General features: G+C 32.4%; 1 protein-coding gene and 3 pseudogenes across 1 annotated transcript; 3 read left to right on the top strand and 1 right to left on the bottom strand.

Annotated features, from left to right (window-relative positions):
• Positions 1 to 37477: 37477 nt before the first annotated feature.
• On the top strand, positions 37478 to 38091 carry LOC126008712 (ZW10 interactor-like; annotated as a pseudogene).
• A 2750-nt stretch (positions 38092 to 40841) lies between these two features.
• On the top strand, positions 40842 to 40985 carry LOC126010342 (uncharacterized; annotated as a pseudogene).
• Positions 40986 to 41046: 61 nt separating this feature from the next.
• Positions 41047 to 41223, top strand: LOC126010349 (uncharacterized; annotated as a pseudogene).
• A 17121-nt stretch (positions 41224 to 58344) lies between these two features.
• Positions 58345 to 59452, bottom strand: LOC126008711 (protein Mdm4-like; the record flags this gene model as incomplete). The annotated part of the gene is made up of 2 exons (XM_049772940.1): positions 59414 to 59452; positions 58345 to 59304 (listed from the first exon to the last, which is right to left on the bottom strand). Coding segments are annotated over exons 1-2 (999 nt in total), but the record flags the coding sequence as incomplete, so codon positions are not given.
• Positions 59453 to 72089: the final 12637 nt, after the last annotated feature.

Here is a 72089-nt window from a genome sequence, read left to right as displayed (position 1 = left end):
CAAACTTAAACAGAAAATTCTAAGCAAATGACAACAGAATCGATACCCAATCTACAATAAGCTAGAAATAGAGGGGACCACTTATTCTAGCAGCCCAGGGGGCAAAGGAGGGGGATATCGGATGCATGCTGGGAACAGGGTTAGAGGGAGGACAACATTGGTTGTGGGAATACCCCTGATTCAATGTCACTACATACCTAAAATATTACTGTGAAAGATTTTTAATCCACTGTAGTAAAAATAAAAATAAAAATTTCTCAAAAAAAAGTGGGGACTGATTGAGAGTCTGAGAAATAATACAGGGGATAAAGCATATCTGATATCCTAAATTCTGTGCTCAGATATTAATTAGTCCTGGTCATAGCTGTGGTTCATACCAGGAGAATGAACTAGGACTCTCTAAAGTCACTCATTTTTGTCTATAATATTAAGACACTACAATAAATAAAAAATAATATAAGGCATAATAGCAAATATATAGTAAGAGAATTTTTTCAGGTATGACTTCCATCAAATTGGTATTTGATAAGCTCATCTGTGAATGATGTATGCAGTAGTTTGAGCTGAAGGTTTTGAAAGAGTATTATATTGATAAAGTTTTACAATGCACATCTTTATTTTTTGGGGGGAGGCACACCTGAATATGCTTAAGGGTTATTCATGGCTGGGCACTAAAAAATCATTCCTGGCAGGTTCAGGAGATCTTAGGGAGTACCAGGGATCAAAGCCGGGTTTGCCACATGTAAGGCAAATGCCTTTCCCACTGTGTTATCACTCTGGCCCATTCAATGCACATATTATATTCCACTTGTTTAGTTGTGTAGTTCAACATATTTATCATTAAATATAAGTAAATCAATAAAATTACTGCTTTAATGTATGTTAGTCTCTTCACAAGCTTTGAAATACTAATAGTTTATTTTATACCTAGTAGGTACTTATATTTACCAATTGCAATGTGTTGCTATCCTCTGTTAGAAAAATATACTTTCCACCTTAAAATTACAAATATTAAAAAATACAGCTATTTGAAAGAAAAGTGCAAGTAAGCTGCATGTTCAAATAATCAGAAATTTTAAAATATAAATACAGTATATATAGAAATTTACATTAACAATTAAAATATTCAGATTAAATATAATATAGAAAATAATACTTTTCCTAACAGCATATAACATAATACCAAACAAGTGAAATAGTATTTTATTTATAACCATTGGAAAAGACATTTGAACCAAATAAAGTAATGTAAAACAAGGTTCTAATCACAGCTCTAGGCGATAGCAGTATTAAGTAGCTCCTTTACTAAGATTTAAGGAGTGTTACGTCTAATTGATTTTACATTAGGAATGGCTTAACTCATTTTTTAGACAAGTTATTCCTAATTATTGTTCCTGTGACTTGATTTTGAATTAAAATTTAAAAGTCTACATCATGTTGAACTTAAAACAATTTGTATTCTTTCATGTAGAGTTCTAATTTTTACTTTTAAATGAACAGTGATGGCACCGTCAGTAATTCATTAATCTGACATTCATATATCTAATGAATTCTATATATTTTTAAGATAAAAGTTGTTTACTTCTAAATATCCCCAGTATTTGACCATTTATTTTATCTATTCCCAAAACTCCTTTAGAAAATATTTATGAGTTCAGCTAGTAGACACCAAGCACATGGCCATTCTTGGTTCACTAAATTACTGGCTGACTCCACTAGCTTTTTTGTGTTCCTCACTCTGCTACAAGGTCTCATCTAACAAATTACCTTTCAAGGAAAGAAATAAAGACAAGGTAAGTTAGTAAAGAAATATAGAGACTCAACTCTTTCTTTATAATGCAAAATAACTCTAAAATGTTTTATTAATGATGATACTACATCTTGTTAATAATATAAAGGAAATAGAAGCAATTCTAATGTCAAAAGTGAAGTAGTGCAAAAAGTTTGGACAGTTTAATAAAATTAAAATCCACATATAACAGAACTCAGCAATTTTTCTCTAAAACTATTTGGCTTGCTGAAATTTATGTATAAATGTTCCAATATTCTTGAGTAAAAATATTTAAAGAAGGTTTGGGAAAGATGGAAAAATCATATTTATTTCTTCTCATTATCACAAAAAAATTACACCTAAAATTGATCCACACAAACTGAAGTGTGCTACTCTAAAAATCAAAGCTACTGAAAATGGGGACAAAATTCAGCATCTAAACAGATGAAATCTGAAGAAATGCCTTCACCAATAATGAAAGCAAATGATGGAGAAAAAATGCAACTGGGAAGATGTATTTAATGTGCAACAAATACTCACAACTACAGCTCCATGATAGAATCAGTAAGAGTTCTCAGATTTCATCAAAATGTAAGAAAAATGGTAAATTAGGCTTCTTAATAACAAAGCATTAAGTTATGTGAAGTATATTCAAGAAATATAAGATTGGTGTCCTTTTTCCAAGAAGTTTAGGTATAATTGAATACAATACTGCTATTTTGTTAGGACCCTCAATGTTCTAGAAAATAACATCAAATTCAAAATTTATAAAATTTACTCTAAATATGACTTTTATACCTGTTTGAATCTTGATTTCTTTCCATAAGCAAATATATATATATGAGTCTGAACTTGTATCATTTACAATTATCTTCTTCAAATTAATAAAAAAACAAGACTCATAAAAACTTAACAAATCATATATATATTGGATTAAAATATTCATAACCTGTGGTTATTTTTAAGCCCAATATTTATCTATAATAAGTATAAACTAGTATTTCAGTCTCTGTGCTGATATTTAATTTTGTTATTATATTAATATGAGATTTTTCTCCTGTTTGGTTTATAAATATGACAGTTCAGTAGCATTTGTTTTTTGCTCATTTACAGACTTTTTATAAGCAGTATATGCATGCATTTTAATTGTAGATCGTACAAAACTACAGAAAGCTACGTACATACTTTGTACCAGAAATTTACTATTTTTTACTAAAGCTTATTAATATTTCTTTACTCCAGAGAGTTTTGGATTGATGCTGTTGAATAGCAACAACAGTTATATTAAGCAGAATCATTTTTTATGTATTTGGTTCTGAGTTTTTATGTATTGTGAATGCAGTAGATATTTAAAATTGTCTAGCTATGTCGTATATATATGTATATATGTCTTGTAAAAATGGGAAAATGTGATTGTTATCATTTCTATTTTAGTTAACCACTTTACCATATAGCTAACAATATTGAGAAAACCAGGTTATAAACCGTATAAATCTGAGAAAACACTGAGAGATTTCTTACTATTTCTGGGTGAGTTACATATGTAAAATGTAAATTTCACCAGTTATAGTTTTAGTCACATCCATGTAATAGATACATGTAATGCTTCAAAGCGATTAAACAAAATCAAATTTAATTTGGTTTGAAGGCATTTTCTGTGGGTGTGAAAACAAATGTGTGCTAAATATCACCATGCTAGCCATTGATTCTGTCTATTGTTCTATCAATAGATAGTTCAATCTAGATATATTTATCTATTAATAGAACTATCAATATATCAATAGATAGACCAACAAATGTTTTACAGATTTCTTTCCTTTTTTATCCTTTTCTTCCTCTCTCCCTCCCTCCATTCCCTCCTTTTCTTCCTTTCTTCCTTCCTTACTTTTTTCCTTCCTTAGTTTATTCATTCATTCATTCCTTATTTTGGGTTCATTTTCTTTCTTCCTTTTCTTCCTTCTCTTTCTTTCTTTCTTTCTTTCTTCCTTCCTTCTCTCTCTCTTCTTTCTTCCTTATTTCCTTCCTTCCTTCTCTCTTCTTTCTTTCTTTTGTTTCTCTTCTTTCTTTCTTTCTTTCTTTCTTTCTTTCTTTCTTTCTTTCTTTCTTTCTTTCTTTCTTTCTTTTCTTTCTTTCTTTCTTTCTTTCTTACTTTCTTTCTTCTTTCTTTCTCTCTCTTTTCTTTTTCTCTTTCTTTCCCTCTCTCTTTTCTTTCTTTTCTCTCTTTCTCTCTCTTTTCTTTCTTTCCTTTCTTTCTCTCTTTCTTTCTCTTTCTCTCTTTGTCTTTCTTTCTTCTCTTTCTTTCTTTTCTTTTTCTCTCTTTCTTTTTTCTCTCTTTCTTTCTCTCTTTCTTTCTCTTTCTTTCTTTCTTTCTTTCTTTCTTTCTTTCTTCTTTCTTTCTTTCTTTCTTTCTTTCTTCTTTCTTCTTTCTTCTTTCCTTTCTTTCTTTCTTTCTTTCTTTCTTTCTTTCTTTCTTTTCTTTTTCTTTCTTTCTTTCTTTTTCTTCTTCTTCTTTCTTCTTTCTTCTTTCTTATCTTCTTTCTTTCTTTTCTTCTCTTCCTTTCTTCTTTCTTTCTCTCTTCCTTCCTTCCTTCTCTTCCTTCCTTCCTTCCTTCCTTCCTTCCTTCCTTCCTTCCTTCCTTCCTTCCTTCCTTCCTTCCTTCCTTCCTTCCTTCCTTCTTTCTTTCTTTCTTTCTTTTTCTTTCTGCTTTTGGACCATACTCAGTGAATAACATGGGTAACTTTTGGCTTTTTTCTCAGGAATTATTTCTGGTAGTACTTGGTAGAACTATATGGGATGCCAGAGATCAAACATGGAAGGTGAGTGAACAAAGTGCTCACTTCCATAGTGCAAAATACCTCTCCAATGTCTCTTACTTTTTGTAAGTAACAAGAAAATTAAAACAAAGCAAAGCAAAACAACAATTCCAAAATACCCCCCAAGAAACTAGGTTATTAGAATATCTGGGATGTTTACGTTTTAGCTCTTTTTCTGGGTGGGACAGTGAAGCCTTTTGTGGTGTGGACAATGGTAAATTTCAGCACTTTGCTTGGGGTGGTTTGCCCATGGTGTATGAGGGACTATTCAATGCTGATTATCAAACTAAAGTCAGCAGTTACCCAGGGAAGTGATTTAAGCCTTGATTTCCCTCTCAGTATAAATTTAAACGTGAGTTATCTGAATTCATGATGTTTAAGTCTATGAAAACAATAAAGGTTTCACTCAATGACTTAAAGAAAAACTATAATTAATTCTAATTTTAAATTTAGAATAATTTATAATTTAATTATAATATAACAATTTATTTCATTTATAATGAATTATAAATATAATAATTTATCATAAATAAAATATTGTATTGAACAGACAATATATTATTGTTTGTATTTATATTTTACATACAGTGTTTATATATTTATAATTTGAATTATACATACAAGATTATATATAGAATTGTAGATAATATACCATCCTTCAGTAACTAGAAAACACAGTTATGAATTGTATAACAACTCAGTTAGTATGCATAAATATAACTAATAGATACAGTACAACAATTTATCAATATTAGAGAGGAATTACAGAATGTTTTAGCCTATGATTTCTTGGTTCCCATAGTTTAAGGATTTTTTTCCCACCCACTCAGCAAACTATGTCACCATTATAAATGACTTTTAGTTTTAGTTTTATCAAGTCTGATGTGGAAATAACATAATTATATTTTATTTATAAATACTACTTAACTTATGTGGAGATTGTATATTCATAGTTTTTTTAATGTGCAGACAAAATGAATTTTTGGGTAAATATAAGTTTGACCTCTTTGATTCCTCTATTTATTTTACTAGATTAGGCAGGGGAAAATTCACAATATATTTTACAATCTCTCTTCTATTGCCTTAACAAGTAGTGGAACAAAAATAATAGACTGAAAGCAACCCTATATCTTTTTTAGACTTCCTTTCTTATTTCATAAATAAGATTATCTTTGTGACTAAGAATTGTGTAGTGGGTGCCAGGGAGATAGCACATAGATAGAACATTTGCCTTGCATGCAGTTTACCTAGGACCTATGGTGGTGGTGGTTCAATCCTGGCATCCCATATGTTCTCTCAAGCTTACCAGGGGCAATTTCTGAGTGCAGAAGTAGAAGTAACCCCCAAGAGTCACCAGGTATGACCCCAAAAAACAAAACAAATAAATAAACAAACAGATAAATAAATAAATGTATTTCAAGGATGGGATTAAAAAACAAAAAAAATTATTCACTGGTAGAGCTGATGCCTCAAAGACTATCTGCTGAATAGGCTTCTAATTAAACAGCTTATATACATTTGTAAGAAGTTTTAAGTTCATTCCATTAACAAAGCATTATTCAAGGGTGAAGTTTAAATTTTACTACTGATGTTTCCTGTCACCTTGTCACTGGGCTTTTAATCATTAGTAACTGTATTACTCTGTGGCAACCACTCTGAATAAAATTACTTAAGGATAGCAACTGACTCTTCACAACAATATCTTTTACCTCTCAAGAATGACTATTAAAGGTGAAATGTTTTTTTGATTCAGCTTTTCTCTTTTAAGGAAGGAGGAATTTTCAATAATTGAGGTTTAAATATTTGTCTGTCTGCGAATGGTTAAATACAAGGTAACAACTTGACAATATTGGATATCAATACTCTGAATATATAAATTGTTATGAATTGGTGCTTTTAAATAATTAATGCCCCTTTTAAATAAATTCTGTTTTATTCTGCTCAGACTTAAAGTGCATAGATGCCATTATTTTGTTCTCTGAGTCTATTTTATTATAAAATGTATTGGCATTAGGTAGCTTTTATTTATTTTAAACAATGTGGTCTAAAACAATAAATTTGAGTGTATACCCTGAACCCCTATCTTTGGAGTTGTTTATTAATGAGTTGTGTACATTTAATATTTCCTAATAAATAATTTATATGATGTTCAGCTTTAACTTAACTTTTCTTTTTGAATTTCCAGTCAACATATCAATACACTCATTTCTTAATTTGTAAATTTATTTTTGATTTGAAGAATTCATTGTGGATTATTTCTAATTCCTATATGTTATACTTTCATATCTTAATAGTAAATATCTTAAAATGTTTCTGTTATTGTTGCAGTTGTTATAATCTAAGTATATAAACATTTTCTTTCTACAGATTAGCAAACCAAAAAAATATTTTATTTAGAAAATCCTATATGAAAAATGAATATAAAAATGAACACTATTTTGTAATATCTTTATTTGATGAAGATAACTAGTATACAGTGCTATAACTACTATAACTATACTATACTTTACTATACAGCAAATTGACACAGTTTAATGAGGTAAAAAAAAGACTTGAATGTTCATAGATTTCTATTATTAAGAAAGTATTGTTATGTACTATATTATAATTTTCTCTAAATTAATATCTGCTACTCTTTCCTGATTAATGTCCCAGCAGGCTTGTAGAAATTAGCAAGCTAACGCTAAGATTTATATGCAAATTGAAATTATAAATGATTTAAAATAAATAGATCATATCAATAATGAATAAACTGGATTATTTGTTTGTGTTTTGTTTGTTTATTTGTTGGTTTTGGGGCCACACCCAGTGATTCTCAGGGGTTACTTTGCCTATGTGCTCAGAAATCGCTCCTGGCTCGAGGGACCATATGGGACACCAGGGTTAGAACCCAGGTAACCCAGGTTCGTCCTGGGTCAGCCGCGTGCAGGCAAGAACCCTACCACTGGGCTATTGTTCTTGCCCCAAACTAGATCATTTAAAGGAACTCTTAAGAAACTGTAAACTTGTACAGTAGTGATAAAGAAGCATCCCAATATGGGCCTCCAAGAAGTACAAGAATGTTCCCTGAGCACAGATCCAGAAATAAGCCCTGAGCACTGCTGAGTGTATTAAAAAAAAAAGTCCCAATATTAGACAGGATTCAACAATCTGCAGTGTTTAATGTGTTTTTTCATAGCACAAGGAACAATTTCTATCACCTCAGGGTCCCCAGAGTACCACTATGGTCAACCTCTCAACACCAAAATTAGGAGTATCTTTGGTACACCACAATTTAAGGACTTCAAATTGAAACTATAAATGTATTTTAAAGTCCTAAAATTCAAATCAATAATTATTTATTAAATATGGGTTTATCAAAACCTAAAAACAAATAAATTAATGAGTTTTCATAAGTTGGAAGATTCTGCCCATGAAATATATGATTAATAACATGAAAAAATCAATTCCAAATAATGATAACTATAATATTTGAAGATTTCCTCACATATTTATTAGTAGTTTTTATAAGTATACTTTTAATATAAGAAGATAAAAATTGGGGTCTGTTTTGAGAAAAATGTGACTTTACTGGGTTAATTAATACTAACGTCAATATACATATTTTATATGATTGATTCAAATGCAAATTAAATTAATATTACATATATAAAATTTTCTCCAAATAAATATGGAGGTGAAAACCATTAGAGGCTGAGAACTTTTTTTCTTTTATTTTTTAAAGTAAACTAATGGTAACAATAAGATACAGATTTTTATAAAATCAAAATTCATTTCTTTAACCATTAATTTTTTAAAGCAATATCATGGGTAATTATATATTGTAAAGCAATACAACAGTTTACTTTATAGTCACTTTTCTTTGCTAATCAAATCAATTGAAAAATAGTGACAATATCGATTCATAGAATAGTTTTATAATGCAATAATAGCATTAAATGTATTTTTCTTATATTCAAATTTTCCATGGTATAGAAAAGTAGGGGGGTCGTACAGGATGGACTTTCCAGTTTTACAACATACCCTTATATCACATAGACTTATATCGCACAGACATTCTTTCACAATGGTAGCTTAACAGGATGTGATCTTATCTTAGCAACTCAGGCGATTTACTGGGACATCTGACTTGTTTGGTTAACATTTCTTTTAGGTCCAGGGGTTAAATACCACAGTGGCCGCCTGTCAGCTACACAGGCCTTTGGTTTCTCAGGCATCAGAGACTCCATTTTGCTCTCTAGCTCTAACAGCCTCCAACAGTTCCCCGGTTTCTCTAAAATAAAGAGAGGAGAGAGGAGCAGGTGGAGTGCCTGTCTTAGGTTACTTGGTGTGCTTCCAGGAGTCCTCACTGGATATTTGACACTTCTTTTAGTACTGGTGGATTGTTTCACCTTTTTCTCCTTCGTCTCTCTGAGGAGGAGACCCTCTAGAAGAATTCCGCTTATTTTCTGCATATTAGACCTTTACCCCAGTTTACTACTATTCCCTTCTTCAAACAAAACCACGTAAATTGAACTAGCTACTCCTGCCCCCCAGTTAGAGGGGGAAATAAGGGAGGCACCAGGACCAAACAGGTGCAAGACTACTAAGTATTAGGCTAGATACAGAGGGAACAACATATTCTGGCAGCCCTAAGGGTGAGGGAAGAGCATATGGGAGACAGGACAAAAATGGAGGTGTAGGGAGGACAAATTGGTGATGGAAATCCCCCCTGATTTTATGTAAATATGTACCTAAAATATTATTGTCAACAATATGTAAACCACTATGATCAATATAAAAAATGAGTTAAAAAGTTTTTAGCATCATCTGTGTGAATTTACCTAATAACTTCTAAAATTAATGAAATATACCATATTGGAAATTACTTATTATCAAGGGCTCTTAATAAAGTCTAATAAAGTTTATTTCCAAAGACAAATTGTATCATTATTACAAGTTCAATTTATACCCCAAGCTAAAATAAAGCATAACTGAATTGTTAAAAACTCCTGGTAAAACATGACTGTTATCATTTGCAAACTGATAAATTTTTATATTAATAAAAGTATACTATTTCAATAATAACATGCATCTAAGAATTGTATCATTACCCACAATATTATCTACAAATATCAGGACAAATAAATATTTAATTGCAATGATATTTTTCTATTAAAATGTAAAGCAAATAACATTTATCTAGATCACAATCTAAAAAAGCAAAAACACTTAAAGAAAATAATTTTTGCAATTCAATTTAAAAGAAAAAACTTAAATTTAAAAGTTTAAAATTTTTAAAGTTTTTCTTTTAAATTGAATACTGAAGTATATTCATAATCTATTCATAGATTCTTTGTTACTGAAAAATATTATATAATTAAAAATCATCTATTCATTTTTGTTATTTGTTTTATTAAGACCACATTCAGCAAGTTTCAGGGCTTACTCCTTGTTATGCACTCAGAGATTCCTGTACCCTGGAAGTGCTCATGGCCAGGGCATACCTAAGCCTTTAGGGGGGTTCAGCCCACCAGATGTATCCTCAAAAGTTGGGTTTCCTCAAAAGGCCTGCTGTGCATGCCTTTTTCCCCTGCGTGGATGGTTGAGGAATTTCCAAAGAGATGCCTGGCAGTACATTTTCAACCAGTAATTTACTCTTTCCTTTGTATATATCAGGCAACATAGTGGCCTCTATCAAATAATTTGGCTCAAAAATTCCAGCAACAAAGTTTGTTTGAGAACCCCTTTTTCTGGATATAGTCAGTCCTAAAAGCAAAGACGATTTTTCTCTTTTCAGCTGCAGTTTCTGATAATCAAGGGAGTAAGCAGAATGCATCTTGACTACTGACCCTCCTTTAGAAATAGGGAAGCTCGTTCTTGGGGATTTGGTTCCTCCCTTCACTTAACCTCTAAAACAATAGAGTCCAGTTCAGAAAGATCAAGTTTCTAGATATTCTCTACTTCCTCCTAATCCTTCTCTCTTGTAACTTAGAATTTTTAAACTTGTCGCATTCCTGCCAGAAACGTGTTGACCCCACATTGTGTGTTTTAATTTATTTCATATTTCATATTCGGCCAGTCGTGCTCCCGCTTTCTTCTCATGAAGTGCTATGACCTATGAGAATTGCTGAGACGCAGCACGTCTACAGCAGTTGGCGCCCAACATGGGGCTTTTGAGGAAACCCATGGGGGTTAAATTAGTTCTACCCACCAGGAAAATCTGAGGATACATCTGTTGGGCTGAGCCCTCCTAAAGGCTTAGGTATGCCTTGGCATTCATGGTACCATAGAATGTTTTAGGGATAAAACCACATACAAGATAAGCAAGTTGCTTTCTGTCTTATCTTTCCTGCACCTGATGAAAAAGTCTATAAAATTGAATTTCTGAAGCTAAATTTTCTGAAGCAAATATTTTTTATGTAAAAGTTTTTCAGTTGCTTAAATTTCAAGATAGAAATTGGCTTTAAATCAGAAGTTATAAAACAGGTTTTATGAATGAATGACTATAAGATTTCTCAATTTTGTAACGTCAAAGTGAACTTTTTACTTTTAGAAGTCTCACACTATTTTCAATAATGAATATTTCAAAATTAAGACTGGAGAGCAAGTACAGTGGATAAGGTGCTTCCCTTACCTCAGTTAACCTCAGTCTAGTCCAGGGGTCTTCAAACTACAGCCCACGGGCCACATATTGTATTTATTCCCATTTTGTTTCTTCACTTCTAAATAAGATATATGCAGCGTGCATAGAAATTTGTTCATAATTTTTTTTTGTTTTTTTTTTTTTGTTTTGTTTTTGGTTTTTGGGCCACACCCTGTGACGCTCAGGGGTTACTCCTGGCTATGCGCTCAGAAGTTGCTCCTGGCTTCTTGGGGGACCATATGGGACACCGGGGGATCGAACCACGGTCCATCCTAGGCTAGCACAGGCAAGGCAGGCACCTTACCTCCAGTGCCACCGCCCGGCCATAATTTTTGTTTTTACTATAATCTGGCCCTCCAACAGTCTGAAGGACCGTGAACTGGCCTCCTGTTTAAAAAGTTTGAGGACCCCTGGTTCCTTGAACTGTCTGTGAATCCCCAAGCCCAGCCAGATGTGATCACTAGGCACAGGCAGAAGGAAGCTCTGTGCACAGTTAGATGTATCCTAACATCCTAAAAAAATTACCATAAGATAATATATATTGTAATAAATGATTTGCAAATGTAAGTATGAATTTGAAAAATATATTTGATGAGTTAACTCTTATTAGCATGTCATAGCATATAGTGTCGATCCAAGCTTATAATACAATATAACATTCTCATCTCTAGATCTTTACATGAATTTTATATCAAATATTCTATTTCTTCATTGATATTATTTATATATCTCAGATTTATAACTTGATGTTATTAGGTATTTGTTACTTAATTTACCATAGGCATTAATTTAAGGTGAGATCTGTTGTAGAAAGTATTATGCATTAAGAAATGTGAAAAATCATTAAATAAGGAAATGCATTAGTAATTTAATATATACCAATGGAAGATAGAGTGAAAGGCATTGTAGATTCTATATCAAATCCTAAATTTATTTTATCTAACAATGTTGATCAGACTTTTAGGTGACACATTTGAATCTTGATCTCTATAGATAATTGCCAAAATGAAAAGCAAAACACTATGTTTTATTAAAAAAACACCAACTCACTAATAGTTCTTTATTAATTATAAAGTCAGTTTTTTCTTTAATAACTTTAACCAATTATTAGGAAAGTCATATAAAGACTAAATGCTAGTGTTTACATTGCAAATGTTCTGTTTGAATATCCTTGCCAAGCAGCCAGAATTTTATACACAAGATTTCATTTTACTTAAACATTTTTCTACTATATGCTGTGAAACTCTATATGACCTATTTCTTTGAAATAAAATTTGAACACAAGTATTGATTCCTAAATATTGTAGCTACATATTTTGAAGTTGAAGGTGTGTGTGTATATATATATATATATATATATATACATATATATATCTGCATTCCAAAAATGCTAAATCATGGTTGGTTAAATGTAAGTTTCGATTAAGAAAAAAATCTAATCAAAACATTTTACCATGTTTGGGGAGCATCTCACTGAATTATGTTTATATTATTTTTTAGCACTTTAGATATTTTTGTCTCAGCACCACAAAATTGAGAAAAATATAACTTCTGGGGCAAGAGATCATTTTACAGTAAGCAAAAATTTGAAAAGATCCTTTAAACTGGAGAGTTTGGGAGGAAAAGACAAGTAACTCTAACTTCAGCATTCCTTGGTGTTTTTTTTTTCAAAAGTTTAACTATGAACAAATATACGTACACTATTTTTACAAAAAGATAAGCATGTATACTATGATTTTAGGTTAATCATTAATAAGGATTTGAGCATCATCATTACACAAGTGAGACAGACTTGCAGAGGTGATGACTGAGAGTGAGAATTTAAAATAAATAATGGAGAAGGAAGATAATGACAACCAGTTGTAGCCTTGAAAATAACTTTAGAGCTGGCATCTGCTAGTAACCTCACTCTAAATTTCAGTAAAGGGAACACCCATGAGTAACATAGAGAAAATGTTTCCTAAATATAAGAAGTGAATTTATGCAAAGCATGAAGCAATTAAATTATTAAGAAGAATTTTTAAATGATCCTTAATGCTCAGAACTTAGAGCCCTAAAAGAAAAAATAATAAAGGCCACATTGATTCAAGTCACCCTAAGAGAAAAATAATTCTGCTAGTTCTATACTTTTACTACGCTGAGCAATGTGTTTATATTTCAAGGAAGAATGGCACACTATGTCATTAGTTTATGTCCCAAAGGTCTGTAAACACTTATGCATCCCTATCAGAGAAGATTATTTTGCTTTAGGAAATATGTCTCTTTTTTTCTAAGGAGGGGAAAGTGAGATCTGTATAACAATTTCTCTGTCAGTTTGCAAGTTTATCCTATCAGAATTCTGATTCAATAACACAGACCCTTGTATATGCAGCTGGTAGCTATCCTCATTGCATAGGAAAGACTGGAGAAAGTAATGGTGCTACTCTTGCAATATTTCATATAACTGATCCAGAAATAAAGAGGAAGAAAGGAGAGATAGGTAATAAAGGAGTAATAAAAGGAGGGAGAGTGAAAGGGAGGAATGGAGGAATTAAGGTAGGATGAATGGGAGGAATGAGGGAAAGAAGGAAAGAGGGGAGACAAGAAAAAAGGGAAGGAGAGAGGAGAAATGAGAAAAAGAATAGTAGGTAGGGAGGGAAGAAAAGAGCCAGAGAAGAAGGAAATAAAGAACAGAGAGATAAAAAGGGGAGAGAGGAAGAAAGAAAGGAAGGAAGGAAGGAAGTGTGAAAATGAAGAAATGGGGAAGGAAGGAAAAAAGGATGGAGAGAAGGAAGGTGGTAGGAAGAAATGATGGTAGAAAGTAAGAGAAAAAAAGTAAGGCAGGCAGATAAGAAGAAGGTAGAAAGGAAGAGAGCAAGGGAATATGGACGGGAAAATTACGAGGTGAAGGAAAGGGAGAAAGGGAAGGAGGAAGAAAGGCAGATGGTAGGATGGTGTAGAAAGAATGGTAGGATGGTGTAGAAAGAATGGTAGGAAGGGAGGATGGAAAGAAGGAAGGTTTGGCAGGTTGAAGGAAGAAAGGGAGGAAGGAAGGGAGAAGAGAGGGAGTAAGAAAAAGAAATGGTAGGAAAAGGTAGGAGGGAAAGAAAGAAAAGAAGAAAGGGAGAAAGAAATTACAGGAGGGAGGGTGGAATGACACACCCATTCATTGTATCTAAAATAGGTTATATCATTGGCACAAACCTTTGTGTTCCTTAGTAATTTTAATGAATTATGTAGAGAAAGATCAAGACTCATTGCCTTTGCCCCTTATAGGTCCATGCCATCGGCCTTGGTATACATAAGTTAACTATTTTAATTTAAAAGAGAAAAATAAATAAGGTGGTCTTTTAGAGGCAAAAAAAACCTTCATTCTTAAGATTTACAGATTTTTATCTCCATCCTATCTCTCTTGGCTGCTTTCCCAGACATTTTATTGTCCAAGTTGATAGCCTGTACAGGCTTTTGACCTGGATATACTAGATGTTTCAAGTTTAACTCATTCTGCCATTGAATATGTCTCTTTAAATTTTATATATTCTCAGCTAGGATTTTCATGGATTTGAATAAATGGTTTCAAAAGAAATATAATATGATCAGGCAATTTGTCCCCTTCCATACTATTAACTGCATCACAAATAGAGCAAAAAATTGGATACTTAGAATCTTTCTCATTAGTCACTTATCTAAGACTTTCTTCCACATTAACTCTGTCTCTGTTAAAAATTCTTTTAATAGAGATATGCTTTTCATGAAAAGATTGAAGAAGCCAACTTCTCTGGAATTTAAGAAGAAAATTATTCAAGTTCAGAATGCTTGGATGATCTGAGTCGTTGATTAATTTATTGTATTCCCATTTCCCCATTTTTAATCTCAACACCAGAGCTTGCTTTTCTAAGCAAAGGCTTCTTAATTTCTTCCACTCACACCCCCATTTCTCTAAGGAAATATTTACATGCTCTAGGAATATAAGTACACAAAACAGGCATAGTCACACAATATTTATTGATAATAAAATTGAAAAAATAAAATATTTTAAATGGCCCATGTTAAGAAATGAGTGTCTATGTATTCCAGAATCTTCCCACCATAATGTTATCATTTCTCAGCAAAAATAAAAAATAAATTAGAAAAGATTTCCAGCGACATGTGACCTTAGTTTAACTTATTAAAATACATTGTTGTCACTATAATCCCTAATATTTTGTGTCCTTCTTTAAGAATTAAAAAAAATGAAGAGCCAATTAATTTGAACTGAACTGAGACAGAACTGAGATGACCTAAGGTGGGAGGTAGGTTGTGCAAGATGGGACCTTGGGACACTGGTAAAGGGACCTGTGCATTTTGGTGGTACATGTTAAAACACTGCATTATCACTGACATTATGATAAATTATACTGTCTCAACAAAAATAAAAAATGAAAAATAAAAAACAGTAGGTTTTCAAAAGAAAAATCATAATAACTCATCATTATAGTCAGAATATGAACTGATACAGACATTTTCAAGACAATTTTATTCTTGGTCTGTTTGAGTTTTCTTTTTGTTTTCCCACTCCTTGTTTCATTTTTATTTAAACATTTTGATATATCATTTTGTGCTTTTATTTATTTTTAAATTAAATATTGAAGTGACATTTATTAACAAGTGACTAAATGCTTATATACTGTAATAGTATATTTCAGTTTTACCATGATCATCACGATAGTATTAATAACCTTTGCCATTTTGCATAAGATCTTTGCTTTCTGCTTCCTAATCCAAAGCTAAAACACTTTTCTTGCAAACACAATTTGGGTTCAAAACGCACCAACATATATGGTCCTGAGTAACGCATGGAGTGATCACTGGGTCCAGATCTAGGAGTAAGCCATGAACATTACACAGGTGTGGCCAAAACAACAAAATAACAACAATAAAAATATAAGACTTTATAGTTATTAGTGATTTCTAACATATTTTTGCTTTTAAATATCTTCACTAAGTAACAAAGCATGTTTCTTAAAAGGAATACAATCCTATATCATAATATATTATAATAAAAAGCAAATTTATGAATTTATTTTTACTCACATGGAATAATGCTAAGAACATCAGTATTTCTTTAGGAAACCTCAAACACAGTATATATATGTATATATATATACAATATATAATTTTTGACATGTAAAACAAATTTCTAACATTTTCTTTTTTCTATAAATGTTTAAAATAATCTCTGGATTTTTATCTTTGTTGGCGTCCATGCCCACCTATACTCAGGGCTTCCTGATTCTGTGATTAGAAATCACTGGTATTTAACTGATAAGAACACATACTATACTTGATCTTAGCCAAAAGGCTGCTTTTTTCCCCCTTTTTTCCCTTTCTTCTTTTAAATTGATATTTATAACCTCTAGATGGAATCCTCCCAGTTATTTTTCCCCAAACAGAACCACATAACTTGAATCATCTTGTTCTGCTTGTAAACTGAGGGGTGGGGTGAAATGGACATAGACTGAACCAGGACCAGTTGTATGAACATGGAGTGGAAATAAAAAGTGATCAGACAGAAACACCAAACCCAAAGTCAATGATAACAGAATTGATACCAATCTACAACAACAAGCTAGACACAGAGGGGAGCAGTTATACTAGCAGTCCGTGGGGCAAGTAAGGGAGATATGGAATGCATGCTGGGAATAGAGGTGGAGGGAGGAAAGCACTGGTGGTGGGAATGGCCCTGATTTATTGTCACTATGTACCTTGAATATTACTCTAAAAGATCCATAACTCTTTGGTCACAATTAAAAATTATTTTAAAAAATCACTTCTGGTATTATGTAGGGAACTCTATAAAATATAATGCAAGTGAACTAGGGCTACATTAGTATTATTCAAGGCAAGTGCCTTAAGTACTATATTACCTTTCTAGTCCAACATTATTCTTCCCTACATGATGTTCATGAATAAGAAAACTTGAAAATAATTATTTAATTAATAAAGATAATGATTCAATAAACATTACTAATATAAACTGTTACTGAACAGTATACACACCATCAAATTCTTCCTTGAAAATCAAAGTGCTATCATTCACAAATTTGCTCTATTGATGTTCTAAAGAGCATAGATGATACGTTCTTTGAATGTTTCTTTAAAAGTCACTTTGTGAAGCCCGTGTTTAGCACTTAGAGATGCATATAGTTCATTATCTTGGTTACAATAACATGATAAAGGGAAAATAATCCAAAGTACCGGTTTACCTTAAATATTTATAAGATTGTTTTTGTGGTGGATCTCACCCTAATGTAAAAATTGAGACCTCTCAAAAGCTGAATGAAACAAATTTAATGCAGAGTTGCATATATTTCCTTTAGGTCAACGTTGGCCACCAAGTTGTTAAATGGCATTTAGTATCCTGAAAAAGTTAATTAGCTTCCAAAGTATTTAACATTCTTACTGAGTGACTTACTGGAAGAGTTTTGCTGATTATGGAATATAACATGAATATATTACAATTATTAAAAAACTAATTACAGAAAAATTATTTCATGACTTGACATTAGTTTGTGTGTGCTAAAGACATAGCATACTAAATTAATTCTTCCTGAGCAGCAGATGGCCATTGAGTGTCTAGGAAAACAGTGATTTACTGACTCATACCTGCCACTGTAAGACTCCTATTACTTGTGATGATAAACACTATCTCCCTCAAATAATTTTTTTCAGAATCGTTTTATGTAATTATGTCTGGTGTTACAAGTTTGACATATAATTCTAGTTCTATCTTGTGAATCAGTTTAGGCTTTTATTTTACAGAATTTGACATAATATATGTGAAAAAAACTGAAATGTATTACATTTTTCTGAATTTTGTACATCTCGGTGAAATATTTTCTGCAAAATGCTATTGTTTACAAACTCTTTGTTATTAATCTATCCCTTTAATATTTAGTACTTGATTTAAAATATATTTATAAGGTGCTTTACTAAGCTTATATTTAAGGTTATATAAAATGTTAAATTTGCATTTGTTTTGTCATAAACTTTGCAATAATGAGAAAGTGTAGTGAATAAATGGATTAAAAAGTATCTATCCTTTTAACTTTAGGGTTATTAAACAATTCTTTAAATAGTCAAATGCACTATGTTTTTACCATGTATTTATAAAAAAATCTTTATATTTTGCTATAATTATATTAGTTGAAATCTTGTCACAGGAAAAGGTATCACAGACAAAGACAAAAAAAAAAACAGATCATGATTTTGAAATTTCTCAAGTGCAATTCTTTAAAAGAATGTAAGAGAAGAAACATGAAAATATATACATTAAGAGTTTAGCAACAGGTATAACTAACCCTACTGATATAGTTCCTCATGTGTCTTCCTAATGCCTGAATTATTACACTGAGAAACGACATTTGTCAATTCTCAGTTGGTGAAGGTGGGGATAGGAGCAACCACTTAGCTTGTTCTGAGAAACTGTCTCCTTAGATAAATTAAGGTAAAACTCATTATTAAAGAATGCATTCTGGGAGAAAAGAAAAGCAAAGAAAGAAAATGGAGAAAACCATTGAACCATGGCTCACTGCTTTGCATGAATGGATCATAAAAGGATTAAAAGAAGGGGGGAAAGATATCAGAAAGTAGTACAGATCTAATAAATTCAACTCAGCTAAATTCAACTAAGTCCATAGTTTCCCATGTAAACATTGCATCAGATATTATGCATGTCTCTGCACAAGGACATTTTGCTTCTTCATTTATTAACTTCAAAGAGCCTCGGTAAAAGTGGGCATCTGCTGAAATGATGGTTAATTCACAGAACAAAATTTGGCTTTACTGACATATAATTTCGCTGTTGTCACAATATGCTTTCTATATATGCAGATGAGTGATGGTGATTTTTTAAAATAATTCAGCTTTCTGCTCAAACATTGCATTTCAATCCTAGTTCTTTGATTCTTATTTTGAAATGATAAACAATATTAAAGTAACAACCCAATATCCAGAGAAGAGATAGTGCACTCGCTCTCCATGTGAAAATGAATTGGATTCATAATAATCTCACCCAGCAAACTTTTCCTGAAGACAAAATAACATAATGAAACTGAGTTGCCTTATTCAGTAGCGCTACTTAAGGACAGAGTTTCCCTGTACCTAACCAACCACATTGAGCACTGTAAAGTCTCATGTAGTATGTTTAAGAAAAGATGTATCCAGAAAGATATTGCACTTTCGCCATTTTTTCTGTCTATAGAGCCCAAGGTGAAATTTATTCCACCAAATTCCAATTTAATATAAAACACCTAGCACAAGGATTTGGGGAAAGTAGAGAAGGATTTTATGGGATCAAATGTAAGACCTGACAGGTGTTCGGTTTATATTACGTTATTGATTCGAAGACTAGCAATAATTTACTACAAACTTAGGCATTGCATTGGAATGAACTGAATATACTTCTTGTGATCCTTGTATGTAAAATCATACTGATATACTCTCCCATATTTCATTTGACTTGGCATTAGATATAATGCAGTAATATATATGTACTAATTTTAGGCATAATGTATACTTTGTTATATATATTTTATGAATGCAGCAAAATATATATTTTGTTAGTAAGATTAAACATTTATTTGCCAACACATTTTATAGCCTGATTCTATACATTGAAATATAAAGCAAAATGTATATGTTGTGTAAAACTCATTATACTTATCAAAACCTCAAAACCTCATAGGTAAGGTTGAGTTCTGGAGAGGTATTTAATTATTGAATAAAGCTCAGTTATATATTCTAATCTGATACCATCTTCCTACCATATTATAGAACCAAAGTAAATTATATTTAAAAACACTTGTTATATGGACATGAAAGTTCAATCTTTAATCTCCCAGTTCAAGCCTTCAAAAATAAATAAAGTCTTCTATATAAAAATTTAGATATTTATTTTTATTTTTCATCTAATGTCTTATATAAATTACCTACTATTTCAGTTTTAATGTGATAAATGTTTCTTATTTTTAAATCAAAATTAATATGTATATAATTGACTCAAAGTGACTCTTTAATCATATAAAAGAGTTTGCTTCTATTTATTCATTTGTCAGTTGTCAGGCCACAGATCCCCAGAAATTGTTGGTTATAGAAATCATTTCTTTGCCAAATGGGTCTCATTATAATTTAGTTTAAAATGGTTAATTGGATTTTAAAGTGTAAGTAAGAAAAGTGAAGGAAGTACATAGTTAGAAGCTATATATTTTCTGTGAACCAATCTCAGAATTGATATTTAATAACATCATTTTATAATAAAAAATAATATTAACCTAATAAATTAGTGCCAAACATTACTTTCAAGATGAATTTGAAAAGATATAAGTATTCAAAGAAAGAAAATACACCAGAGAAAGACTCTATACTTCCTTATCACACTGATATTAATTGCCTAATAATATCTGTATGTCATAAAAATCTGTGACATGACTTATCAATGAATATTTTCACAAAGTTGTCAAATGATTTTATTCATAAAACTACCAAACTACATGCTTGAGTCTTGATCATTCATCCTATTGGTTAATATTTCTTTTACATTACCTATTATCTTCCTTCTTTGATATGGACTATCTATATATAAAAAACATTCTTTCCTAATTCTCATAAAACCTGTTTGGGAATTTGTCTCACCTTTGCCCTTCCCTACTTGTTACACTCATTTGATAATCAAGTTCTATGTCTTCACAATTATAAAAAACATAACTGCACATAACTAAAATACTGTTTGCTTAATTATTACAAACTGTTAAGTTCTTTTGAATTGCCCCTTATGTTTGCAACCATAATATCCTTCTAATTCTCAAATATTAGTTAAATGTTATATCCCCTTCCCAACTTCAATTGAAGCAAATCAGTTATATTAAATAAGTATCATAATTAATGATAAATTATTTAATGGGTAATTACTTAATCTAATTATTACATTAATAAAGTCTACACTAGTTAAACAGACTTGAGATAGTTTGACTCATTTAAATAAAGTCAGCCACACTTCAATTTTGCTGACTAATTAACTCAAGTTTAGGTATACATTCCTGAAATATATGTATTTACCAGATAAATTACAAGTTCCCTGTAATCATATATGTAGCAAACCAATAGAGGGTAAAAACATGGAGAAATTTTATCTGAAATATTAAAATAATGATTTACCTGGGCCAGAGTGATAATACAGCAGATAAAAATCTTGCCATTCATAAGGCCAACCTAGGTTCAGTCTCTGGTATCATATAATCTCCAAGCATCATCAGGAGTAATTCCTTAATGCAGAGATATAGTCTCTGAGTACTGCTGATGTGGCTCTAATTCCACCAAAAGTTGAAAAGTTATTTATATAACTAACTTTTTTATATCATTTGTTAGTACTCTTGGATAGAATATAAAAATATTTGTAAATAGGCATTATTTTGCTACAAAATACTATTGCAAATGTTTCTAGTAAAGAAATTTAGTGCATAAGCATTTTAGACAAATCAATATGACATGTGCTGAAGTTGTATATTGAAATTATCATGCATAAAACTAAGATTTAAGGTTATCCAGATGGAACATAGGAAAGATTTATATTTGAATCCATATGTTGCTGGAATTGAGTTGTAAATTCATCTTCATAGGTATATAAGAGTAAGAATGATATTTTATTTCCATTGGCAATTACCTTAGTGATGATTAATTTAGTCTAAATCACTGTAGGTGAGAAATAATAGAAAAATGTAAATCTCATAATTGTTTCATATACAATAAAAGTTAAATCATAAACTAAAAGTTGACTTTATTTTAAAATGAATTTAATTTAAAAATGTTATTGTTTATTATTTAAACATCATTATTTGAAAACCCATTATTCTCCATATAAGTTGAGTACTCTAATTACATTCACTGGAATTGAAAATTGTAGACATCATATTTATTCCCATATACAGAATATTCTGAGAAAGATAATGTTACTTTTATGCAGTTTCTTCCAAACATATCTTAGATGACTGTATCCATTAAGAAGCTGTTTCATTTACAATTTGAAGCTGTAATATGCAAAGTAATGTCAGTAACAGTATAAGAGACAAAGTATATGAAAAATTATGCTTTAAATTTTCTAAAATTAATGCACCATTCAAGAAAGTACAGTGGTTAGAACAGAGTTGTCATAGAGTTAGTTCAGAGTTAGATGCAAAGGGAAATCATAAAGAAATAAATGTATGAACTTTCCCAGGGAAAGAATTTTAAGATAAATCAGTATAAATAATTCTAGTAGTTTTTGGTAATAAATGGTTTTTATTGGTCTGATAACACAGTAGATGAGTTAGGACAGTTAAAATGCTGATTTCTGAGTGAGTTGGAAAAGATTCGGTCTAGCTAGTAGTATCATGTCAGGATTGGTTCTTTTGTAAGAAAACGACTTATTTCCAGGAAAGGTCTTACATAATCAAATAATGGGTTTGATTACCTGAGAGAAGCAGTTTATACCATCACCAAGACAATAAATGCCAAAGAAATAAACAAATATATATATTTAAATATACAAATGTAATTTTGCCTGTAACAAATGGATAGATATCAAGTACAATAATGATGAATCTAAGAAAGTACAGTTGGAACAGACATTATGCAAATTTAAAGATTAGGGCTTTCTCAAAATGAATAATAGACTAGGACCTCAAATAACTCAACCAAAGACAGAGAAGGAAATATCCAATTTGAAATACATTGTATATTTTTTGACAAAAATTCACCTTGTGATTGATTACTCAAGTCAAGTTTACTATGCATTATTTTTAATCTATTATTATTCAGTTTAAAAATGTTATTTTAGAGAAGTAAAGATGTGGCAGAGAGTGGAACAAAACTATAAATTGATTTATCAGTCTTATGCAAATTATTTTCTCCTAAATATGAATTAAATTTTTACTATTTGTTTTTGAAATGTGTTCCAAAGCAAAGACTGGCTGACCCAAATAAGGCTGATAAATTGTTGAATCAAAGACAGTAATTTTTTTTTCTGTCCACTTATTTACGAGACTAGTCTGAAAGAGGAAGGAGGCCTTTCATAGGAGACAGTTTATTGAAGATTAGTTGGTCTGTCAATTCCCTCTTTAGGAGGCATTGTTTGTAAAGCCAAAAGCTTCTCAAAGAGCTAGAATTGATTACACCACTGCAAAAACTTGATATGTCTTATCTCCTAAGGCATGAGAAGAGAGGATGTAATCATTTCTAGCTATATAATTCAAGAGAGGACAATGGAAAATGTGAAGAGTTGAAATGTAAAAGTCAGACACTGTTATTTGTCAGATTAACCTTAGTCCTACCCTAGAGCCACAGACTCGGTTAATGATAAGGCTCTCATTAAACAGATTAGATTTTGATGATTCTTCTTTCTCTCTCTCTTTGTTTTTAAATTTATTTTGGGGGCCTCACAGGGCTTGTTTTCATGTATTGCTCATGGCAGTACTAAGGGGGATCATATACCATGTTATGGGTTTAATGAGGTGAGTCATATACAAGACTTCAAGCTCTGCACCCACTACACCACACCCACTTGACTACCTCTCCCAGCTCTTAATTAATTTATTCTTATACTAGGATTATAGTAACTAAAAAAATAATCTACGTCTTTACTTTTTAAATTAATTAAGACAACTTTTCTAAAGAGATTTATGTTGGAGGTCATTTCATATCATTTTAACATTTGGTTAGAATATTTTAGAATATATAATATAACTGCTAAGCTAAAAAACATCAATACTGTACAAAAATATAATGAAATAGTACAATTAAGAAGGCAACCCCAGGGCCCGGAGAGATAGCACAGCGGTGTTTGCCTTGCAAGCAGCTGATCCAGGACCTAAGGTGGTTGGTTCGAATCTCGGTGTCCATATGCCCCTCCCCCATGCCTGCCAGGAGCTATTTCTGAGCAGACAGCCAGGAGTAACCCCTGAGCACTGCCGGGTGTGGCCCAAAAAACCAAAAGAAAAAAAAAAAAGAAAAAAAAGAAGGCAACCCCAATGCTTACTGTGCCTATGCAAAAAAAAAAAAAAAAAAAAGTGGGGGGAACGCCAAACCCTGCCACTCCAGCACCCATAATTTTTCTTGTTTTGTTTTGATTTGTTAGTTTATGACTTTAGTTTCCTTCTCTTTTTTCTTTAATTTTTCTCTTTTATTTCACTCTTGTATTTATTATTTAGAGATTTATTTTTATTTTTATTTGCCAGATCCATTTTTTCTTTTTTCTTCCATTTTTCTTTTCTTTCTTTTTTTCTCTTTTCTATCTTTTTTTTTTTTTTGGTAGTTGTTACCAATTTTTTTTCTCCCTTTTTTTCTTATCCTTTTTATCTCCAATGACGGTGGAATGAATGCTTAATCTACAACAAGCTGTAAAGTGGAGACCAGTTGCACTAGCATTCTGGGGGGTAGAGGAGGGAGATATGGGATGCATACTGGGAACAGGGGCGGTGGGAGGACAGCACTGGTGGTGGGAATGCCCCTCATTCATTGTCACTATGTACCATAAATGATGCAGTGAAAGATTTGTAATGCACTTTGGTTACAATAAAAATTAAAAAAAAAAAAGGCAAGACAGTCATATAAAACGAAATAAGTTTAAAGTAATAGAAACGACAAGAAGTATTTGTATTTATTCTAAGTAAAATCTTAGTATTATATTGTTTTATAAACTACTAAAATATCAGACAAACAAAATATACTATTTAAATATAAAAGTGCAATACACGTGTAATGCATAGAAATATAAATAGAAATATTAGAAGTAGAAATAATAAAAATATTTTATTATATAAATACAAAGATATTCATGAATTTAAATATATTATTTTATTTTTTAACAACCCATCCATATACAAACACTGTGTGTGTCATAATGACATAATGTCAAAAAGACAGTGTCCTCCCTATTTAATGTAAATATGTAAGTATTTGGTTCAAAGAAACTCATATTAATTTCTTTGGCTTTGCTGTTATTTTTACATACTTATGAAAATATTTTCTCATGTAAATAGAAGATTATTTCATTATTTTTAGTAAATAAAGAAAATTGAAGTACATATGTCAAATAAAATCAAACTTTTAGAATTTGACTACAGAAATGAGGATATAGATAGAGGGTGTTTATTTTTATTTTTTGGTGACCTATATCTGGTCTCAGGCCTTACTCCTGGGTCTACACTTAGTGATCCACATATAGTGTGCTCAGGGGACCATGTGCAGTGAGGGGGAATAGAACCCAGGTCTGCTGTAGTATTGCTCTAGTCAATTGGAAACTGATAGCCATAAAGGCATTGTTAAAAGTTGAAAATGGTGCAAGAGAATTGAAGGGGTAAACAGTATATGACTTTTGATGTAAATATATTTACACTATTTTTGTGGCTATGGCATGCTACCTTTATACCTTTAAGATACATAAACTTATATAGTTATCTAAAAATTAAATTATATATAATATAAATATTATATATAGGTGTATGTTTAGACATTTTTAAAACTCTCTCTGGCCAGGAATATACCATAGCTTAGTTGTCAAAGAATATACTATACTGAGTTCTAACCCTGACACCATATCCATATAATATCTGAGCATATTTTTAGTGCAACACTACTGAACCTTCAAGGACAGAACTAGTGGTCCCAGGCAATATAAGACCCAAAGAGCATGACATCCTTTGACCATAGCATTGAGCCCTCTGGTTTGTTTCAAAGGAATTACAGGACATGGCACTGGGGAAACGAGCACTGTTTTGAAGTTGCAAAATAAATAAATGAGCAAACAAGCACATAAGAAAAAAAATATTCTTTTGATTAATATTTTTTTGTAAAATTCACATCTGAGTGGAAAGTTTCCTGGAACCATAAAAAGACCTTGGGTTGTGTAAATGAGTGAGCATGGAGCCTGTAGCTGTTCCCATGACAGTATGCTTCAAGGGTGGAGAAACCCTGTATCTCTTAGGCCAAGGGAATTCCCGCATTAATTTCCCCAATATTTACTATGCGTATGCAGAAGGAGGAGGAGGAAGAGGGGGAGGAAGAAGAAGAAAAAGAAGAGGAGGAGGAAGAGGAGGAGGATAAGAAGAAGAAAAGGAGAAGAAAGAAGAAGAAGAAGAAGATGAAGAAGAAGAAGAAGAAGAAGAAGAAGAGAAGAAGAAGAAGAAGAAGAAGAAGAAGAAGAAGAAGAAGAAGAAGAAGAAAAGAAGAAGAAGGAGGAGGAGTAGGATGAAGAAGAAGAAAAGAAGAAGAAGAAGAAGAAGAAGAAGAAGAAGAAGAAGAAGAAGAAGAAGAAGAAGAAGAAGAAGAAAAGAAGAAGAAGGAGGAGGAGGAGGAGGAGAAGAAGAAGAAAAGAAGAAGAAGAAGAAGAAGAAGAAGAAGAAGAAGAAGAAGAAGAAGAAGAAGAAGAAGAAGAAGAAGAAGAAGAAGAAGAAGAAGAAGAAGAAGAAGAAGAAGAAGAAGAAGAAGAAGAAGAAGAAGAAAGAAGAAACAACCCTTTTTTTAGAAGTTGCTGGTCTGTTTTGTTTTTGTTTTTGTTTTTTTCTCTTTTTTTCTGTAGCTGATGGTTTTTGGTTTATTCTTTTTGTAATTTTGTTGTTACCCCCTCATTGTTTTTTGTTTGTTTTGTTTTGTTTTGCTACCTTTTTCTTTTTCTTTTCCCTTCCTTCTTCTAAATAGATATTTATAACACCTAGATGGACTTACAGATTTTCCTCTTTTCTGTTTGCCTTTTCCCCCCTCCCTCCCATGGTACCAAGACCAGACAGTTGAATGTTCATTTAGTGGAAATAAAAATCAGACATGTGGGATGCATGCTCGGAACAGGGCAGGATGAAGGGCAACACTGGTGCTGGGAATGCCCCTCACTTGTGCCTTAAATATAACTGTGAAAGAATTGTAATTCACTTCGACCACAATAAAAAAAATCCTCATCTGTAAGCTTAACACAGGAACATAATTCCATAAAAAATAAATGTCAACATCAAAACTTATACTTATTATTATAATGAACACACAATGTAATTTTTTGCACAAACCATCATGGTCTGTGAATTAATACTATATCTCCAAAGTCAACGTTTATTTAACGTGAGTATATCAATGATATTTTTATAGTGAAGAATCATATAGTTGGTATGACTTTATGGTGTAATTTTGAAAACATCTTGGTTTTATTAAAATACTTTGGAATTTAGCTACATTAACAGCATATTATCAGTTGTGTTATTTGAATAATTTAAAATAGTTTTGAATGTTTCCTTATTTTTTCCTGTACACATTTGGAGACACATTTTTCAAATACTGAGGACTTAATATAGACTTACCAATATCTCATGGTATTAAATTAAAGTCAATATTGCTATTATTATCATAAGGCTTTTAGATAGAAAATACTGCATGCAAGAAAAACTGTATGAACTCACCTATAAAATTCAAGAGTTTATGATACAACCATAAAACCATGGTACAAAATTTACCCAGAATATAAAAATATATTAGTGAGATTTTTCTCCTACTGACAGTTAACTAGCCATTGAATCAGAAGATAAACTTCTCTACTCTTTGTTTCATTGTTATTTGCTATCTTCTCACCTTTCTAATGTTTCTTGCAAACTCAGGATTGTCAGAGGCTGATAAATTGGTGCTTTCACTTAGACCATCTCCCTTGCCCTCTAAATCCCCAATCCATCTACTACTACTGTCTGTGTTTCCTGACTATAAAGCTTTGTAGGATATTCTGTCAGCACTATTCTGCTAAATGAGAAGGAAGCAGGTTTTCTACTGCAAAATTTGTGAGCATTGAAAAAAACCCATATTCTTAGCATTTTCTTTTACTTGTTCACTTTATCTTTCTATTCCTCTGTCTAAGCTATAATTAATTATCTGATTTTTAATTAGTTCTCCCCTTATTGTAGTTTGTGATAGATTATTTTTCTGTTATAAAGCACAACACTAATGATATTCTGCAATGGGGAATTTGGTAAACATAAAAAGGAAAAGAATATTACTCTTCTGAGGTTATTATTAACTTAAATAATTCATATAGCAATAATTGATTTATAGGTAAAAATATGAGTATTCACAGAATAAACTCTATGATATAGGTATAATTATAATTATAATATCTTATTTTATCATTTAACTAAAATACTTAATGAAATTAAAAGTGACATACTAAATAATTTGCCATAAACCAAACTATCTTCAAGTTTAATATAGATAGTTTTAATAAATTTAAATTTTGTTCTATTTAAGTACAGTATTATCTATGCTATAATGTTAATTATAGCATGAAGATATATAGATATGGCTGGGAAAAGCCTGGAAAATGAATTAGAGATAATACCTATTTATAGCAGATGCTTAAGTTAAAATGTCCTAACTTGAATTCTTGCTGTTTCTAAAAGATAAAAGCTAAGATGTTTTTTTAATGGGAAAAATAAAAATGTTCCGGTTATAAAATTGTAATTTTGTTAGCCAGTTGCTGTTTTATTAAATTGTTTATATTACAAATTATTATTTTCTATTATTTATATAGAGACATTTTAATTTTAATAGTCATTTTAAATACTTAATGTTTATTTCTTTATTCCATTTACCATTATAAGTTATATAAAATATAGTCAGTTTGCAGTCATATTTCAAATAAATTTTAAATTTTCAACCTATAACAACTAAATAAATGTTGTGTATTTTCTGTAGGAATTTTCCTTCAACTAATTTTTTTAGGTGAACTGTGAGCTCTGAATTATAAAACAAAGTTTGACAATATAGATGATTATCTCTATAATATTTGTTAGTTTCCTTTTTAATTCAGAAAGAATTTCACACTGTTTCAAATACTTGATTTAGACATTCTGTTTATCCATATAAATATTAATCAAGTACTTCATAGGATGGTTATATAATTTGTTTATCCTATTATTCTAAATATATGTGATATTTATACTACACTAAACAAGTTTGAAGGAGTATATAATTAATACATCCATGAGAATTCTATTTAAAACACATTTCCTAATCATGATTTCAATCCTATATATTTGGCTCTAATACCTAGCAAATATATGCTCTTAAATAATGTCAAAAATGCAAATGAAATGATTTTTGCATGAATTAAAAATTTGGTTACTGTAATATAATGTGAAAGTTCAAAACTACGATTTTATATCCAAAATCTGCATTACTCTCATGTTGTATGTATATATGTTTATTCATGTGCATATATGTGTGTGGTATGTATAAATATATTTGCCTTTAGTTAGCAAAGGTCAATATAACCACGTTGGTGACATATGCATGTATTTATGTAATGGAAGATCGCTTATTTAAAATCATCTGAATCTTCTCAGCCCTAACAAAAGATTTTTTTTTGTTTGTTGTTTTGTAGGGAAACACTGAAGAAATTTCATCTTTTTAAAAATGGACTCATTATTTAAAAAATCAAACACTGGCTTTCTAATTGAATCTACATTCTAAAAAAACCACCAAAATTATCTATTTCTTTTTCCAAATTTAAAACTACTTTTAAAAACAGCTAAAGAATTTTTTTGCTTTGTGATCTTTAAAGGTTTCTTACAAATAAATATGTGATTAGCATTTCAGATAAGTGATTTATTTTTTTCCTGACTGCTAGAAGAAACATATTTCAAAGCAAATGACTACCATGGGTTCACTATCTAGAGAGTTTTCTAAATCATTGTTGTTCCTCAGAGAAGCATTTCTGCTGTTTCATTTCTCCACTGAGTATTTTGTCATTATCAATTATAGCCTACACAACAAGATTTCTCTAACATTTCAAATATTGTTGGTAAGACTGTGAGATTAGTTATTTGTTGCCCCCAAACATCCAGTAGTTTCTATTATTTTATTATGCTATAAACTTTGACTGGTTTGGTTGTCCTTACATCTATGGACAATATATCTTATGATTTCATTCTATTGGTTCCAAAATTTGAAATATATTCTTATATGTTTTCTATATATAAATAAACTATGAAAGCATAATTGGTAATTGAAGGATTTATTTCATTTATTTCAATTCATTAACCCATTTTGAAGAGTCACATTTTTTTAGCATAGTGATTTTGAACATTACTAAGTTAAATAAAATATCTTGCAAATAGTAAATATACAGGAACATATGCATTGGATGTGCCTGAAGAATTTGCACAGCAATTCCTAAACAAAAATATTGGTGTTTAATTTTTTCTCCTTTATTTAAAGAACATAAAACTCAGGGAATTCCTTTTGCGTTTAAACAGGAATAAAAAATGAGACAACATTTTTAAAAGAGAGCCTATAAATTAGAAAAAATGTCAACCACACATCAAACTCTAAATTAGTTTTAAAATACCTTGTATTAGTACATTTCACACTGTAAATGAATATGGGTATCTAATTAATCAATATTTAAAGTTTACTGCATCAAAAACTTTTTTGATAAACCATGTAGTTTTATTTTATGAATATTTAAGTTCAATAAGCTAGTGCTTATTAGTATTCAAATAGTCTTATATTAAGCCTTGATTTAAATACTAGTTTGTAACCATTCTAATAAATTCAGAAACAGTCTTAGAGAAAAAAAAGTATCAGTTTGACCCTGAATCATAGATGAACCAAATGACTACTCATATGGGCATTGCTAGCATCTGCTGGTAAACTCTGAGCTCTTCCACTTCTGTTGGCTCTGTAACACATTAAAGTCTGAAGTAGCTGACCCTGAGCAGTTTCCTTCAGCAGAAATTTGGCAAAAAGGTTAGGAGCTGTCAGTGATTATTGCTGTCATTTCATTTAAGTGAGTTAAGATTCATATAAAGAATCATGAACAAACTAATGTCACAAAAATGCAGGGTCAAATAAATAGTAAGAAGGTAGTAGAGAGATAATAGAGATTAGGGTGCATATACTGTATACCAAGGTTCAATAATCATCAGAGGTCCCCTAAGTACCTCCAGGAATGGTCCTTGAGGACAGAGCCAAGAGTAGCCTCTGAGTATCACCACATTTGATGCAAAAGAGAAATAGATAGATAGATGATAGATGATAGATAGATAGATAGATAGGTAGATTAGATAGATGATAGAAAGATATATAGATAGATAAATAGATGATAGGTAGATAGAGCTATAGATGATGATGAAGATAGATGATAGATAGATGATAGATGATGGATAGATAAAGATAGATGATAGATAGATAGATAGATAGATAGATAGATAGATAGATAGATAGATAGATAGATAGATGATAGATAGATAGATAGATAGATAGATAGATAGATAGATAGATAGATAAAGCTAGGTAGATAAAGTAAATTCTCACTGAACTGTAGATTAGAACTAGTAAGACTAAAAGAAATTCAAGTGAAACAGTCACTAAATCTTAACATTCTCATTCCAGAACAAAATTTCTTTTCTCATAGTCTCTTGATCAAAGTTAATCTTACATCCAGAGATGAAGATTAATCATTCAAGAGGTGAGTCACAGATAAGGGGGAATATTTAAGTAGTTTGAAGCTACATGTTTGCTCCACTTTTCTTGTTTGAAACTATTAGCCTAAAGCTTACCAAAACTATGCAAAAGACAAAAGGTATATCCATAGTTTAATTAATAATACAAACAATACTAAAATAGCTGCTTTTCATGTTTAAGATAAAAAACAAATACAAAGCAAGGGCAGAGAGAGAGCACAGTGCTCAGTTTACCCTACTCACTTTGTGTGTGGCTAACAGGTTAAATATCAGTACTACATATGACTCTAAAAGTGCCAAAAATGACCTTTGAGCACAGAGATAGGAGTAAACCTTAAAGCATTGCAGAGTATGGTGCCAAAATAAACAAAATAATACACAAATATGTATGTAATTTAGTTTTATTTTGTTTCTTTGTGCTTCTTTGTAATGTTTATCTCATTTATATTTATATTCTTTGCCTAATTTTTGCAAATATTAATCAACAAATGTGTTTATCCTACAAACAAAAGTATACTTTTTTCAGAGAACACCTATCTATAATCAGGAAAAGGCTGATAATATATGTAATATATGTAGGAGTTTCTACTTGTATCCCCAGCATTATAATGTTCCCCAATTATCACCAGGAGATACCCCCAAATATCATGTCTCTCTTTTAAAAATCATGCCCCTTAAATAGAAAATATATACTTTTTAATTTTTAGAAATTGTGATTTACTATACTGGTCATGATACAACTTTATATATATAACATACTAACAAGACACATCCCACAACAATCTCAGCTTTCCTACAACATGACCCTGTGGTCCTCTCTCCTTTACCCTCCTTTCTTTTGCTCTGATAAATTCAGTTCTACAGTCAAGTTCTCAGATGCTGTTTTATTTGGTCACTTTTATTTCTTCTCTTTATGTCCGTATGCCCTACATTTGCCATTCTGCATCTTTCCCTTACCACAATGCCCATCTTGCTCTTCCTAAATGTACTCATTTTTGTACAGTACGAATAAGCCAGGTAATTTTATTAGTTTAGTTAAAATGTAAGTTCCTAGGTATCTTCTTCAAATCAAAATAGCAATGGAATTTGGGTGACAAGATAATTGGACTGAACATATTTCATCTTCAGACATATAATTTGTCATGTAGCAATGCCACCTTGGAGGGACTTTAGAAAATTATTTTTATTGAATAGAATGTTTGCTTTTTCCTAATTACACACATCTACTTGTGGTCCAATTTAAATCATCAAAACACATTTTAATAAGCAAAGAATAAAAAAAATGAACATTTTGAGAAATAAAAATGAGATAATCAGAAGAATCAAACCACAGCAAGACTAATTGTGTCTATATTCTATTTCAGTTCAGAATTTTTCTGAATTTATAAAATTTTAGCTTCATATCACTCTGAGTCTTGATTGCCTAATGCAGGGGTCTCAAACTCAATTTACCTGGGGGCTGCAGGAGGCAAAGTCGGGGTGAGGCAGGGCTGCATAAGGGATTTCACAAAAAAAATTCCTCAAATGTCATTATTAACAGTTTTAATTATTTCTTCTGAACATGAATAGAACATTGAGTGAAGATCATGAACAGATCTTCTGAACATGGCATCTTTTACTTATTCCTTGCTGCAAGAGACCTGACAGCGCTTCTTCTCACAAATCTGAACCACATTTGGCTTTAGAGAGGAAGCAGTTGAGACCCTCAGTATGGCTTGAAGATGATCATCATTAAGTCTAGACCTGTACTTTGACTTATTGAAGTTCAATGTGGATAATAACATTTCACACAAATATGTGCTCCCAAAAAGGCACATAGTGCACTTGAATATTCGGAAAAGCTCAGGGAAGTTGGGGGGGGGGGCAATTCTCTCACAAATTGCCCATGCATGTCTGCTTCTCCACTAATCTCCCTGAACTTGGCTTTGAGATCAGAGTTGCATTGCAGGTCAATGAGCTCCATTTGAAGCACAGGAGGGGCATCTTGCACATCAAAGGAAAAGGGGTCCACAAAAATGTGGAAAGTGGCTCTGTGCTTTTTGAAGTCTGCAATCTGTGATCAAATTCCTTCTCTAGCTTAAAAATAGCATCAACATATTTCTCACCACTGAATGGTATGCCTGCATCCACAAGTTCCTTCCATGCTGGGATATGGCAAAGGTTTGTCTGAGAGAGCTGGGATTTCCATAACACAAGTTTTGTGGAGAATGCTCTCACGTTGTCGTAGGCAGCACTGATAAGCTTCCCTAGGCCTTGTAACATTTTATTTAGTACATTCAGCTTATGTGTGATGTCAAGAAGAAAAGATAAGTCCATAAGCCATTTGTGATCACTCAACTCAGAAACAGCATTCCCATCCTTCTCCATGAAGGCTTTCACTTCTTCTCTCAACTCAAAAAAATCTTTTCAGGACATTTCCCCAGCTGAGCCAATGTACCTGGGTGAAATAGAGCATACCTCCATATTCTGACTCCATTTGTTCTAAAAAAGCACAGAACCTCCTGTGCTTTAAGCCCCTGGATCTGATTTGGTTAATGCATTTCACAACAACAGACATCACATTGTCACACGGCAGGCATTTACTGCAAAGGGCCTGCTGATGGATAATGCAGTGAAGAGCAATGGCCTTCTCTACACCCTCCTCTTCAAGTTTTTTTTGAACAAGTGCCACCAGTCCATTTTTCCTCCCTGTCATTGATGGCACTCCATTAGTTATTATTCTAACAAACCTCTTCCATGGCAAACCTGCATTCTCAATGGCATCACACAGATGCCAAAATATCTCATTAGCTGTGGTCTGGCCATCCATTGGAATTATTGTGAGCAGCTCCTCTGTCAATTCAAAATTGCAATCAACACCACAGACATAAATTGTGAGCTGTGCAGTGTCTGTTATATCTGTGCCCTCCTCAAGAGCTACTGAGTATGCATCAAAACATTTGGCTTTCTCACACAGTTGATGATAAATGTCACTTGACATGTCAGAAATGTGCTTTATCATAGTGTTAGCAGAAAGGCTGATTTAGCTAAACTGACCTTTCTTTTCAGGACAGATAAACTGGCAGCCTGTAACATGCATTTTTTTTAACAAACTCTCCTTCTGTGAATGGTTTCCCTGCCAGAGCAATCATCTCACGAACCATGTAACTAGCTTCGACTGATGCAACATTCTCTTTGGTTGCTTTCTTGAAGAAATTATGTTGCCTCATTAGACATGCTTTAAGACTGGCAACCTGCTTGGCCCTCTCATTTCCTTGATATTTTGCACATTCCTCAACATGTTTAGTTGAATAATGGCGTTTCAAGTTGTATTCCTTGTGCACTGCAACTTTCTCTGAGCAAATAAGGCATGTGGGGATGCCCCTGTGCTCAACAAAGAAATACTGCATCTCCCACTTTTCCTGAAATTGTTTGTGCTTGTCATCAATCTTTCTCTTCACTGCAGGCTTTGATGAAGTCATGATGAAGGTATGACAAAATCTAATTCTGTAATAAATTTCTCTCCCTTCTCTCCCTTAGGCCTCCCATAATGCAAGGGACAGCAGGCAGGAGCAGCGGAAATGACGTCTGCACTAGGCGCAAAGTATTCGCGATTATCCGCTTACTGAATATTTGCAATTAAAAATCGCATTAGTAAGAAAAAATCACATTAAACATTTGCATACCCTGAACGGAACTACTTGGGGTATGCGAATGTTTGATGCGATCTTTTCTTACTAATGTGATTTTTATTGCGATTATTCAGTAGTCGAATAATCGCGATTACGGAGGGCCGCCAGTTTGAGACCCCTGGTCTAATGTGATTATGATGGCATTATTGACATAATAGAATTTAATCATCTTATATACAATCATGTAGAGAGTAAATCAGTGAGTTACTTTCTTTTCTTTATTTCTTTCTTTCTTTCTTTCTTTCTTTCTTTCTTTCTTTCTTTCTTTCTTTCTTTCTTTCTTTCTTTCTTTCTTCTTTCTTTCTTTCTTCTTTCTTTCTTCTTTCTTTCTTTCTTTCTTTCTTTCTTTCTTTCTTTCTTTCTTTCTTTCTTTCTTTCTTTCTTTCTTTCTTTCTTTCTTTCTTTCTTTCTTTCTTTCTTTCTTTCTTTCTTTCTTTTCTTTCTTTTGAATTTTGGGGCAACACCCGGTGATGTTTAGGTGTTTCTCCTGGCTATGCGCTCAGAAATTGCTCCTGGTTTGGGGAACCATGTGAGACCCGGGGGGATAGAACTGCAGTCCTTCCTAGGCTAGCACCAGCAAGGCAGATGCTTACCACTATGCACCTCCACTCTGGCCCCAGTGAGTTACTCTCTCATGAAAACTAATCAAGCTTTTAATAGTGAAACCCTAATTTTGATATTTAATCCTATCCCTTAATTGTGTGGGTTAGTAACTTAAATTTCTTTATTATGTGAATATCATTACATGCAAATAAGAATATTTCTTCATAGAATTTATGTTGTATTATGTAAAAGCATAGTACCTTATACGGAAACTAAAATTTTTCTAAAGGTGAGATATGTTTTTAAATTATACATTGTAAGTCTCAGTAGTGCAAATATTTGCTTTTGAATAAAATGGGTTACATATTTTAATGAAACAATCAAACCATTAAAAAAAGTAAAAGAAAAAAATGAATGAATAATGCCACAAACAACTTATTTCTGGTTCTGCACTCAGAAATCTCTGCTGGAGGGCATTAGAAAAACTTTATGGTACCCTGGATCCAAATCAGGTCAGGAAGGTAATCATCATTCAAATTGTACTAACTTTGTGGACTCAAAAATATTTTTATATTAAAATTAAAATATTATTTAATGATTCTTATGTAATAATAAATGAACAATGTAAACACTTTGTGAGCTAACTACAAATATAACAATAATAATATAGTATAAAATATAATATAATATATAAAATATATAAAAATAAAATATAATATATAAAATGTATTTTATATATTATATTATCTTATGTTATAATATTATCATGTGTTGTATATTATATAATAATCAATATAATAATTTATATAATATCTATAATTTTAATATAGAAAACAAATAAAAATGAATGATTAGACTTGATTGATTTTTGTGCAATATTTCTTTTGTAAAATAAAATTGTTGCTTTACATCTATAGTTGAGATCTATATTTAAATGTAGATTACCAGATATTCTAAAACGGGAGCCATTATCACATAGGATGTCCCTGATATCATCTATCCTTTTTTCCCTGAACTTTTAATATGTTTTTTTAAGGGCATGACAGACACATTTTTTGTTTGTGAAGAATGCCTGCATAGATGAGTATGCACTTAACCTAAGAACATTTCCATTTACATCTCTTGGAATTATGAAAAAATGTATTGGGATGTTAACACTGCCTACATTGCGTAAACTACATGTTCCTTAAAATAAAATTCACACTTCGGTTTCTCTCTTAAATATTAGATTACAATTTGCTTCATTGAATTACTAATATTCAAACTATGTATAAAAATGAGGAGACAATGAAATAATGTAACTTTTCATAAAATACTTGTATTATGCTTATATTTTGTGTTTTTGATTGAGTTTTTGTGCTATTTGAATTGAAATTTTAAATATAAAGTGCATTTTGAAACAAAGCATATTTAAGTGTTTAACTCTTGTGATGGTTCTTGGTTTAATAAATACTCCATTAACACTATTTTAATTAGAGTTTAGTATAGTTCTGTTCTAGTAAAGTAAAATGTTTAAATACGAAAGCAGCAATACTTTTATTAACAATAAATTTTCTGGACTTGGTCTTGGATGCCACACAAAGCGGCAGCTTTGGTGGAGATAACAGACATTCTGCAGCCTAAAGGCCTGCAGGAAGTGGCAGAACTTCCCACCCAGATCTTGGCCCAGTTTGTGGTGGATTCTCAAAAGACTAGCTGCTCCGTAGCCAGCTGTAGGTAGTAGACTTCCTGCAAAACTTCTTGGTTCAGGAGAATGCTTCTCCAGATCAGGATTCCATGGTTTCTGAAGGTACAAGCCATCAGAAGGCAACTGAAGCCAAAGAGCAATGAAAAGAACTGAAGGCCACCTACCAAGAGCATGTGGACGACATCACAAGTGCTTTGGTCCTTTCCAAGCTGGGGGAGACTCAAGAGAAGAGGTTCAGCTCCAGGAAGCTCTTGGCCAAGAAGCAAGTTGCAACGGAGAAATACAGAGCAGCCCCAAAGCAGTGGTGTTTGAAACAGGAGAAACATCTGATTTCTCTGGCAGAAGTTCCTGAACAATTAAGGGAGCATCATACACGGACCGAACAGGCCCCAAAGAGGCTAGAATAGGAACTTGAAACCCTGAAACAGAAGGCAGGACAGGATCAAGACAGGCTCTAGAGGCAGGAGACCTTTCTTCAGCTGTTGCCCATCCTGTAGGGTAAACCGCTCTTCCCAGACACAGAAAGAAATAGCTATCGCCATAGGTAAACTTTCCTGAGGATTAAAGCCCTAGAAGCTGACCTAGTAACAGGAGAACATTAAACTCATTAAAGTAAAAACTGGAGAATGTTCAGTACTAGGAATGAGAAGAGGGACAGATAAGAAAGCAGAAAGAAGGTGGGTGAGATTTACCTGTGGCTTTATCTACTGCTCATACCTTGTGCTCAAGGTAATCATTTAAAATCTGCCAGAGATAAAATCGTGGCATGGATTCCCTAGAGAACATGAGGCCATGAGGAAGAATCCTACAGTAGGTCAATCTCTCTCAGGCCTGATAGTCAATAAGAGGTATGAAGGGAAGTGGTGTCTCTGGTTTACATCTATCTCAGCTGCTTGGAGTGGGTGGAAGGTTTTACAGATTAATCTTATTTGAAGCTTAGTACTTCATCCCCATGCTTAGCTCTGTGTCTTTCTTCTTATCTTCTTCCCTGACTTTGTGTGGCCTTTTCACTTTAGAGTGGACTATGATACCACAGTACAGCCTTTGACAATTCTTTGGAGTTAGGTTTTGGATTCTGTTGATTAAAAGTCTTGGTACTTTCTTAAAAATATACAAGTTTTCTTTACTGAATTGTCATGTTATTATAATATTTTAGTAATAAATGTGAAATTTTCTGTTCAGAAAATAATAAAAAGTAATATATAAATATAACTTAAAACTATAATAAAGATCTACTTACATAAAATATAGGAATTTATAAAATGTGGTATGCACTATTTTAAAATTAAATTATGTTTTTATAATTAGAAAAGTTTTTTTAAAGAGAGAAAGAAGGAGAGAACAATATAGTAGAGGCTGACTTAGGAGGGATCAGGAGTGTAGCTGGACATTTATGGCAAAAATGTGCTTTGGTGAGGAGTGTTAGAGTATTGCATGACTGAAACTCAACATGACCAACTTTGTAACTGTGTATTTCACAATGACACAATTTAAAAAATTAAAAGACCTTATGAAAGTATTTAATAACATCACAAAATTACTCAATGGTTGTGAGAGTTTACTATAATCATAATTAATTCATTAAATTTTTCAAAGAGAATTAGTAACAATGCAACTTATATACACACAAATTTAATGGTGATAGATCCTATGACTTAATTTCTTAAAATAATCACATTGCAAAGTTCTGCGTACCCCTGATTTCACTGATCAATTTTTATTGATCAATGCACAGAATAATCATAAGAAAACATACATATGCATAATACATGATATATCTTCAGTAACTTATTCCAAACCACGATGCCTAAATGGAAAAAGCAAAGTAAAGATTGAGAAGAATATCTTCCTTAGGGGTAGGCAGTTGGTTGGGTTGGTGGGAAACAGGAGGTAACTGGGGAAATTGGTGGTGGACGGGTGTTGGAGCACTGAGGACTAAAACTTTTAAACTTTGTTTCTCAGGGTGATTTTATTACCAAAAAAAAAAAGAAAGAAAACATACATATTATTATTTATTTTTGTTTTGGTGAACAAAGGGGCAATTAGACGAGTGTCATTTAGAAACCAATTAGAATGCAAGTCTCTGAGATTAAGAGCTTTAAAACATCGTGATGATCTGCTTTTGCAGTAAATTGTGGTTGTCTATATCTAATGTTGGAGAGTAGAGCTAATTAATAAAAACTGTTAATATAGACTTCATTGAAGACTAAACTGAACAGTACATATCACTTGATTCTTAGTGAGATTTCTTCATTAATGTGAAAGTGCAACAGTCTACACAAGATTACTGAGTTCAGATTCAGTTCTCTCCTAAATTGAATTATTAAAATAAATATAATCTTGTTCAAAGCCATTTTATGCATGAAAATACTGACTTTGAAACATATAGTAAAGAAAATTACATATGAAAAAATATTAAAATTTGTACGGAAAACAAACTAGTAAAATCAAAAATAGACCTTTCTATTTTTAAAATGACAAAGTAAATGTACTATTGCAAGAACAAATATACTCTTCAAACAGCAATGCTTATCTAATAGAATGGAAAACATTCTTTTAAATCATTAAATTAGTAAATGCAAGAGGAGCAAGAAAAATACTTAGGTTTTCAGTAAAAAGTTTAGTTTTCAAAAATTCTAAGGAAGAAGAAACTTATAAAAGAACTGCTATTCTTTATAGATTGTCATATAACATATTGTTATATTAGCGAATCTTGCCAGATCTTTGTTTTTTCTTTATAAAGTTTAAGTATCTCCTACACATCTGTTTAATTTATATCCTTATTGTTCAGCTAAATAATAATAATAATATAAAAGTAGAAGAGTGTGATCCTGAAAGATGGGTTATCAAAAGAATAAGAAAATAGAACAAAGAGTCTAACAAGAAAATTTGCTATATTTGAGGAAGTAAAATATATCATGGAAAGGGCATAAGGACAAAAAAATTAGTAACACCTGAGCCAAAGTCAGCCAATCAAACCCTAGTTCAATCCCTAGCACCATATATGGACCCAGAGTTTATGGAGGGAGAGTCTCTGAGCACAAAGCAGAGAGTCAATTTTGATTAAAACTGTAGGTGTCTCCAAAAAACAAAAATAAAACAAGTTTTACTTATGGAGTTACTTGTGTTATATTGTTCTTTTGACAATATTTTTTCCCAAATACCACAGTCATTAATTGTTTATCTTTGTCATCTTCTAGACCTGAATTATTTTAAATTTCATTCAAAACCAAAATAAAATTAATCAATCATTTCTCGGTCTTTTGGCTAAGATCATGTGTAGTTTCTATTCTTATCTGTTTTATATCTGATATGTCCTCTATCCGAGGACAATATATTAAATGGATTTTTGGCACTAGGAACTAGAATATATTTCTAGTTTCTATTCTTATTCTTAACTATATAGAATATAGTTATATTTATATATTTATATATATATAGAATATATAGAATTCTATTCTTAACTATATAGAATAGTTTCTATTCTTATCTGTTTTATATCTGCTATGTCCTCTATCCGAGGACAATATATTAAATGGATTTTTGGCACTAGGAACTAGAATAGCTTGCTTCGTCCATTCCACGCATCAACCTGGTATTGTAGTACCTCCGGGAACAGTGCACCAAATAAATAAATAAATAAATAAATAAATAAATAAATAAATAAATAAAATTAGTCATTAAACTTTTCTCAAGTTTTCTTTTTTTTTCTTTTTTATTTAAACACCTTGATCACATACATGATTGTGTTTGGGTTTCAGTCATGTAAAGAACACCACCCATCACCAGTGCAACATTCCCATCACCAATGTCCCAAGTCTCCCTCTTCCCCACCTGACCCCTGCCTGTACTCTAAACAGGCTCTCCATTTCCCTCATACATTCTCATTATTAGGAAAGTTCAAAATGTAGTTATTTCTCTAATTAAACTCATCACTCTTTGTGGTGAGCTTCCTGAGGTGAGCTGGAACTTCCAGCTCTTTTCTCTTTTGTGTCTAAAAATTATTATTGCAAGAATGTCTTTCATTTTTCTTAAAACCCATAGATGAGTGAGACCATTCTGCGTTTTTCTCTCTCTCTCTGACTTATTTCACTCAGCATAATAGATTCCGTGTACATCCATGTATAGGAAAATTTCATGACTTCATCTCTCCTGAGAGCTGCATAATATTCCATTGTGTATATGTACCATAGTTTCTTTAGCCATTCATCTGTTGAAGGGCATCTTGGGTGTTTCCAGAGTCTTGCTATGGTAAATAGTGCTGCAATGAATATAGGTGTAAGGAAGGGGTTTTTGTACTGTATTTTTGTGTTCTTAGGGTATATTCCTAGGAGTGGTATAGCTGGATCATATGGGAGCTCGATTTCAAGTTTTTGGAGGAATCTCCATATCGCTTTCCATAAAGGTTGAACTAGACGGCATTCCCACCAGCAGTGGATAAGAGTTCCTTTCTCTCCACATCCCCGCCAACACTGTTTATTCTCATTCTTTGTGATGTGTGCCATTCTCTGTGGTATGAGGTGGTATCTCATCGTTGTTTTGATTTGCATGTCCCTGATGATTAGTGATGTGGAGCACTTTTTCATGTGTCTTTTGGCCATTTGTATTTCTTCTTTGTCAAAGTGTCTGTTCATTTCTTCTCCCCATTTTTTGATGGGATTAGATGTTTTTTTCTTGTAAAGTTCTGTCAGTGCCTTGTATATTTTGGAGATTAGCCCCTTATCTGATGGGTATTGGGTGAATAGTTTCTCCCACTCAGTGGGTGGCTCTTGTGTCCTGGGCACTATTTCCTTTGAGGTGCAGAAGCTTCTCAGCTTAATATATTCCCATCTGTTAATCTCTGCTTTCACTTGCTTGGAAAGTGCAGTTTCCTTCTTGAAGATGCCTGTAATGTCCTGGAGTGTCTTGCCTATGTGCTGTTCTATATATCTTATGGTTTATGGGGCTGATATCGAGGTCTTTAATCCATTTGGATTTTACCTTCGTACATGATGATAGCTGGGGGTCTAAGTTCAATTTTTTGCAAGCAGCTATCCAATTGTGCCAACACCACTTGTTGAAGAGGCTTTCCCTGCTCCATTTAGTGTTTCCTGCTCCTTTATCAAAAATTAGTTGATTGTATGTCTGGGGAAAATTTTCTGAGTATTCATTCTGAGTATTGCATTCACTTCACACAAATACATATAGTGAAGTACTATCTAACCCTGTAGCATTTTTTTTCATTCTAGAATTGTTCATAACTGAGATATACAATATGCTACATATTTAATTCTGGCTGTTTATCTTTTGTTTAACAGTGATTCACAGTATTATTAGTTTCTTTTGAATTGTTTTACACTATTCTTATGTTCCAGTCATAGTTTTTTAGTACGCCAGTTAGGAAATAAATATGGTGATGATGATGGGAAGGAGTTTATGGAGGTAGTGTAACACTAGTCAAGTTACTATTGTTTGAACGTTGTACATGGTAATTTATCCTTAAAAGAATTGTAAATCAAGGCGCTCTATTTTGAGGTAATGGTATAAAATTGTTAGTAGAATTTGTAGAATTTTATGTAATTTTGTAAGCTTTTTTTAAATTATTTTATTTTGAATTATGAGAACAAAAGATGCAAAGAAAGAGGACAAGGTAAAGTTACAGTGGAAGGACAATCACCCATAACATAATTCTCAGAAGAAGTCCCCTTGCTGATATCTTAACTTTGAACTTTCAGCCAAAGAACGTTAAGATAAAAATAGAACAGAATTCATGTGCAATTATTTTTTCCCTCGAGTCCCCAGATTGTAGCACATTATAATATTTCTTAACAGCACACAAGGCAATCTAAAGCCATCAAACTTACATAACTCCTTTAACATTAGAGGCATAGTATTTTTTACATTTCCATGTACATGCATATTAGCTTAAGTTAACCTCAAATTTTAAGTGGGTGTGTTTTAAGGATTAGAGTCAAAGGAGCACAGTAAAAATGGTGTTAGAGTGGTAATTGTTGTTTGCATAAGCCCACCAAAATATGAGAGGCATGAAAAGGAATTACCTTGGCCTAAATACAAAGAGATCCTACCCCTGAAGTTTCCTAGCATAAGACCAGCTCTAGGCTTCAGGCAAGTTATCGTCCAATCCAAGACATTGTCTGTAGTGCCAACACACTTTTCACACAGTCTCTGTTGTTGGTATCATGTTTCTGTATTAAAGATTCTGGAATCTGCATGTCTTACATTGAAGTCATGATGTGGAGTGTCTTCTCGTTTCACCTCACCATGAAAGGGCAATGCAGGAAGCCCTTTCCTGTAAGCAGGCTGTTGTTTTATGGGTGTTTTCTTTGATGTCTATAAACTTTTGCTGAATATTTTCTTACACAGTGACGATTCCCGCCCCCATGTTTTTTATCTTCTCTTTGTGAACTGCTCAATATGGAATTTGGTGTGAAAGAATCCCTCAGTTTAATACTTATGTTTGAACCAAGTCATTGGTCTTGTTGGAAATATTCGTACGCCCCCATATATCTGATAGCACCACGTGGCTTTATTTCTTGTTTGCTTAGGCACACTAAAATGGGAAAATACTATACATACCAATAGGTTCTTATCTAATAGAGATGGGAACACACAAATCTTGTAGTGCAATGAGACCTTACACCCTGAACATTGACATAAAGACCAGGCACAGGCCTCATAAGAATGGGCATTCTCCATTCACCCCTTGATCTAGAGAAGACATTTACAAAACATCCAAAGTTGTATATAACATCACCTGGTGGCATTCCTGTACCAGGGAAGACCCTACAGCTGCTCTGACATCTATCTACTCAAAAGAGACACCCCTTAACACTGAGAAGACAACAAGAACAATGTCCTGCTTACTCGACAGGGCTTGCTGTATTGCCCCTTAATTGTGAGGTTTGTCTATAACATCACCTGGAAGCAATCCTCTACCAGGGAAGACCCTACCACTGCTCAGACATCATCCTGCTCAAAAGAGACTTCCCTTAACACTGAGAAGACATAACAATTTTGTAAGCTTTTATTTCTATTTTATACTTATAAATGCACTCTTTTTGTCCTCTGTCAATGTTTAGAAGTGGTATTGCTTGGACATTCTTTGTACAATTTTAAACTCATAAAAACCATAACAGTGATAGTGTTTAGCATCCTTCTACCAATACATATGAAAGATCTACTATCAAAAAGTAATTACTCTATTTCGGGGGGGGTTTTGGGGCCACTCCCGGTGATGCGCAGGGTTGCTCCTGGCTATGCTCTCAGAAATCGCTCCTGGCTTGGAGGACAAATGGGACATTGGAGAGAGAACCGAGGTCCATCCTGGGTCAGCTGCATGCAAGGCAAATGCCCTACCTCTGCACTATTGCTCTGGCCCCCAGGTACTCTATTTTTTTAATAGCACTTAGTCATTGTTAGATACTTACTTCAGTCCTTGCATTTTTGTTATTATTGAAATGACATTAATTTACAAGACTCTTCTCACCAAAGTGATGCCCCTAATATCAAAAAGTACCACATCAAAGTGCCAATATCTCATTCAACACAGACCTTTTAATAGTCTTTTTCCTATGCATATCTCTGGTAACCAGAGTATACACGTTTGTTAGCATTTTTCTTTGTTTATTCACTTGCTTACAACTAAGCTTATCTACCTTAGTCTTTATCTTTTTGATTTACTTTCCCATCTACATGTCTCTACTATTGAAAAGACAAGATTTTATTCTTTTCTTGTAACTGAATAACATTCTATTGAGTTTATATATTACATCTTTATCTGTTCATCTCTGATTGGTCAATCATATTATTTCTAGATCTTGGTCACTGTAAATATGACTGCAATTAACATAAGTGTATATGTATCTTGTAAATTTATCCATAAAATAGATACCTATGAGTAGAATTGGTGAAACACATTTTATGTTTTTAACATCTTGAGAAATATCCACATCATTTTCAATACAGACTAGAATAATTTAAATTTCCCCAATTAGTTGAGAGTTCCTTTTTCTTCCTTTCTGCACTATTTCTAGAGTTTTTAATGTAACTATTATTACAATAATATTTCACAACAGGCAAATATCAGGTGGTATTTTTTTATTTTCGAATCTCTAACAATGTCAATTATAATTGTCATATAGGTATTCTTCATATGAATGTTTTCTGACAGGCCCATTAAGTTCTTCTCCCCATTTCTTGAAAGGTTTGTTTACAAAATTACATGTTATTGAGTTTTGTGAATCATTCATTTTATTGGCTACTAGAATTAGACTTTGCCAATGTGAAATATGCAAATATTTTATCCCATTCAATACCAATTTCTTTACATTTAAACCAGATTAGCTGTGCAACGCTTTTTATTTGGGTGTAATGCCATTTAGTTATTTTTACATTTTTATAGCATTTTTTGGTTTTGTTTTGTGAGGGGGATGCTTGTTTTATCATCTATTTTCATTTTTTCCTTTTTTGTCCTAGAGAATTTAGTTTTACTCTTTTTTAATATCAGATATAACAGTAGTCATAAATAAATTCAAATATTATTCTACCAGTAAAACATATATGAATTGAAAGTATGTATATGATAATGATGGTTGAGTTTTATTGTATTTTAAATAACTTAAATGAGCCTGAATATAAAATGTCACATTCTGACAAGTTTCATGCTGATAAATACATTTTGAAGATGCATAGCAAAAATGCTGTATTTATGAAAGAAACATACATAAAATTGCATTCATCATGTCAGTTTATATCACATATACACTAAAAGTATATTTTCTAAAGCAGTATTATGTTGTATTTAAATAATTTTATGTAAAGGATTATGCTTTCTTGTAGGAGTTTGCAGTTCCTTTCATACTCATAAAATTTATATTTTAAAAATTGCACAAAGCACTATAAACAACAAGTAAAACTGGGGATATGGGGCCTGAGAAATAGCACAGCAAGTAGGGGGATTTCCTTTCACATGGGCAATGATCCCTGAGCTTGATCCCTGACATCTGTATGCTCTTTTGTGGCTGCCAGGAGTGATTTTTGAGAGCAGATCCAGAAGTAACTTCTGAGTGCTACCACATGTTGGTGTGCTCCCATCAAAAAAAAAAAAAAAAGAAAACTGGAAGACGTTATTTTCTTCTGAAGGGAAACACATTACATCCATGTGATAAGATTTAAATAAAGTATCAAAAATTTTCTTTTTTGGGCCCGGAGAGATAGCCCAGCAGTGCTTGCCTTGCAATTCAGGACCTAAGGTGGTTGGTTCAAATCCCAGTGTCCCATATGGTCCCCCGTGCCTGCCAGGAGCTATTTCTGAGCAGACAGCCAGGAGTAACCCCTGAGCACTGCTGGGTGTGGCCCAAAAACCAAAAAATTTTCTTTTAAAATAAACCTAGATTTTCTACGTATTACTACCATGCCAATAGAAATGATCACTCATTCTTAGCCTCAAATATGGAGAGATTATAAAGAGGAAATAAACATTGGAAGAGAAATAAAACTTTGTCCAAGATGGAACATATGATTCACAGTTCTATGTGATTATTAATTATTTTATGTATAAAGCATACAGATTTTCTTATTGATGATTAAAACTATTATAGTTTTCAAAGTCCAAGAGGAGTAAGTATCTTCATTAATTATCACTTAGAATGGTCAAAGAAAATTAGTTTGGTGGAAAATTACACCCAAAAATTACACCTAAAAGGACTCCCAATGCAAGAACTCTACCCAGGACCTCTCTGCCACAAATCTTTTGCCAATCTCAAGAGGGTCAGGGTATGTGATGAAAAGGCACCCGGGATCCCAGGCCCCACAAGAAAATCTCAAAAGACAATGGGGAAACCTATAGTTCCATCATAAGTTTAAGCCCTGTATAACACTACTTCTTTACCTGCTTTTCCCCAAATATAAGGTAGTCTCCTGCATTACTTTGTTCCTTTAATTACTTTTTATATTTAAATTTTTTTATTTTTATTTAAAAAAACACTTTTTTCTTTATATATACGGGAGCACATATATTTTTACCTCTATTTTTATCTTTTTTGGGTGTGTGACTTGCTTCTGTTTTCTTCTCTTCATTATATGCAACGGCAATATAATGTAGCACCATCTCTTCCTGCAAAGGCATACTAAAAAAAGGGGTAAGGTTATGTTTAAAAATGGGCTCTTACCTACTAGGGATAAGAACTCAGACTTTTTTTTACAACACAGGGGCATCTCCCATCTTGAATATATGTCATGTGGACCCACTTAGACCCCAGGTGATTAGATGCCGACAATCCAGCCTGGAACCCTGGATCCCAGGTATAGATAGAAACGATATAGTACTTCACAACAGCTACAGGAACCATCCCACCTGGGACATCTTTAATACTGCTCAAACACCAACATGGCCCAGCACTAATAGGATATCCTGACAACGAGGAAATTGGGAACAACTTGACCTAAGAGCAGGTTATCCTACCTCACCAACTAACAATGAGACAAAATCAGGATACTTGTCACCTGTTGGTCTGTGAAAAAGCCAAGATTTCGATCTACAGGTAATTATTTTGGGGGGCACACCTGTTGACGCTCAGGGGTTATTCCTGGCTATGTGCTCAGAAATCACTCTTGGTTTAGAGACCATATGGGATGCCGGGGGAGTGAACTGTGGTCCGTCCTAGGCTAGCACTTGCAAGGCAGATATCTTACCTCTAGCACCACCATGCCAGCCCTGTTAATTCTAATTTTAATAAAGAGATTCGGTCAGGGAACCTTTTAATTATTTTGCTTTAATTAACTTTCTTGGAAATTCTAAATATATTATCACGAAGGCTCTTATTTTTGACTGAAGTTTAAGGTTAAATGCTAAATCTAAAGGTACTTGAGTAAGATATTTAAATTGTAAAACATTTGTGTAGACAATGTTTTCAGCAAAATACAACCTGCTGGTCTAGGGTATAAGGAATAATGTCAATTTTTAAATTCTTCTTTAATTTGAGTTTGAGCTATAAGCTTGCAATGTACATTCGTTGTCAGAAGGTCCTATACTTCTAGACAAAAAAAAATCAGACATTTAATGAATATATTGTTCAGCTCCCTTAATTTCTAGGACAGATGATTATGTGAAATTGTGAGAATCACTCTGGTGCTTAGAAATAAAACACAGAAGCACAGAAATAATAATTTGAGCAGCATTCTGCTATTATTCAGAAATTTGGCATTGCTTTTAGGTTAAATGTTTTTTCATAAGCTATTAAATTAGAAAATCAAGTCAAGAAAGCTTAGATTCTTAAACAGGAAACATATTTTATTTGTTATTTTGATATCTCCTTATATGATTGCACACAATATTAAAGACTATCGATTTTGCTCCTTGTCCTATGTTCAACCATGGCTTCACAACTTCATAGTTTGGAATTATTAACTATTCTCCTAAATTATAATAGTTTTGTTTAATGATGCATTCATTGAAAGACTAGTATAAAGTATATTTAGACATGTCATAAAATTCTTGGTCTAGTACTCAGCATGGAACTCACAAATTAGCATTGTTAATATTTATACTTTAGGGCTGTTTTAAATAATTACAGGTAAGTTTATCTTTTTGCCATGTATCTGGAGAAAAAGATTTACTCTTAGGAAGGATAAAAAAAGGTTATCAATATACAATCCTCTCTTCTTCTTTTTCTAATTAAAATATTTATAGAAACATCATGGTTACATACATGTTTGTAGATACGTTTCACTCATAAAAAGTACACCCCCTTCACAAATTGCAAACTTGCCAGCACCAATGCCCCCATCTCCTGCCTTCTCCCCCATCTCCTGCCTTCTCCCCCACCTTCTGCCTTCTTTCAGACATGCATCTATTTCTCTCATTCACTTCCATTCTCATGAAGTTGGTGAACTATTTCTCTAACTGCACTCACCAATCTTTGTCGTAAGCTTCATATCATGCGATGGTCTATTGTCTCTGGTATTATTACCATATTCTCATTTTTCTTAAATGCCACAGATAAATGAGACTATTCTGTGTCTTTATCTCCTTTTGACTCATTTTACTCAGCATAATCCATGTCCATCCATATTTAGGAAAATGTCATGTCTTAATTTTTCTTGACAGCTACATAGTATTCAATATACAAATTAGAATACCATACCTTCTCTTCCTAAATACTTATACATTTACAGAAATTGATAATGGCAACACAAATGTAAAGAGGCTATTTTAATTTGGGGGGAGGGGTTGGAGTCACATAAGACAAAAGTCCGGTGTTACTCATGGCTCTGAGCTCAGAAATCGCTCCTGGCAGGCTCTGGGGAACATATGGCAAGAAAGGAATCAAACTGAGGTCTGTTCAAGGTTGGCTGCCTGCAAGGAAATGCCCTACTGCTGTGCTATCGCTCTGGCCCCATAATGTAAGTTTAAAATTTTAACTCTTTTTGATATAGTTCATATATTTAATGCTTATTCAATAAACTAAGTATGTCTTATTAGTTTTTCACTATATTATTTATATTTAAATATTAAGCCTTGATCATTTTGAAAAGCATTTTAATGCACAAATCAGCATTAAATTTTCCTCTAACTTTTCTCCAGAAAAGATTATTTTTCTTACTGAAAGAAAATTGGTAGTGAAAAATGCCTATTTATATGCTTAAATGTATTTTCAAAAAGCCAGGACACTGAACTATATAATTTGAAAATTTTGAACATATTCCAAAGCCAAATATATCACTCGTTAAATTACAATGAATTATATTGTAAATCACTTCTGTCTCTTAATGCCATATTATATTTCAAAATATTGTATTCCCATGGGGTTGGAGCGGTGGTGCAGGGCATAAGGCATCTGCCTTGCGTGCACTGACCTAGGACAGATTAGCTTTTGGTCCCCTAGCATCCCATATGTTTCCCCAAGCCAGGAGTGATTTTTGAGTGCATAGCTAGGAGTAAACCCTAACCTTCACCAGGTGTGGCCCCAAAACCAAAAAATACATATATTTTACTTCCTTATACTTTATATAAATAGAGGAGAGTGTTTTGAAAAAATTGTAAATAAAATGTGCAATAAGACCACAGAATCAAAGAAAAGAAAATAGCATTTGCAGTTTTATAACAATATTTTAGAAAATGAAGTGGAATGAAAAATTTAGGTAACATATTAAGTTAAAGATGTGTAATGTATATTTGTATTTTAATGTACATGTGAAATTTTATCATTAAAAGTATCACAATCAAGATAAATATCATATTATAAACATCAATGCCTTGTTGAAGTATTTCCTTCCTATTGCCTTAATAAGAAAAATGAAAGACATTCTTGCAATAATAACTTTCAGACACAAAAGAGAAAAGAGCTGGAAGTTACAGCTCACCTCATGAAGCTCACCACAAACAGGGATGGGTTTAGTTAGAGAAATAAGTACATTTTGAACTATCCTAATAAGGAGAATGTAAGAGGGAAATAGAAAGCCTGTCTAGAGTGCAAGCAGGGATTGGGTGGGAGGAGGGAGATTTGGGACATTGCTGATGGGAATGTTGCCCTGGTGATGGGTGGTGTTCTTTACATGACTGAAAACCAAACACAATCATGTATGTAATAAAGTTGTTTAAATAAAAAAATATCTCTAATAAATTATAGATATTCTTAGACTATGCATTAAATCCAATTTCTAGGAATTTATGTGTTAAAATATACACTATATAATCTATTGTGGTGATACCCTTGATAGCATTAATCTGAATAATTATAGAAAATATAAATATAGAGATTGACAAATCTGTTGTGATAATTTGACTTTAACAGTTTATTATCATCTGATTGCAAATAGTAACAATTTATTCATTCATGATATTATGCTGTCTTCCAGTCTTTTAATTATCTAAGGTAGTATTGATAGACTTTTATGTATTATTTTACTGGATATGTATTTGATATATGCATATTGATAACTTATTCTGAAAATCTGCCTGAATTCACTTAATCATTTTATTATTTTTGTGGTTGATATCCTTATATTTTCTACTTGACAGATCTCTGCAATATCAATACTATTAACATGCTGAACTATATACTTATTATGAGGCTTTCTTGTCTCTGATAGCATGTTTACCAGCAATTTTGGCTTCCCACGTTATATGCCAGTCATACACCACTAGTTATAACAATTAAAATGTTTCCATATATTGCCAAATATCTTCTGGGTAGCAATATCATTCCTGGTGAAAAAGTACTGATGAAATTATTCATGTCATCTGTGAATGAAGTCATCTTGTTTGATTTCTTTCCATTCCAGATGTCTTTTTGTTTCTCATTTGTTTGTCATATTTCATTAATAAGAGCTTCTAGTAAAATTTTGAGTAAAAGCAGTGAGAATGGATATGCAAAGGATGTTCTTAATTTGGGGGAGTCAAAGTCATAATTATGCTCTTTGAACTGATGTTAGCTATGGGCTGTCATAAATACCTTCTTCAAATTAAGAAAATTGTGTTCTGTTCCTTTAAATATTTAATAGAAGTTGGAATTGATAAACTATTTTCCTTGGTTTTTATTTTATATTATCATTTTTCTATTATTTTAGATTGCATAGTTTGTTTTAATATTAAGTGTACTATATTGTCTGGCAATGCTAACACAGAAAAAACTTCTTATTTACAGTTAGTATTTATGCAGCCATCAGGAGAGATGAAGTCATGAAATTTTCCTATATATGGATGTACATGGAATCTATTATGCTGAGTGAAATAAGTCAGAGGGAGAGAGATAGACACAGAATAGTCTCACTCATCTATGGGTTTTAAGAAAAATAAAAGACATTTTTTGCAATAATCCGCAAAGACAAAGTGAGGCAGGCTGGAAGGTCCAGCTCACGACATGAAGCTCACCACAAAGAGTGGTGAGTTCAATTAGAGAAATAACTACACTGAGAACTATCATAACAATGTGAATGAATGAGGGAAGTGGAAAGCCTGTCTATAATACAGGTGGGGATGGGTGGGGAGGAGGGAAGTTTAGGACATTGGTCCCTTTGCTGGTGTGTTCTTTGCATGATTTAAAACCAACTACAATCATATTTGTAATCAAGGTGTTTAAATAATGATATTAATTAAAAATTAAATAAAAACAGTTAGTACAAAGACTAATCATATTACACGTAGAAGCTGCAGAAAAGAAATAAAATTATATCATTAAAAATCAACATTTGGGGGCTGGAGAGATAGAATGGAGGTAAAGTGTTTGCCTTGCATGCAAAAGGTCTGTGGTTCAAATCCCGGCATCCCATATGGTCCCCTGAGCCTGCCAGGAGCAATTTCTGTGCATAGAACCAGGAGTAACCCCTGAGCACTTCTGGGTGTGACCCATAAAAACAAAAAACAAACAAAAAAAGTCAACATCTGTAGGGTTGGAGTGAAGGTACACTAAGCTGAGGACTTCAATCATTAGCATCGCATATAGTCCTCCAAACTCTGCTCAGGAATTATCTCTAAGCACAGGCCCAGGAGTCAGTCCTAAGTATTTCTGGGTCTGGAGCAAAAATAAATACAAGATTAATATTTTTCTGTATGAAGTATTAATAGGTATGAGAAATAAAACAATACCACATACCAGTTACAATGTATTTTAATTAGATTTAAAATGAATGTGATGGTGGTGGTAAAACTAAAGTGCTTTGAAAAAAAAGGAATTTTTAACATGAAGAATTTAAATCCGGATAACTTTTAGTAATTTATATAAATCTCATATGGATTGCATTGAACATTTGGATAAATATATTCTCTACTGGAACAAAGAATGAAAGATAGATATTTGGCTAGCAAATGTACAGATTAAAATAGATAATCAAAAGCAGCTTCAAAAAAATTCAATACATAGATGGAAAAATAAAAATACCATTGTACTCAGAGAATATGCTTTATGTAAATCCATTTGCACTTATACAAGAATCTGAATGAATATAGTACAAATAAATGGAAAAAGGTGTGATTCCCTGCGATGCATTTTTCAGCTCCTATTTGCTGTTACTGGTTTGTGATTTTGAAGCCCAGAGAAGATTATAGCGTTACACTAAACAAAATCTTGACCCTGCCTGTGCTCCAGCTGTGTTGTAAACCTATTCTGTTTTCTTATCACAGTCATGGCCTTGTGAGTTTTTTTCTGCCTCTAAGGAATAGGCTTGCAAATCTAGGAACAAAGCTGTGTTAGTATTTAGTTGTGTGATACTCTTGAAGAGCCCAGGTCTTTGCGGTAGGGGAATAAATTTGTTTATTGGCAGAATAAGTTGGTATGTGTAAAACCACTCAAAGAATTAGCAACAGCCAGTGGTATTATGTGCCTGTTCTGAGAAGCCATGGCACTAGGAAACATGGTAAGTTTCATAACTTGAAACTGTACTGTTTGAGTATGGATTGGGATTGAAGCGACTCAGGTTTGGAGGTGAAGAGAGGCGTCCTAACTATTGAGAAACTGACTGTGGATGGTACAAGTGGAGAATGGGTCCTAGGTGAAGAAAGTCTATTCTAGACAACAGGCATAAGCCAAATAAGTCTCTTTCTCACTTGTAAAAGTCTAGGTCAGAGGTATAATATAATTAATATAATTAATAATATAATGTAACATAATTAATATATAATTAAAATATATAATTAAGTATACTATATTAACTGGCAATGATAGATAACACAGAAAAGAACATGGTGTGCCATTCATTTTACATTTAGTTATGGAACAATCTTTCATCTATTCAAATGCTATCATTGTTCTTAATAGAATAGCCTGATTTTGAAGATATAGATAACAACAAAAATACACCGAGCCAAAAAAAATCTCCCTTTGTTAAAATTTATACTATCTTAAAAATTAAAATTGATTCACTTAGATTTCTTTTTTTTAATTGTCCCAAATGTTTAAATTGTAGAATATTTAAGCAGAAATGTTTATATAGGCTAAAATTCAGAGGGGACTGCTATGATTAAATTCACAGTAAGCTCATGAATGGATTTGCCAAGAATAAAAGAATCAAGTAACTCGATTCAGACAAATATAAAAGAGGGTGGAAACTAACATATTTTATATTAATTCCTTTCCCTGGAAAGGTAACAGTGGTTTTTAAAGTCTCACATCATAGTCCCAGTTGGTGGCTGATGATTCTGACAAGCAGTGATGCTATCTACTTAACAAGGCCCAGAGCTTTCAAGCTGTTTTACACCGTGATTTTCTGTTATGCTTGATATGAGTATAAGGTTTTATTCTAATAATGCTATCTTGAAATTCTGACACCCTGCAGTCTTAGAGAATATGACAACCAATGCACCCATGAAGAATCTTATTGTTTAAAGTGTTAAATATCAATAAATGCTAGTAAATAAGAGATTGTCCAAATGACTTAAGATGTCTTGGAATTACTTCAATACATTTTTACCTAAAATAACCTAAATAATTGATTTCCAAGAAAAAAAATAGTTTGTCATAAATCTTAAAGAACTATCCCATTCCAGTAACATAGTAAAGAATTAACATTTGTTATGACCTTGGTTAACAAATTACAACCTGAAACTTTGAAAATTAATTTTTACTGGTAGGCCCTCTTCAGAATGTAGTATTTTGGTTAAATAGTATTTAACCAAATATTGGTAAGTATTGATCAAATATGGTTCCAATTTACACTCTCTTCTAATAAACTCTAGTCAATAGATATGTTGGATCCTTATTTGGAACAATAAAATCTGAAGAATATCCAAGGAATGGACCATTGTGTTGCATGTACATGTAAGCTTCCAACCAGTGTGCTTTTTTGTTTGTTTGTTTGTTTGTTTGTTTGTTTTGGGGGGGTCACACCCAGCAACGCTCAGGGGTTACACCTGGCTCTATGCTCAGAAATCGCTCCTGGCAGGCTCGGGGGACCATATAGGATGCTGAGATTCGAACCACCAGCCCTCTGCATGCAAAGCAAATTCCTTTCCTCCATGCTATCTCGCCAGCTCCACCAGTGTGTTTTTGAATACCTGAATTTGGTTAGTAAATAGCGCTTTTTTAGGTGACCATATGAACTGGATTGCCTGAGGTATTGGTGAATATGAGGTGTTCCAGAGATAGCAGTAGAGTCATAGAAACATACATAGCAGGAGAGCTTTCAGAGAAGAGAGTGTTTGAAAATGGAATTTAAATGTCCAAATAATGTCTTTTAACAGCAAGATAAGGAATCACAAAATTCCAGAGAAAAGCAACATTTTAGGATCATTTATAGTTACTGGGTTTGCTTTTTTCCAGAGTTAGCAGATGTCAGATTAAACTTCACATGGCATGGAAAAGAAAACTGCTTATACAGCTAATATATTATTGACTTGGACAATATATCAAGTCGTTACATATTTCAAATTGGGAATTTTGTGTAAGCAGTATTTATACTAAGGATGTAAGCCTTCAACAAGTTTAGTAAACAACATCAAATCCAGGATAAGTTGCTGTTTTGGGCCATTTATGTAACATTCCAGCACTGGACTCTATGTTGGTAATATTGATCTTTCCATATGCATTAATTTTCTCTAAATATCTGCATTTCCTTTAAGTAGTGTATGGTTTTCTGAAAGATATTGGTTTACATATCTTTCTGCTTTTGTTTTTGAGAACTTTATTGAATTTTTATAAATCATGCTTTTAGTGGATTGGTATAACATAGTTTCTTGTTTTAATGTGCTGATAACAGTAGTTGATTAATTATATTGAATCATCTTTATATTCCTGGGCTATCTTCGGCTTAATATTGTATATGAATTTTTATGCTGATTAATTTTATTTTCTACTATTTTTAGATGATTTTTAAGTGGTTTTGAGTAACAATGAATTAGTTTTTTTTTTTATTAATACCATCTATCTAGACTAGCTATTAGAGAAGTGAGTGACACTTTCATAAAGTGTCTTTCTTATTTAAGGAAAATACTGGATAAGTATGGCTTTATATATTTCTTTAATAAATGTCATATTTCTAGTTAAAAATTGAGGCATAAAAGTTAATGTAAACAATGAATGGAAAGTGCCATCAAGTCAGAAAAGACTACACTATGAAAATAATAGTTGAAAATGACCACTCTAGACAGAACTGGGAATTGAAATGAAGTAAAGTAATATACATGATAATTCCCTAGTAACAATATTGTGAACCATCATGCCTAAAAAGGAAAAAAGAATAAAGGGATGAAAGAAAAAAAAGTGTCTTCATAGGGGCAGTCTAAGTGTTGGGATGGAATGATGGGAAGATGGGAAGATAAGGAGAAACTGATGGTGGGAAATGAACGTTGGTAAAAGAATAGGTGTTGAAATACTTTATGACTAAAATGCAAGTAAACTTCAAAAATTATTTTAAAATATTGGGAACTGGAAGTGATATGAAAAGATTATTTAAATAATGAATTTTTTTTCAGCTTCCACTTGTGTTTTTGGTATGTTACATAATGTTGGGATATCAGTTATATCTATATTAATGTTTGTTGGCCAAAGCTATTTTAAATTGATGTCTTCTTTGAATTAATATGTTTTCTTTCAAATGACATTTCTTCACAACCAACAAGGGTAGAGTTGTGTCCCAAGCTCCAAATACAAAGAGTGAAACTGAAAGCTAGCACTAAGTAACCTGGACTCCCATTTAAAAATTAACCTATGTAAGTTTGGAGGAAACAGAGAAATATGGTGTGTACTTTGATTCAGGAAAGGGGCAATCAGCCTCTGGAATACCCCAAAACTTAGAAATTAATTAGGGAAGTGTATATGCAAGGCAACTATGTTGAAATAGATATATTCTTAATCATCACAGTAGAGGAATCTGAATTAATTTTGATGATTATTCTATGGCAACAATAAAATTTCATGAAAATTAATAATAAATATAATCTATAATTTTATTTAAGCATGTTTTTAATTGCACGTTTCATAATATATTTATTTACAAATTAAATATGTTCAATAATTTTTAATCTTTTCATTGATTTTATCATTCTATATATTAGTAATTTTAAATATTAACTAAACGTATACATATCTATATAGATATTATATTTGTTAGAGTCATCCATGGTTTGGGAAGAATGATTTTACATCAGATAATGAAAGGAAATTTAAAAGTTATTTTCTGTCTGCACAACTTTTACTTTAAACTAGTAACATGTGCAAAGTATATATAGTTAATTTCATGATTTTAAATTCAAATGCATATTTAAGAAATTAAAAGTTCTGTACATAAATGAATATTCATAAATAATTATGACACCTGACATTTGTCAGTGCACATTTAAGGTTTTATTTTTATATGACAATCCTTTGGAGAGGCCAAAAGAAAAGTATTAAAGAAGACACAGTTGGTGAGTTTAAAGTTAAAACTTGTTAAGAAATTTATCACCATATGAGTTTAACTTCATTATCTGAATATGTTGTTAAAAGGAATAATTTGTGAGTTTATGCAAGAGGGCATTATGAAAAACATGTAAATGTGTGAGTACATTCATGTCCATTTATATTTATGCATATGCACAACCACTCATATCACTGACTCAAATAATATTCAATAAATTTTAGTGCAGACATTAACTATTATCATAGAATATATAAAAGTTTTAGAATAGGCAAGAAGAAAATTGTTTGCATACTTGAGGTTAGCTTTATGAATTATAACTGATGGGTATATTTAAGATGAAAGCTTTAAAGACTAAATTATTTTTCTTTTTTTTTTTTTTTTTTTTTTTTTTTTTTTTTTTTTTTTTTTTTTTTTGTCCTTCCATGAATAATATTCCCGTCTCGTGGCCTTTTCTCACACAGACTACAAGGCTTCAGGAGATTCTGGCAATCCTCCATGTTATCTGTGTATGTTTTCTGTTCAAAAATGTTATCGGATTGTTCTCCCATGCTGGAGACGGTCTCCTGGCTTTCTGAACTATGAGCCAGATTCAAGAATTCCACTGAGTTGCAGGGATCAAAAAGTTTCGAGTTTTCTTCCTTTATATATACATCTTTAGGTCTAACAACTGGAGCTGAGACAGTTCTTCGGCAGTCAGGGACATCAATTCCTTCATTTTCTTTCTTTTCTGGTATGGCAGTGATATCAGACGTGGAGAGAGAATGGGTTAATTTAGAACAGTCTGAGTACCAATCCTTCCTCAGGGCCCAACAACGAAAGCAGTATCTCTTGCTTGGAGAGTTAAATTTCTTGCACTCAGTACACTGCCACTCATCCTCAGAGGTAACTTCAACATCAGTTTCATCATCTATGGACTTTGAATCTTCAAAGTCATCATTTTTTCCCACTTCAATCACCTTTTTATCTCTCACTTTTCCTACTTCTGATTGTTCGGTATCAGCAGCTTCAACTTTTATTCCAACACCAAACTGCTCTGACAATGATTCATTCAAAAACAAGTCATCTGTGATGTCTGAAACAACAGCAGTACCTACATCCTGATTTGTCTGTAAATCAGTTGAGCCATTACTTCTAGGTGTATAGTTGTTTCTCAAATTTCCTATAAACCACCAAGGCAGGCCAGCTACATCCCACTCCTCAAATCCAGGGTCCAGGTTGGATGTCTCATCATGGGACAAATTTCCTATCAAGTCATCACCTTCTCCGGAACTTCTGCATTTGTGCTTTGAGGGACGTAGTACGGGAATATTGTTTTCTTCAGTTCTTTCTCTGAAATTGGAACTGGAATCTCCCTCTACAATTTGCTGTAGTAGCAGTGGCTAAAGTGACAAGATTCTTTCTTAGCATATCATAGAGAGGGCTTGGATCTTTCACGGAGAAGCTCTGCCGTCCCAGTAGTTCTCCCAAAAGATCACCGCCACAATACACCATATGCTGCTCCTGTTTGTCATAAAGTTGCTTCACCATTATATACTGGCCTAGAAAGTGCATGACCTCCTTCACCGTGAACATTTCACCCTGTGCACCTGCTGCCTGCAAAATCTTCAAAAGTGGGAGCTTGGGCCGTACCTAATATAAACAAAAATAAACCTTATTGATTTGTTCTGGAGAGATTCTACAAGCACTACTAGATGTTGAACAATGGGCAGAGTTGGGAAGTGACGACATTTTGGCAGTAAAGAGTTTTCAATCTGCTAATAAATCTTCACGATCGCTCCATCTTGGGTCGCTCCCCCCAACCTAGCCCGTGGGGGAATCGGGCGTCCGTCACCTAAAGACTAAATTATTTTTCATACTTTCTAAGTAAGCAATATAATTTTTATGTAGAACTATTTTATTTTACAGGATAATTTCACATATTTTTATTCTATTGAATCTGTCCATTACTTAAAGCCTAATACCTTCCTTTTATAGATTAAACATTTTGTCAAATTTTTATCTTCAGCATAAATTTTAAAATATGCTCATAGATTTCTCTTAGGCCAAGGGAATTCTCTTTCTAATTTCTCCAATATTTACTGTGCCTGTAACGAAACGAAACAAAAATCCACAAAACTTTGTCACATTAATCCTTCTTTCTTTTTATTCTTTCTTTTGTTGTTGTTTATTGTTGCTGTTGTGTTTTTGTCACTGCTTGTTTTGCTTTGTTATTCTTTTTATTTCTTCTTTTAAGTTGATATTGATAGCTCCTAGACATTCTCCTTCCAGTGTTGGTTTTTTTTTTTGTTTTTTGTTTTTTTTGTTTTTTGTTTTTTTTTCCCTACAGAGCCACAGAACTTGAAACATCTTGTTCTGCTTCATAAATTGAGGGGAAAAAATTGGATTGTACCAGAATCATTGAGTGGAAATAAAAATGTTCAGACCTAAATACCAAACCCAAAGTCAATGACAACAGAATCAAGATTTCCAATCTATAACAAGTTATACCAAAAGGGACCTGTTATACTAGCAGTCCAAGAACAAAGGGGGAGGTGTGGGATGCATGCCTGGAACAGGGGCTGAGTGAGGACAACACTTGTAGTGCTATTGGCTCTAATTCACTGTTAATATAATTCACTCCAGTCACAATAAAAATTAAAAAAAAATAAACCTACTGAAAGTATTTTATAACAAATGTGCTATAAGTAATATTTTATTTTATCTTTACAGGTTAGAAAATCATAGATCATTATTATACTACATTAATTTACATTAAATGCTATTATTTATCCAAGCATTTTAAAGCAAATTCTTTTTAAATATTATAATATCTTTCCATAAAATTTTGGTGGATTTTTTAAAAATTTTATATTTATATTAACATATAGTATCCAATAATGTAAAATGTTATTCTTATTTTTAAGTATTATCTAAAACAGAACAGAGTTAAGGAAAGGCACACAAAAATTATAGAAATTCTCATTATCTAAAGAGACATTCATTGAAATGTATAACTTCTGAAAGAAAGAAATAAAGCTTAGAGGAAATTCTTAATATTCCTTTGTAAAATAGATAGGAAAAAAAAGCACTAAGCAGAGTGAAAAGCTACTTTCTGCAAAGCGATAGTATAACAAAGAAAATTTTAGTCTTTAAATGTTTTTCTTTATATGAGTATTTTAATAGTCTTCTATTATATTATACAACATTTAATATTGATGAAAAACATTATTACTTTTTTCTCTCTTAGGCTTCATCATATGTACAATAATTTTAAAACTGAATTTTCAGAAATGTATTTGCTCTACTGGAGATAACAATTGCTGCATATATGACAGACAAGTGCTCTACTACTTATCTATATCTCCATCGTGAAATATCTTACAATTTTGGGTTAGGTTTACATTTTGTGTTTTCTTATTGTGTTTGGGCCACTCACCCAAACACTCTTAGTTGAGCATTCTTAGAGCTCTGGCCTGGCAAAGTCACCCTGAGTACTTAATGAATATGAAGGTAGTGATTACAATAAAACAATTCAAGCAAAGTGAGATGTAATGAATCAAATTTGGAAACTACATTCTCAACCCATTTGATCTATCTCCCTATCTTCCAGAAAATTTATTTTATAATTTATAATTTTTAACATAAAAATAAAAAAATTTGGTTTGGAGAGATTGTACAGAGAGTAAGGCACTAACCTTGGACACAGTTAACTTGGGTAGGAACTTCCATACACATCACAAGGTCCTTTAAGCACACTAGGAGTGATATCTGAGCACAGAACCAGGAGTAAATTCTGAGCTAAGTCAGGTTTTGCCCACAAACAAAAAATTGCAATGAAAAATTAAGGAAATATGGCTCTTCAAAAATGTATTTAGATATTGTACATATTTATGTATTTCCCCACATATAGCACTTGTCAGGAAAGTTGTTCAGTGTACATTTCTACAATTATAAGAACATGCAAATTATATACATAATTTTATACAAAAATATTTTATATTATTATAGATTCTCTAGCAATTTTGCCATTAAAACACCATGATGCTGTGATGCAATTCAAAAAATTCTTCATCTGAGACCTCAAAACCATTGACTAGAATGAATTTTCATTGTTGTGCCTTATTAGTGCAAAGGGGGAAGATCTGTACTTGTTTGCATTAACCAGTCATTAGACACAATAATCATCAAATATATTTATATATATATATATTGGTGTTTGGGCCACACCCAGTGATGCTCAGGGGTTACTCCTGGCTGTCTGCTCAGAAATAGCTCCTGGGAGGCACGGGGGACCATATGGGACACCGGGATTCAAACCAACCACCTTTGGTCCTGGATAGGCTGCTTGCAAGGCAAATGCCGCTGTGCTATCTCTCCAGGCCCACCAAAAATATTTTTTATAACTCAGTGTTTGTAATTTAGAATGACTTAACCATTGAAAACTTTCTTCGACAGACATTTACTATGAAGAAATTGTCAATCTGGTTAGCATAGGGAATCATGATTCAGAAGATCTGTCTTAAAAACAAATGTGAAAGAATGTTAATTTAGCCACAATAAACCATTCATCTGCTTTGTCTTTGCTAACAAAAATCCTATGTAGTTGAAAGCCCTTAGCAATTGCATACACCAGAGAAGTATGAAAAAAAAATTGAACTATTTCTTTCCATTAGGTTTATAGGAAGAAATACAATCTAAATTGACTGACATTTGTTTAATATAATTAATTTCTCCATATGTACCTGAAGTTTCTATGTACAGTTCTTGGGGCAGCTTAGAACACAAGGTTTTTTGTTTGTTTGTTTGTTTGTTTTTTGAAGACCTTCATTGAGTCTTGATTCAGAAAGGTGGAATTTAAGGTCATATTAGTCTTTCAGTGGAAGGTCATCTGGAAATTTTTGACCAATGAGGTGGAATTTAGGAAATTTCTAAAAAGATTTTGCACTGAAATAAAAGATGGTCCAATAAGAGGCACTTTCAAATTTATATCTTACATTATTCTGTGTTAATAACTGCCTAAGTATGTGCAACTATTTAGCAAGCATACATAGATCTGCTAAAAATAATTAATCCTTGAGAACATCACCAATCTTGGGTTCTCCCTATTGAGAATGTGAGTTTAAAAAACTTCAGTGTTTTTATTACGTAAAGTACTTTATTACTTAAGTAACACAAACTTTGAGGTTAGTTTTTCTTTATTTGTAGCTTAAGACATATTAATCATCACAATATGACAATTATTAATGGGTAACTTCAAAACTTGCCCACTTTCTTGCACATATGTATTCTTCTAAGTAAAAATAATATTATAATACAACTGATAATGTTTTACTAAAGTCACAGTTTAAAAGCAAACAAATACATCTTATTTATTCTGTGATTTCTATAGTTGTGGATATACAGAACCTGGGTAAAGTCTGTAATAACTTTGAACAACATTTCTCATCAATTAGGAATCCAGGAACTTTACTCCACCCGCAAGGACTTAGTTTAAAATGCTTAATCCCATATTTCTTCTGTCCTCTGAACTTCAGTCCCACCATATATTTTTAGATATATAAATTTCATTTGTACTGTTGTTGTTGCTGGTTATTCCCTAGGGTTAATAGAATATAAAATATAAAATTTTAGAAAGAGTAAATGACAGAGACATTGGATATGAGTAGTTATACTTCAAATTTAACCATGTGTTGAATTGAGAATTATGCTTTATATACATGCATGTCCCATACTATTATTATTATGCTTACAAATTAAGAAAACAAGTTAGGGTTAAAGGTGAGAAAAATGACGATACAATTTCATGGATATTGAAAACGTAAGCAGCCATATTGTCCAAGCTATCCTGTTTCTTTTTTTTTTAATTTTTATTTTTAATTATGAGAACAAAGATGTAAAGAAAGAGGACAAGGTAAAGTCACAGTGGAAGGACAATCATCCATAAACAGAATTCTCAAAAATCCCCTTGCTGATATCTGAACTTTGAACTTTCAGCTAAAAAACATTAAGAAAAATAAAACAGAACCCATATACATTTACTTTGTCCCACAAGTCCCCAGATTTTAATACATACTATTTCTTAGCAGCACACAAAGCAATCTAGAGCCATAAAACTTATGTAACTCCTTAAACATTGAAGGCAAAGTACTTTTTTACATTTCCATGCACATGCATATTAGTTTAAGTTAACCTCAAAAGTTTAAGTGGGTTGTTTTTCTTAAGGATTAGAGTCAAAGGAGCACAGTAAAAATGGTGTTAGAGTGGCAATTATTGTCTGCACAGACCCACCAAAATATGAGGAACATGGAAAGGAAAAGCCTTGGCCTAAAAACAAGGAGACCCTAACCCTAAAGTTTCCTGGCATAAGTCCAAGTCTAGGCTCCAGGCAAACCAGTTTGCTCAATCCAAGTCATTGTCTATAGTGCCATTACACTTTTATTTTTCACACAGTCTCTGTTGTTGGTATCATGTTTCTGTATTAAAGATCCTGGAATCTGCATATCCTACATTCCAGTCAGGATGGTGCGGAGCGTCCTCTCATTTCATCTCACAATTAAAGGGCAATGCAGAGAGCCCTGTCCTGTAAGCAGGTCATTGTTGTTGTCAAGTCTTCTTAGTGTTAAGGGAAGTCTCTTTTGAGCAGGTCGATGTCAGAGCAGTGGTAGGGTCTTCCCTGGTAGAGGATTTCTTCCAGATGTTGTTATAAAAAACCTTGGATGTTTTGTAGATAGCTTCCCTGGTTCAGGGGTGAATGGAGGATGCCCATTCTTCTGAGGCCTGTGCCTGGTCATTATATCAATGTTCAGAGTGTAAGGTCCCATAGCACTACAAGATTTGTGTGTTCCAATCTCTATTAGATAAGTACTTATTTGTATGTATAGTATGTTCCCATTTCAATGTGCCTATGCAAACAAGGAACAATGCCACGTGGCATTATCGGTGTATGTGGGGGCCATAAGAACAAGTCCAACAATCCCCATGACATGGTTCAATCATAAGCATTAAACTGAGGGACTCTTTCACCAAAATTCCTTATTGAACAGCTCACAAAGAGAAGACAGGATAAAAAGTGGCTAGAATCATCACGGTAAAAGGTTACTTAGTAAGAGTTATAGCTGTCAAAGAAAATACACATAAAATATTCAAAAGACATATGTGTCCATTTTATGTCTTTTGAAATAGTTGGGGGTTGTTAAATCCAATGCACGACTTTGGTCTGTGATAAGAACTATGCAGTACTAAAGTTAACAATAGTAAATGTGGGGTAATGATGGTTGGGGGTGAGAGTTAAGGACTAAAAATGAGCTTGTAGGGGTGTGCGAAAGGTGTTGGGGCAGGAGGTCTTGGTGCCTAACAAGTTAAGAACTGAGGGTAAAGAGGGTTAATTAAGGGGAAGATAAAGAATCCGGATTGGGAGATGAGGGAGAAGAAGGGGCTCTGGTGTGGGGAAGGGGCAATATATCAGAAGACATACAAGCTATCCTGTTTCTAAGACTGTGTCCTAGTAAACTAAATTTAAACTGCTCATTTCATAATTTCAAATGCCTTTACAAAGTTAAATCTTACTAATTCTTTTACAATTGAATAAAATGATGATAGTCAAAACAATTAAACTTTTTAGACAATAAATATCTTCAAAATGTATTTTATTTGAACAGAGTCAGTATAGGGGTTAAGGTGCTTGCCTTCTTTTCATGTGCTACACCCATTTTGGGTCCTTTGGATCATGAGGTTCTTTTTGCTTCTTCTGAGAGATTTCTGAGTTCACTGATCACTTTCAGGAGTGGCTCTGAAAATCCGCAATACCACAAGTTCTGAAAACTCGGAGTTTTCAGCTGCAACACTGCATTACCAGTAAACCAGACAGCAAATCCATATAATCACTAAGCACATGTGAACCAGTACTTGGGGTCACCATTCCCAAAAAGATAGACTAGTTTTAAAGTCTGGTAAAATAAATTAAATAAATGGATATTTGTGATCATTTTATATGGTTTTTACAAAAATCAAAGAAAAATATTCCAAGATAAAGTTAAGGAAAAAAACTGCCTAATAACTTCTTTTATTTATTTATTTATTTTTGGTTTTTGGTTCACACCCAGTAGCGCTCAGGGGTTACTTCTGGCTCTCCACTCAGAAATCACTTCTGGCAGGCTCGGGGCCCATAAGAAATGCCGGGATTTGAACCACTGTCCTTTTGCATATAAGACAAATGCCCTACCTCCATGCTATCTCTCCAGCCCCATAAATTTCTTGTGATTAGAGGAAGTTTGAAATTTTTTCTTCAGTGGAAAGTCCCTCCCCAGCTGTCTCTCAGGAAATAAGAAAATAGTATATTTTAAATGAAACTCGTTGTTGTTGCTGCCATTGTTAGTGTGTTTCCTACTGCCATGTTCTTTCATAATAGTAGAAATAGTATTAAAATAGTTTACATGTTTATATTATATCATTTCTCAATGTTTGAATCTCAATATATCTTATTTAATTCTAGTTCACCTCTTTATTACCCGTATTTCTCCTCAACTTTAAAATCATCTCAGTTTGGTACTCCAAAGCAAGGCTTAGTCATATTTGATGTTAATTCACTCACTTTTTATTTCTCTACATAATACATCCAGTATGTGTCTTTCACTCACTGATTTATGTCACTTAACATCATGCCTTGCAGTTCTATCTACGAGGCAACAATCTGGAAGGTTTCAACTTTTCTTATAGTTTAGTATTATATATGTTATATATTAGTATTATATATAATACTATGTATAAAATACTAAACTATAAGTATATATATATATATAAATATATATACACTTCTTTATTAATTTACCTAAGCCTACAATTCAAGAAATACATTAGAAGTTGAAAATTTACTTGGAAATATAAAGATATCTTAAAAACAATATATGTTCTTAAAACAATAAAATTAATGGGACTCTTTTCTCTTGCCTGTTTATCTACTCTATATCTCCATTTGTTCTAATAACTTAAACTTAAAATATATATTTTCAGTTCTAAAGTTTATATTTGACTTTAAGTATAGATTATTTCTTTCTTGGGATTTCATATACATTCATTTATTGCTATATTTTCCTATTCATCATCCAATATTTAAAGCATATTTTTGCTATAATTTTATTCAATTATAACTTTCCTCAAACAAGAATTGATTTATTGTTGTTTGCTTTGGAGTGTGGGGCTTGTTCTAATTCTTCCTTTGTTAAGTAAGTTTAGAAATGTAAATCAGCTATTTTATAATTATTCTGAGATTCTGAGTCTTCTATTTTATTAGTTAAAACTCTTGTTTAGGGTCATAGCAATAGCATAGCAATAGTGTGATTGCCTTGCATACAGCCAACCAGATGGTCTCTGGTTTGATCTCTAGCATTTCCTTGCCTGCTAGGATAGACTTTACAAATCCAATCTCCAAAGGTACAGTTAATATTTCTGTATTTCTACCTTTATTTGAATGTTGCATGCTGACCAACACATAAAAATTAGGTTTCTGTAAGCTATGTAAGCATAGTTTGTGTGTTTGACTGTGTCCGTAGTTTATAAAAAATTTCACACCAAGTTTTTCTCCCTTTGTAATTATTAAAGGGCTTTCTTAAAACTTCATTACTCTAGATTGCCAGAGTCCTGCTTCAAGAGAACAGGTCTGAAGCAGTCACAGTGAGAATTGTGAGGATTAAGAAAATAAGTCAGACACTAGAGAGAAAGCATGGGGGGGGGGGGTAAGGGACCTAACTCCTTGTGGATAGAGTCCCTACTATCCTCTCCATTGGATATTTATTGTTCAACAATCATTGGTCATAAAAAGAAGAGTAGATAACAAAGAGATTCTTTAGTACTAACTTAAACTAAGGAGGTTTATAACTTCACAGAAGGGATGTGAGGAATAAGGAGGTTTTAGGTAATAATTTTTAGAAATTTACCTCTGGGGAAGGGTAACAAGATAGGAAATTGTATACAGGGCTCCGATTCCAGGAAGTTCCCTGAATGGCATGGGCATTCGGATAATTTGTGTTAAGAGCACTTCAGTTTATTATCTGTACATTTTCTCTGAATCCCTGACTTCTAAAGATTTGGTTTTATTCATTACTTATTTTTCTAACATGTAGCTTCCTATTACACTAGATGTTTTATACTCTCATGATTTTTAAAGGTTAGGAAAATATTCAGTATTTATTTTAAATTTGTCACTAAATGTACTTACTGTACCCCACACTCATGCTAGGACTTATACAATAGAAAGCCCAAATCATAATACTTTTCCTTAAATTCAGATATTCACTTCAAATTTGTTCCCATACCTATATTTTCTATATACAGATAGTTGTATTTTTGTATTTTAAAGTTTCGAGTTAAACTTCAAGAATGCTAATTTATATAGACTTATTTAATCATGGAAATAATGATGCATTCTTGAAAATAATTAAGAAAGAATTCATAATTCCTTTTTTCTGGGAAATGCAAATAAAAATGAGTTGTCATATCAAGCCAGTTAATATGGCATGTATAAAACTGACTGAAAATAATACAAGATTATGGTGAAAAAGGACTCATACTCAATGTTGGGAGTGTTGTCTGATTTAGTTTTTATAAAACACAATATGTTGAATCTTCAAAAAAATAATGAATAGAACTTCCATATAATCTAATGTTTCTTCTTGGGTACTGCCATATACATGAATATTAATTAAAAAGTATATGCATATATCTAGTAATTGAAGAGCCAAGAGATAGGCACTATCCAAATACCCAATGGAAAATGAATGGCTAAAGAAATATGGAATAGCTATAGAACAAAACATTAGTCAACTTTAGAAAAGATAAAATTTGGGGCCTGAGAGATAGCATGGAGGTAGGACATTTGCCTTGCATGCAGGACAGTGGTTCGAATCCTGGCATCTCACATGGTACCCTGAGTCTGCCAGTAGCGATTTCTGAGCATAGAGCCAGGAGTAACCCCTGAGCACTGCTGGGTGTGACTCCAAAACCAAAAAAAAAAAAAAAACCAAAAAAAAAAAAACAAAGGAATAAAAAAGAAAGGATGAAATTTAGCTACAATATGCGTAGAACTGGACAGTATCAGGATAGAGTGACAGTACAAGTGTTTAGGGCATTTGCCTTGCATGTGGCTGAACAAAAGTCATTAATTTACTAATTATATGATTCCTAAAGCACTACCAAGAAGAATTTCTGAGTGCAGAGTCATGAATAACTTCGCAGTCAAGAATAACCTCTGAGTTGGCCAGGTAAACCCATCCCCAGTCCAGCAAAACAAAACTAAACAAAAAAAAATAACTTGATATTATCATTATCAATGAAATAAGTAAGGGGAAAATACATGTATGAATATATTCACATACATGTAGTAAATAGAGGCAGGCAATGGAATATAGTGTTTAATGATTATAAACCAATTGGTAGGAGTTCATATTTTCCTTGCTCCACAAATAAGGCTAAATCCAATGATGTTACTTCTCTTTTTCAAAGTCACTTATGCCTGGTAAAGGCTTATAAATTCATTAAATTCAGTCTGTTATGAACAGACCTAGTTTTTTTTTTTTTAAAGAAATGCACTGAGATCTCCAAAGTATTGTTTTTCTCTTTCTACTAAAATATGAGGACCGGCTCACACTATGAAGCTCACCAGAGTGGTGAGTGCAGTTAGAGAAATAACTACACTAACAACTATCATGCCAATGTTAATAAGTGTGAGAAGTATAATATCTATCTTGAATACAATCAGGGAGGGGGAAGAAAGAAGACGGCATTGGTGGTGGGAATATTGCACTGTTCTGTTTATGACTGAAACCTAACTACAATCATGCGTGTAATCATGGTGCTTGAATAAAGATATTATTTAAAAAATTGAAAGAAGGAGTAAATCTTTATAGGACTGTTTCTTTCTGGGTTTTATCTATATATTGGTTTGGGGGTTTGGGGAGGTCACTACTAGTGTTCAACACTTATTCCTGGCTCCAGATTTGGGGATCATGTATAGCAATGCTCAGGGGACCACATATAGTAGCAGATATAAAACCATAATCTACAACTCACAAGCATATTAAGCTCGGTATTATCTGATGATTCCTTCTAAATTCTTTTAACTATTGGATGCATGCACACTAAGCCATCAACAATTCATCAATCAAGTTTCAAATTTTATTGCTAAAACAGTGATTCCCACAAAGGCTTCAGTTCATGATTTTGACTTTGGTAAACTGTGATTTTTCTGTATTCATCAAAACTGTCTTTTCCATTTCAGGGGAAGCGATTTATCTTGTGACCTTATTTTCTCATGGTTCAAAGAATATTTTTTGAGTTTACTGTTTTTTCCATTTTTTATTTGTTAGATCAAAGTGACAATTAGGCTTCTTTCATGCCAGGTCAAAATGCAATATTTGATGTTGTTTAATTTTAAAATATACATGATGCACCCTCCAAAGTCATGGATTGAAAGATTTCAGGACTCCAAATTATATCTTATTATAAAAACTAGAGGAAAATTACAAAACTATGTAGTCACATGTACAAATACTGTATTATTATGTTTAAACGTTAATTTATCAACTTATGGAAAACAGAAGAAAAAGTTTGAGTAATAGTTAATCTTGAAAGTTGAGACTCAAAGTTTCTGCCTGATTTCCTGGAATATACCACCTTGCAAAAGCAAAAATATCTAAAATGACTTATGGAAAGTTGGTAAATCAATTATATTAATCAATTATTTGACTGTGTTTAATGGACATAATTGAAAAAAGTAATGTATTACTTTTAATAATTTTAATTACTTTTAAGACAATCATATTACTGTCTATAAAATTATTGAGTAAAGAGTTAAATCTAGGATACTGGGTCTGAAATATATATACACATATATACACAGATATTTATACACATATACAGATATGTGTATAAATACATGTATTTATACACTTGAAATTTCGACCCCCAAATTTAAGATATTTGAGAAAATGAAAAAATAATCACTCAAATTTGGAGTGGTGAATATTTTTAGGTTGTGACAAATGACAAGTGACATTTGATAAACAGTTCTCTAAGAAAGAATCAAATAACAATGATTTGATCTTTGACCTTTTTTACACACCATACTGTGCTCAGTGTTTATACATAGCTGTGTGTTTAAGAATAATTCCTAGTGCCCTCAAGGGATCATAGAGGTTTTCAAGGATTAAATCTGGACAATAGACAAGGCAATTACTTTACCACTATCTCTGTGAACCCTGAATTTTTTTTTACTTTCTATGTATTGAAATTACTCAGTTTAACTACAGATAAGCCATTTCCCACATTGTGTTCTGTCAAAGATAATATAGCATAGCATAGTACTTTAATTTTGATATATTACAAGGGAATATTTTTGAAAAGAGGTGCTTCCACAGAATTCCTTAGAACACTCTGATTTTAAAAGTGAAACCAAGGTTGAGACTCATTAAGAAAAAGTTACAGTTTTAATTTCACGATTAAAGTACTTTCTATAGTGATTATTTTATATTTTTTGAATGTTTGCAAAAATTAAGTCTACTATTTTTTCTAATTTATGGTTAGATCATTGAAAAGTTACCATGGTGAGTTAATTAAAAAGACAAATTTCAGCGGCCAGAACAATAGCACAGTGGTAGGGCATTTGCCTTGCACACAGTCAATGTAGGACAAACCTTGGTTCGATCCCCAGTGTTTCATATGATCCCAAGAGCCAGGAGATTTTTCTGAATGCATAGCCATGAGTAACTCCTGATTGTCACAGGGTGTGGCCCAAAGAGCAAAAAAAAAGACAAAATTGAGAGGTTGATAAAATTCCAATAATATTCCTGAAACTTTTGACTTTATGTGATGCATGATAAAATTAAATTTCATAATTAAATACAAAATCAGAAAAGAATAAACTTCTTGATTAATTTTCATCAGTTTTTGAGGTTTACAGTGTTTTATTGTTAGAAAAATAAATATGATGATGCTCAAATTTATTATAGATGGTATTTTAGGGACTATAATCATTAACTGGTCCAACATAGATAAAGATTGACAGAAGCCTCATGTGAACCATTGGTTCCAAAGTGACATCTTTGATCTGAGAATCTGTGAGATGTATTCAAAGCCTACAAGGTCAAAATATTATATACTAGTATTTAGGTAATAATACTAAGGCATTTAAATG

This window comes from Suncus etruscus, chromosome 5 (assembly GCF_024139225.1).
Source record: "Suncus etruscus isolate mSunEtr1 chromosome 5, mSunEtr1.pri.cur, whole genome shotgun sequence".
In the NCBI taxonomy this organism is placed as follows: domain Eukaryota; kingdom Metazoa; phylum Chordata; class Mammalia; order Eulipotyphla; family Soricidae; genus Suncus; species Suncus etruscus.
This window is presented reverse-complemented; position numbering and strand designations above follow the sequence as displayed.